The sequence below is a fragment of the Rutilus rutilus genome, assembly GCF_951802725.1.
Source record: "Rutilus rutilus genome assembly, chromosome: 6".
Taxonomy (NCBI): Eukaryota; Metazoa; Chordata; class Actinopteri; order Cypriniformes; family Leuciscidae; genus Rutilus; species Rutilus rutilus.
The window spans coordinates 47391168-47463256 of NC_140214.1; the positions used below are offsets into that span (position 1 = coordinate 47391168).

Consider the following 72089-nt stretch of genomic DNA (forward strand, 5'->3'; position numbering starts at 1 on the left):
TTGAGATGAGCAAAATCTGCGCAGAACCGATGACCGGTGATCACTGCGAGATGCAGGCCGGTTAGAGATGTGTCCTAGTGCGGTCCGCCTGGCTCTGATGTCATGCTGACGTATGTCAGAAATCTCTCGCGAGCGCAAGGCGGCCGTGTCGGATTCTGCAGTCGAGCGCAGTTTCTCTCCACCGACTGCGCTGATCTAAAGCATGATGGGAAACGACTGGCAGACGACACAGCTTAATGCTCATTGGTTTAAACAACTGTGATGTATTATTCTCTTTAAAATGTTTGATTTTAAAACTCCGATATCATGTTTTATGTGTACGTTATGTGTGAATATTCCCAAAAATATGTTTTATTAACGTAGTTCGGGAGGAAGTGTTAAATCAGAGATATATTTCAGTTGAACATGTTAAACTAATGTTTCTTATTTTATTCTCTCTCTCTCTCTCTCTCTCTCTCTCTCTCTCTCCTTTCTCTCTCTCTCTCTCTCTCTCTCTCTCTCTCTCTGTGCAGCAACTGATGAAAAAGGAGGTATTTTTGGTGTTGTTGTCATTGCAAAAATGACATATATATATATATATATACATTCTTGATTTATTCTTGAGTCTCGTCTTGCCTCTCTACAACCTTTACAATATCTGGCTGTAATTTAGTGACTGCATATGCTGATTACATCTTTATATTACCTGATAATGAGCTAATTAGTTCAACTTAAGGAGGTTAATCAATATACAGTATAATTCAAGAAACTAAGACTTACTCCACTTTTTCAGTTGTTTAAAGATTGATATACATTTTTCATTTATATTTTGTGTACTAAATTCATTTGTTTAAATTTAAAATTGTGACTCGCTTTGTGTACACACTTTGTAATTAACCTCTAATGCATTTTGAATCAAAAATCACATTTATATATATATATATATATATATATATATATATATATATATATATATATATATAGTGTATATATAGGGAGACACTTGTTGCAAGCCCTCTGCCATGACGGCTACACAACGAGGAACATGAGGGAGACACTTGTTGCAAGTCCTCTGCCATGACGGCCACAAAACAAGGAACACGAGGGAGACACTTGTTGCAAGTCCTCTGCCATGACGGCTACACAACGAGGAACACGAGGGAGACACTTGTTGCAAGTCCTCTGCCATGACGGCCACAAAACAAGGAACACGAGGGAGACACTTGTTGCAAGTCCTCTGCCATGACGGCCACAAAACAAGGAACACGAGGGAGACACTTGTTGCAAGTCCTCTGCCATGACGGCTACACAACGAGGAACACGAGGGAGACACTTGTTGCAAGTCCTCTGCCATGACGGCCACACAACGAGGAACACGAGGGAGACACTTGTTGCAAGTCCTCTGCCATGACGGCCACACAACGAGGAACCCAAGGGAGACACTTGTTACAAGTCCTCCGCCACGACGGCTACACAACGAGGACCACGAGGGAGACACTTGCTGCAAGTCCTCTGCCATGATGGCTGCACAACAAAACAAAAAAACAACAACGGGACACTAAAAAAAACAACAACTTCAAAACACACCTGCCCATCCTAATGGAGCCTACTGCTGTTTTGTCTTCCCAAATGTAGCGGTGTGTTATCTGCGTTGTGTTAGGCTTCAAGTAATACTCGTGAACGCTGTAGTTCGTCTCTCAATTCTCTTTATTTGATCTGCAGTAACAGAACAGTATATGAGGACTTGTTCAGCACTTTAGAGCAGCGTGCGGCAGCAATGCACGACACACGCTATGATTTCTCATGCAGACTGGGAAACTTTTACAAAACACATTTTCAGAACATACAACAATAATTCATGTACCTGCAGTAACAGAACAGTATATGAGGACTTGTTCAGCACTTTAGAGCAGCGTGCGGCAGCAATGCACGACACACTGTTATTAATAAAGGATAAAATTAATATAGAAATAAAAATAATAAATAAAACATATGTGTGTCCACTACAGCGGGGGTTAAAGTCACGATTATACAAGTATTACATATAAAACAATCAGTTACAAGAAATACGGCCTTGTTTAATCAGCACATCAACTTGCGTGACCTACCGCTATGATTTCTCATGCAGACTGGGAAGAAATAAAGTGCGTCACCCCCAAATCAGCATGGCGGACGGAAAGGAAGACCCAAAAATGGTCATGACAAGTGGAATCACAAATTATTCTTAAAGCACACTTGCTACATTCCCCCCTGCTGACTTCCACTTGTACATGACAAAACAAAATAACACAATATGCTACCAAGTCACTCAAAACAAAACAGGTACATATAAGCACATAATAGAGGACCCTAAGAGAAACAAAATCATTTCATAGTACCAAGAGAAAATACTGTAAGTCAAGCGACACACTAAACTCCAGTCATAAGACTATTCTTATCAGAATTAGTAATGTAAGAGGGTTGCAAAGCCTCGTAACACCCAAAGGAATAATATGCCTGTTACATATTACATACTTCTAGTGGTCATTTTAGTACAGCACTTTATACATTTCTATCTACTTTAGATTATTCGCAAATTCCCTTCTTTCAAGGTACTACAAAAACAGATACGTGAATTTTAATCACAGTATTTAATTATTCATATATATGATACCTCTATAAACAGGAAAAAAAAATAAAATCTATAACCCAGACATAACCTTCTGGTGCATATTCTGGATCAGTCTAATGACTGGTTTAACCACTCTCCCACATCTGGTTTTGACAGTTAATGACCCGCCCTGAGTTGCAGGTACGCTGGAACACTCCAGTAACTGGTCAGTGGATACGGCAGTATCGACATCAGCCTCTGCCTGATTACTGCACCTATCAACATCAGGTTCACCTGTCAAAGATCTGCATGTCATTCGACCACTGAGGCTTGTAGAATTAGGTGCTGACAGGACAGTAGACCGTTCATCTGCAATCAACTGGACAGAATCAGACTCAGAACGAGCAACTTCGGAAACTGGGAGTTCCGATACCCACGCCACAGTTCTTTCTTCTGATTCATTGACAGGTAATCTCAACTCTGCATTTTCGCTCACAGACAGACTTGATCTGCTCGAGGCAACATTCATGGAAGAATCATCTTCTGACATTTCATTCTGAAGAGGTAGGAAGTTCACTGGCATGATGAGATTTCTATGAACAACTTTCTCAGTTCCCGTCTCACAATTTCTGATACGGAACGTGTGGACCTCATTGTTCATTTCTGTCACTATGTAGATGTGACTCTCCCATCTATCAGCGGTTTTCCTCTTGCCACGCTCACCCTTATTGGCCAGCAGCACTCTATCACCGATGTTCACTGGAGCACCTTTCTGCTTCTTGTTGTAGAGATTTGCTTGCCTCTGTTGTTGTTTTGAAGCTGAACATTGGGCCACTTTCATTGCTTGTGCAAGATCATCTCGGAAAGACTGCACATACTGGTTGTAATCAACCACCTGGTCATCAAGCAGCACAGAATCAAACATCATATCGATTGGCAACCTAGGAGTTCTACCAAACATCAGCTGGAATGGCGGGAAATTGGTTGTCTCGTGTATTGTTGCATTATAGCAGAAAGTGAGTGACTTCAACATTTGAGGCCATCTGTGCTTTGCTTTAGGTGGTAAGGCACGGATCATGTTCCCCAATGTTCGATTGAACCTCTCGACACTCCCATTTCCCATTGGGTGGTATGGAGTCGTATGTGATTTACGAACACCAGCAAGCTGAAGCATCTCAGAAATCAGGCTACTTTCAAAACTTGCTCCCTGATCTGAATGAATTCGTTCAGGAAAGCCGTAGATGCAGAAGAAATTGTCCCATAGCTGCTTCGCAACTACTTTCGCTGATTGATTAGGACAAAGGTAAGCCTGAGCCAGCTTAGTGAAATGGTCAGTCAAGACTAATACATCCAGAGACTTATTGGACGAGTCTTCAGCTGACCAAAAATCCACACAAACCAGCTCAAGTGGTCTTGATGTTTTGACACTTTCCAGTGGAGCTCTGGCCTCAGGCTCTGGTGACTTGCTGACAACACATCTTTTGCAGCATCTCACATACTCCTTTACATCTTTTTCCAACCCTTGCCAGTAGAACCGACATCTGGTTAGGTAGAGAGTTCTGTGTTGTCCCTGGTGTCCAGCTTCATCATGTACTCCCTTGAGGACTACATCACGGAGAGCAGCAGGCACAATGAACTGAAAAGTCTTCTTTCGTGTGACGACATCTTTGGAGACACGATATAATAAGCCTGTTCTTACTGACAGTTTATTCCAGTTTCTCAAAAACCGAAGAACACTAGGTGCTTCCTTGTTCCTTTCCCTCCTAGACGGCCTACGTTTGCGCTCCACAAAGAAAAGCACTCTGTTCAGGTGAGGATCAGCACGTTGTAAGTCTATCAGCTCCTGTTTTGACAGCAATGGATCATCTGACAACCGAGATGGAATGATTGACTCAAGTAGCTGTGGAAGCAGGTAAGCATATGGCTGAACATGATTTTCTTGTTGTCTACTGCTTTGCAGAATTGCCGAAATGTCTTCTTGAGAAATACCAGCCTGACTTGACAAAGCAGTATTGTTCATCTCAACATCTGAACAGGGCTTGTCTTGTGCTTGCCTCTCAAAGGGATGACATGACCAGCGAAACACATCTTGCACATTGTCTGTATTCACTGCACGAGACTCCTCCAAGAGAGCATCATAGGGAACTCTGGTAAGTCGGTGGAACACACTGGGTCGCACAAATGGTTCACGGCTGAGGGCATCAGCGACTACATTCTTTGGCCCAGGGATGTATTTGATGTCAAAATTATATGGTGCGAGCTTCGCGACCCATCTTTGCTCACAAGCATCCAACTTGGGTTTCGTAAGAATGTAAGTCAGCGGGTTGTTGTCTGTCCATATGGAGAACTGTTGACCCCTGAGCCAGTGACTAAATTTGTCACAGACTGCCCATTTCAGAGCAAAAAACTCTAGCCTGTGTGCTGGATACTTTGATTGGGCATAATTAAGTGACTTGCTAGCAAAGGCTATGGGACGAGCAACCTCCCCACCCGCCACCACTTGAGAAAGAACTGCACCAAGCCCATTACTGGACGCATCAATAGACAGCAAGAACGGTTTGCTAAAATCTGGGTGCGCCAAAGTGACTCTTTCGAGTAAAGCCTGCTTCAGTGAGTTAAATGCATCTCGACATTCCTGGGTCCAGTCAGAAGAGGTAAGTTTTCTGCCTGCCATCACACGTTTCTGTCCTTTGGTGTGCCTTGGTTTCCTCATGCCCGATGTTAATGCAAAGAGGGGTCTACCAATGCGAGAACAGCCTTCGATATACTGCTGGTAGAAAACTACCATCCCCAAGAATGACCTTAGTTTTGTTTGTGATGGAATGTCGGTGTCATCTTCCATAAGATCCTGTTCTGTGATGTCTACAATAGCTTTGACCTTTTCAGGATCAGCAGTCACTCCTTCACTACTCACAATGTGGCCAAGAAATTTAACTGAAGGTTTCATGAAATGACACTTCTTCTGAGACAGCTTCAGATTGTGAGTTTGAAGTCTGTGGAATACCATCTCTAGTCGTTCCAAAGCAAGCTGTTCATTAGGAGCAAAAACGAGGATGTCATCAAGATAGCACAACATGCTCATGAAGTTCTGATCACCAAATATGCTCATCATCATCCTCATGAATGTCGCAGGACTATTACATAGGCCCTGTGGAAGCCTGTTATATTCGTAAAGACCAAATGGAGTAGTAAATGCTGTGAATTTTCTGTCGCTCTCATGCACTTCTACGTTATAATAGCCTGATGTTAAGTCCTTCGGATGAGACGTAAAACCGAGGTCCTGACTCTCTGTGGTCATTAAAAATCCCATGGCATTTCTCGTAAAGAGTAGGGGTGTAACCCCGGTGTCCTGGCCACATTCCACACATTGGCCCTTACCAATCATGGCCTCCTAATAATCCCCTTACATTGAATTGGCTCTATCACTCTCTCTCCTCTCTCCACCTATAGCTGGTGTGTGGTGAGCGCACTGGCGCCGTTGTACTGTGGCTGCCGTCGCATCATCCAAGTGGATGCTGCACACTGGTGGTGGTTGAGGAGAGACCCCTGATATGATTGTAAAGCGCTTTGGGTGTACAGTAGTACATATGAAAGCGCTATATAAATGCCTCATTCTATTCTATTCATTCATTCTAAGTCCATTGTGGAAAAGAATGCATTACCACCGAGAGCCGCAAGTGCATCTGCTTGATGCGGAAGAGGATGTGCATCTTTGACGGTGCGCGCATTCAGCCAACGAAAGTCCGTGCACAGTCTCAGATCACCATTCCTCTTCCAGACTAACACCAAGGGCGATGCATAATCACTTGTTGACTTTCTGATTATGTCACGCTCCTCCATGTCGTTCAATGCCTCTCGTAACTTCTCATAGTGAGATGGTGACAACCTTCTATAAGGGAGCCTGAAAGGTTTAGTATCACTTAGACAGATTTTGTGAACAAAGCCTTTGGCCCTACCACAGTCTAGCCCATGACGTGAAAATACCGACTCGTACCTGATCAATAGTTCAGCCAACCTCGTTCTCCAGTAAGGCGACAAACAATTTGAGCTTATGTCAACGTCATGGAGTCCCAGGCTAGACAGCGTTGAGCCAGCGAGCCCATGTGGCGCACAGTGTTGACTCCCTGTCTCACATTTCACAGTACCGCATTTTATTTGGCTGTCAGTCTCTAATCCATTACACTCCAAATTTTTCATCGGTTGATCAGACATGCAAAGATGGTCGACATCAAAGTCCTCAAGAGCCATACAGGTGTACACATCAGCCAACTTGCAGTTGCGTTTCAGACAGACAGGTTTGTCCGATGGGTTAATAACTTTGACTGGCGTACTACCATCCCCCCATAAGGACACAACTATCCTGCCCACCAGCACATTTCTCGGTGCAGTGCGCGCTGTGCTGGGCTCCACAACAATTGTACTGCCTGCTGATAGGGTTTTGTCACTAATTAATTTTCCCCACACTATATGTTCTTTCATGGGCTCAAGAGTGACAGCATGTTTCAGCTTTACAGTTCCTACTTTATTAGGTGGCTCTGCCCCTTTCCATGACTCAACATTGCTCAAAAGTTGAATCAAAGCTTTTGTATCAGAGTCCTTGCTCTGCGATTCAAATACCCTCCCCCAGAAATCACTAGAGATTTTCATGTCATGAATGATATGTTTTATGACATTACTCCCCAAAATTAAGTCAGCATTCTGCCCCTCAACAATTAAAGCAGGTACAGAAAAGGAGCAGTCGAACACTTTCATCTGCACATCACACACTCCCAGTGGGCTCGTTTTCTGACCACCACAGCCAATCAGTGTGAGTATTGTTGGAGATATGTCATCTGGGGTAAGTACTTTTGCTTCTATGAGTTTTGACAAAGCTTGAGTACTAACTGTACAGGCCATAGACCCACTGTCAAGCATGGCTCGAAGCAAAATAACATCCTGTATTAAAACATCAGTAAAGAACAGATCATCATTTGTGTTAAGTCTCTGAACATTTTGAAAAATCACTTTTGTCTTGTCGTCAACAGTACTGCAAAACTCAGAATATATAGATGCTAAATCGATATCCTCATTATCAGGGGACATTATGCACGGCCCACCACTAGTCCCCTCCGCAAGTGGGCCATTTAGTTTCCCAACTGAGCTGAGTCAGGACCGCTTTGTTGAATGTTTGGTTTAGGGCCGGTCCCGGCGGAACAAGATGATGCTCTGTGGCCAGGGGCATGGCAGTTAAAGCACAAGCGGTTAATTCGACAGTGTGAAAAAGTATCGTGACTTGTATCCCCACATACTTCGCATGCAACATTTTGTTTGTTTACACTACTTCGTACTTTATGTTGAGGTCTGTTCACTCTAGTCGGCTGCTGGTAAGAACCCTGGTCCAAAACTCGTTCTAACAGTCTGATCATGTGACTCAAAGACTGATCCTGACTACTGCGCTCGGTATCCTGAGTTGGAGCTACTGCTGCACTTTTCTCCATACCTTGAGCATACAGAGCATTGGTTGACTGGGCATGACACGCAATGTTACTCACATGCACATTAGACTTGCGTTCTTTTAGCTTCTTCTCCCTCTGATACTCATCCAGTCTAATCTGCACATCAGCTGCATTCCATTCATCCAGTGGCTTACACTTAAATATCAGAGCCAGCTCTGGATCAGGGCAGTTCCGAATAAACATTACAGTGACCTCACGCAAGGGGTCATCAAGATTTTTTTCTTGTCTTTTCAGTCCTTCCCCAGCAATGTCGATCGCATTATGCAGCCTAATCCAGTAATCGAATGGATTCTCATTTTTTAAAGGCAGAGTGGCGTAAAAATCTGCCAACGGCATGCATGAATATACAGTATCACTGCAGTGTTGTTTTAGCAGGTCAAAAATTGGCTTTGGACCATTACTGAGGTCAATCAGTGGGTTACTTCTCAGCCCTACTTTAACTACATCACGTGCCTTGCCCTTTAAAACATATTTTTACGGTCTCCACCCACTCGTCAACACAAATTTTCTCTTCCCCATCACCTCTGAAAAACGGGGGCTCATTTACATCTTGCTTAACAACTAAGCTGACTTTTGACAAGTCACTTACATTAATAGTTGAATCACTTTGCCTGTTTTGGCCAAAACCCCCAGATTCAAGACAGGAAAGGATGTTCTGCCCAATGCTGCTACCTATTTGTTTTACTATGTCATTTATCAGAGTCACTGGTACAGTGGTTACATCAGAGAACTGTACAGAATCATCTGAAATGGCACAAGACTGAGACACAGTGGGCGTCGGCATATTAGCATGTCTTGTGTTAATAGGGGTTGATGAAAGTGGACTTATTTTATCAGCCCCACCTGTCTGATGGGCTTGCATGAACCTCAGTACACCTCTCCCTCTGCCCACATTCATCTGTCCATTATAACCCTCCATATTAGTCTCTGACAATCAAATTAAAATACCACTTTTGATTGTTTTCCTTTTTTTTTTTTTTTTTTTCAATCATTAAAATATTTCAGTCCCCTTTAACACTTCAAAAGTTTTCTGGAAACAGATCGTTCAGTTCACATCTCATATACCAAAGGCGAACCTCTCATCCACTCAGTCACGTGCAGCGCTCAGTCACGTTGCAGCGGCGCTCGTTCGCCCATCACCCCGGCAACTCCTTCACTCGCGTCTGTACCAGCCTGGTCCCACGAAAAGTGAAGCAACGATCACGGCACCAGTTGTAGCGGTGTGTTATCTGCGTTGTGTTAGGCTTCAAGTAATACTCGTGAACGCTGTAGTTCATCTCTCAATTCTCTTTATTTGATCTGCAGTAACAGAACAGTATATGAGGACTTGTTCAGCACTTTAGAGCAGCGTGCGGCAGCAATGCACGACACACGCTATGATTTCTCATGCAGACTGGGAAACTTTTACAAAACACATTTTCAGAACATACAACAATAATTCATGTACCTGCAGTAACAGAACAGTATATGAGGACTTGTTCAGCACTTTAGAGCAGAGTGCGGCAGCAATGCACGACACACTGTAATTAATAAAGGATAAAATTAATATAGAAATAAAAATAATAAATAAAACATATGTGTGTCCACTACAGCGGGGGTTAAAGTCACGATTATACAAGTATTACATATAAAACAATCAGTTACAAGAAATACGGCCTTGTTTAATCAGCACATCAACTTGCGTGACCTACCGCTATGATTTCTCATGCAGACTGGGAAGAAATAAAGTGCGTCACCCCCAAATCAGCATGGCGGACGGAAAGGAAGACCCAAAAATGGTCATGACAAGTGGAATCACAAATTATTCTTAAAGCACACTTGCTACACAAAGAAAAATTTAAAGGGAAAACATTTTTTTTAAATTAAAATCAACCTTGAGCAGAACGTCTCAGCCTCAATTGAGTAAGAATCCTGCCGACTACGCCAAATGTGGCAGAGTGGGGGACGCGAGAGCAAAGCTAGACAGCAAAGAAGTTCAAATTAAATAAACTGATAAGATTTTCAATGTAGCCAACTACGCCACCTTGGGACTTTCGCCCAAGGATATACTCAGACAACACAGGTTCGTTTCTTTGGCAGACTGAGACGGTTCTGACCATTAAAAAACAACAATTTATTACAAAATCTTCTCACATTAAAAAAACACATTCACTAATAAATACCTTCCAAACATTTACCTCTTAATTACCTACATGTTAGCACAAAAAGGAAGGCATCACTAATAAATACCTTCCAAACATTTACCTCATAAATTACCTACATGTTAGTACAAAAAGGAAGGCATTTAAAATACAATTAAATTAAAAAAAAAAAAAAAAAAAAAAAAAAAAAAAAAAGACTGGGGGTTAATCGAAGACATTAACAGGAGAAGAATCTCTGACCCACCTTGTAAGTAATCACTCACTACACCCACATGCTAGTGTCCCACACTACAAAGGCAATGAAACAAATCCACACTCTATTGTGTTTAACACTACACCCCAAATGGAGGTGGGCCAAATCACCCCCCTTCAGATATCCCAGAGAGAACCCACTTAAGTTACAGAGTCCATAAAAAGAAATATACAAATTTATAAGGGAGACAAAAACAGCAGCGTAGTTTTGGTCCGTGTATCCTGCCGATTACAGATGCACTTACACGGCTCTGAGCTGGAAGCACGCCGTTAGGCACGCCCCCCCCAACTGCATCAGGACAATGTATATAAAATGACTGCATGCTGCAACATGCCCTCACTGCACTGTAGCAACTGAGATTGGACAAATAAGCGACCCAAACTACACGACTCCATCAGGAAAAAGCAGAAAAAGGGACAGCAAGAGAGTAAACAGAAGCAGCTAAACAAACTCAGCTATGGGTGTCTTGCTTTTATTATAAGTGCAATCATGATAATGAGTAACCAGCCGGTTTCTGACACAGCTGAGTCTATGGGGAGATTATTCCCATTCTCCACCAGGGGAAGTAACGGAGGGAAATACCCAATCTGCTACATATATATATATATATGAGAGTAAGACATGTATAACTTCACATAAAATATCAATGAAATATACAAATCAGAATCAACAATATATTCCCAATTCCAAAACTTGGATTTCACACAAAACTAAATATATATTTCTAGTAAGTAATTATTATTTAATTGTGAAGTCTGAGTCTCTTTCACCTTTATGAAACACATTTACACATTTATTTCTCCTCATAGACAGTAGTGAGACTCTTCTGTGGATCACCTGATGGTTTCTGCTCCTCTCATGATCATTTCACACTACGATATAACACATCTATCAGAGTCTGGAGATCGATCTTTATCAGGGATGTTTGGTGATTGATCTTTATCAGAGATGTTTGGTGATCGACCTTTATCTTATTATCTATAATCTAAAGTGGAACAGAAGAGAAAACAATCAGTGTTCAGTGGAACAAAGTGCAAATTATTATATTAGTAAAATATTATATATAGTAAAAAATTACACTAAATTCCTGTAATCAGATTAATGACTGACTTTACATGATCTTGCATAGTTATTTGTGTTTTAAATATAATAGATGTAAAGCATGAATCATGTTCATATGTATGTGTGTGTGTGTGTGTGTGTGTGTGTGTGTGTGTGTGTGTGTGTGTCGGTGCGACTCCTATTGAGTCTCTGTAAAGGAGAAACTAATGAGTGTACGGCGTATGGAATAAACCACAGGGAGCAAATACAAATGTTATTTTGAGTTCAAACACAAACCTTTAGTTAAAGCCGTTTGTCCTCTAGTTTAAACACGTTTGTAGGATCTTAGTAAATAACTGAGAGTAAAGTAAGTGTAAAGTAGTGTGACGTGTTGCTTGTCACAGTAAAAACACACTAGAGACAGAGACATTTCTCATGTGAGCTGGACGCTGTGAGCTGAAGCTGAACTGCACTGATTTTAGCAGGAGTGCAGCGTTTCCTACAATCTGACCAAGTCTGTTTTCACACTGAAATGATTCACTTCTACTGACACAGTTAATAAAGCAGGTGTTGTGAGCTTTTCTTCTCTTTCCTCCTTTGTGTTAAACATCTCAATAACTTCACATTTTGTTCTCACACAAACCCTTTGTTGCAATAAAGCTTAATGATAATTTCCTTTCACGAATGTTTGAAAGGTTTGTTCACATATCAGAGGTAAATGAAGATCTCTTTAATATCTCAGTGATGTTTCCTCACCTCAGGACACAGTTTGAGTCTCGTAGCTCGTCTCTGAGCCGCTGCTTTGAGTCTCCTATATTATTGTCTCTCAGATCAAGCTCTTTTAAAAACTGCAGTGCTTTTGAGTTAGTCAAAGACTGAGTTAAAGAAGAAACATCTGTAATGCCACAGCCTAATAGACTAGAAAGACACAAACAGAGGAGGAGAGATTATCTTACAAACAAATCATGAATGTGAAGAATTTTACACAAATATAATGTGAACTCAGACTCATTGTGAGATATTGAGAATCAAGTGTTTTAGTAAAAAAAAAAAAAGAAAGTGCACTGCTATAAACAATGAAACATAAGCCCTGCCGTCTTCAAATAAATAAACTTCAGTCACACTGTAATTGCTGTACAGTATAATGATACTAACTGTAGTTTCTCCAGCTTGAATTGTGGGCTCATCAGTAGATCACTGAGGTTTTTCACTCCAGAGTCTCCTAGTTTATTCCCGCTCAGGTCCAGCTCTCTCAGGTGTGACGGGTTTGATTTCAGAGCTGAAGTCAGGATGAGACTCTGTTTCTCTGTAATACTGCATCCACACAGACTGAAGACAGAAAGAGAAAATGACTCAGATCTATGATGATCAACTAATGTGTTTAACTTCATCCAGCAGACTTTTGCTGACAAATAAACAAGGATATCAAGGTAAAAGTAACATGGAGAAAGACTACACATTATTTATTTAAATATACTACCAACATTGTAACAATACAAAGGCTGAAAGCGTTGATCTATTTATGTTAGTATACACATTCATTTCATTTAATCTTTAAGGTTCTTTCATGTCAATGTTACCCTTGGTTTGCTCACTGGGGAAAATGTGTTTATGACGGTTGTTTTCAGACACATTGTCTACTTGCTAAAACTTTACAGTAAGGTTTCATTTGTTAATTGCAAGGATGGATTTTACTAAGACTGAATTCAAGAATTCTAACCTGCAATAAAACTCACTAATCTGAAGAAGAGATCTATGGGACAGAGAGCACAACACAACTTCTCCAATCTCAACTCTTCCACCCATGCTGAGTTCCTGACCCCTCACACTGTCCTTTCCCCTCCAGGTCTCATTCAGTCATGCAAAACACACACACCTACTGTCTCCAGTTGTTTTATGAGAGGACAGGCGTGTTTCGAAAGCGCCCATCACTAGCGTTCAGTCAACTTACCTTCAGTGGATCTTATTACAGGCAGATACTGATCACAGATTTTTAAAATGCACTTGTTCAATTTTTACAAGTTACAGTATATGTTGCACCAAAATTAGATATTTGTGAAGTACAAAGATTGAATTGAAAGCAGTTATGAACAGTTCTGATTCTGATGTCTGAAAAAAAAAAAAAAACATTGTTCTGCATCTACAGTAACTGAAATAATTATTGACCCATGATCAAACTGTCTGTCTGGAAATATTATCTTGAGCTAACATTACAACTAAAAGTAAAGTAATATAAATAAATGAGCTATACTCACGTCAGTGTGTTGAGTTGACAGTGTTTATCCTGCAGTAGAGCAGCGATCTGATTCACTCGTGTGTCTCCTAGTTCATGTTCACTCAGATTCAGCTCTCTCTGCAGTAACGGGTTTATACCCACAACACTATTCACATACTGACAGGCTTCCTCTGCAGCAGGACTCACAAACCTGCAGAAGAGGCAATTCAGGTATACACTAAATGTCCATTGCATTACAAAAGTGATTGATACGATAAAAAAATGTCTGACCCATAATGTCTATTTGACCTGTAGCTCGTATCACAACTAAACTGTGTTGACGGTTATCATCATCATGACAGTACCTGCAGCATCTGATCTGATCTTGATCATTTTGATGCAACAAATTGTCCAGCTTATTATATAACTAAAATAATATATTAGTTATGAATATTTAGCTTGCATATAGCTAATTTAGTTAATTATTTGATCTCGTCTCACCTCAGTGTCTTCAGTTGACAGTCTGGATCCCGCAGTAAATCACTGAGCTGCTTCACTCCTGATTGTCCAGGATCATTTCCTGTGAGATCCAGCTCTATCAGGTGTGAAGAGTTTGATCTCAGAGCTGAAGCCAGAGCTTTATAACCTTCTTCTGTCACACTGCAGTTAGAGAGTCTAGAACAGAGAGGAAAACACTCAGCTGATTAATCAGTTAAACCTGAATAATATAAATCCTTAAACTGAATTTTATTTTATTCTTTATACAAATGTATTGAAAGTCAGTTGCAAAAACTGACACCTGAATATGGAGGCAAACAAAAGGCTCAGTGAACTTTAATATGTTAGATGTCAACATCCCTTTCAAGATTGGAATTATCTAAAACTGTACAGCTCTGAAAGTCTATGATCTGAATGATCCACAACAAGCAACCTGAAAATGGTTGCTAGCTGCAAAGCTGAAAGCAGAATCAAAGATACACAGCTCCCTCAAAAGCACTAAAATACATTAATCCTGTCACATAAAATCTTAAGATAAGTGATTTCTACCAGATCTCACCCTCCTTTCTGTGGCAGATTCACCAGCTCTAACAGAATCATCTGAATTCTGACTCAACACTAGGTATGCAAATAACGATTAAATCACTAAATTATAAATTACTATTAGGGGTGGAGCCGAACCCGAATACGGTATTCGGAAAGGCACAAATAATGTGTTTTTTACGAATACTTATTTCAAACAAATACTATAAAAATATTTGTATTCAGGAATAAGAAAAAATTAATATCAAAAAGCTGCGTTTCCTCATGAGACATGGCGACCAGCGGTGCTGCTGATGTGGTGGCTGTAAATCCACTTGTTGATAAGAAAGGAGGAAAGGGCCACATTATGGAAATATTTTGGATTAGGCTAATGTCACGTTGTCATAAGGGGCCGTTCACATAGAACGTTTTTTGCGCATGCAGATTTCAAATGTAGGTGCGCGAAGCGAGCGGCGCGCTCATTTTTCCAGGCGCTTATGTCCATGGTTGCATAGCAACGACAGACGCCACGAGAGAGCAAGCGCTTGTGGAAAGGAGAAAGCGGTGCGAACTGCGCTCTCCATCATGACAGAACCTGCAGCATCTGATCTGATCTTGATCATTTTGATGCAACAAATTGTCCAGCTTATTATATAACTAAAATAATATATTAGTTATGAATATTTAGCCTACATATAGCTAATTTAGTTAATTATTAGATCTCGTCTCACCTCAGTGTCTTCAGTTGACAGTCTGGATCCTGCAGTAAATCACTGAGCTGCTCCACTCCTGATTGTCCAGGATCATTTCCTGTGAGATCCAGCTCTATCAGGTGTGAAGGGTTTGATCTCAGAGCTGAAGCCAGAGCTTTATAACCTTCTTCTGTCACACTGCAGTTAGAGAGTCTAGAACAGAGAGGAAAACACTCAGCTGATTAATCAGTTAAACCTGAACAATATAAATCCTTAAACTGAATTTTATTTTATTCTTTATACAAATGTATTGAAAGTCAGTTGCAAAAACTGACACCTGAATATGGAGGCAAACAAAAGGCTCAGTGAACTTTAATATGTTAGATGTCAACATCCCTTTCAAGATTGGAATTATCTAAAACTGTACAGCTCTGAAAGTCTATGATCTGAATGATCCACAACAAGCAACCTGAAATTTGGTTGCTAGCTGCAAAGCTGAAAGCAGAATCAAAGATACACAGCTCCCTCAAAAGCACTAAAATACATTAATCCTGTCACATAAAATATTAAGATAAGTGATTTCTACCAGATCTCACCCTCCTTTCTGTGGCAGATTCACCAGCTCTAACAGAATCATCTGAATTCTGACTCAACACTAGGTATGCAAATAACGATTAAATCACTAAATTATAAATTACTATTAGGGGTGGAGCCGAACCCTAATACGGTATTCGGAAAGGCACAAATAATGTGTTTTTTACGAATACTTATTTCAAACAAATACTATAAAAATATTTGTATTCAGGAATAAGAAAAAATTAATATCAAAAAGCTGCGTTTCCTCATGAGACATGGCGACCAGCGGTGCTGCTGATGTGGTGGCTGTAAATCCACTTGTTGATAAGAAAGGAGGAAAGGGCCACATTATGGAAATATTTTGGATTAGGCTAATGTCACGTTGTCATAAGGGGCCGTTCACATAGCACATTTTTGCGCGTGCAGATTTCAAATGTAGGTGCGCGAAGCGAGCGGTGCGCTCGTTTTTCCAGGCGTTTTTGTCCATGGTTGCATAGCAACGACAGACGCCACGAGAGAGCAAGCGCTTGTGGAAAGGAGAAAGCGGTGCGAACTGCGCTCTCCATGATGACGAGGAAGTATCAGCAAAGAATTTATTGATTTCTAGCCCTTGCATTAGCTTTAGATATATTTATGGTGATGAGAAATTAAATAAAAAGCCATCATTATGTCATTAATATCAGTCCATCAGAAAAGCAGTTCTAGGCTTATTCTTGGCTGTATAACTCTTAGCAGGTTTAAAAAGCCCTTTAAAAAAAAAATATATATGAATGCAGTTTTGGATTAAATAAAAGTACAGTCAAGTCAAATAAAACACATTTTATCTCCTGTATAGTTTGGTAACACTACAATAAGATACCATTCATTAACATTACTTAATGCGTTATCTAACATCAACACATTGAGTGAACAATATATTTTTACAACTTTAATTAATGTGTGTGAATGTTATTTAATACAAACACTTGATTGGTCATGTTTGTTCACTTCATTCATTGTGCATTAAATAATGTTAACATAAATAATGTTAAGTTTTGATTTTAAAGATGTATTTTTAAATTAACCACAATGAGAATAATTGCGACAGTATATAACTATTGTTTATTGTTAGGTCATTTTATCTAATGTTATCTAACAAATGGAATCTTATTGTAAAGTGTTTTTAATACTACAGTTTCGATCTTTGTAACCGTGATATTCACTTTAATATATGTAAATTTAATCTAAATGAAGCTTTGGTACCGAAATTGGTACCAAGAACCGTGGATTTTCACTGGTATTGGTACCGAATACTAAAATTTTGGTACCGTGACAACACTAATAGCTCGGTTAGCTCTGTAATTTAGACAATAGGCTGTTGACAGAGTAACGTTAATGTAGGTAATGGCTGTTATGTTATTTTCTTTTCAATGACGTTCCTTGTTACATATTCATTGCTGGGTTTATGGAAAAAACATCAACCAATATTGCATATCCATAATTATTATAATGGATATAATTAAAGAATACTTACACTATAACATAAATTAGAAGTGTAGCGCAAAAAAAATGGAATTTACACCTATTTAGAATTTTACTCGAATACAAATACAAATACTTTTCCCCACTCAACAAATACAAATACAGATACAAATACCGGCTGCTTTGCACACCCCTAATTACTATAAACAAAAACAGCCCAATTTAAGTGTTAACTTATAAGTAGAATATACATATTAAGAAAATAATTTATCCACAAAATATTATAATCCCCTGCAATTATTTGCATTACAGTGCAGCACCAACTGAACACAGAACAAAATGAATGCTTAATGTCACTTCAGTGTTACTCAGTGAAATAAACACAACAATAAAATGGCACAATGACAACCTCGCTTATATTGAACATCAAACTTTTATCAACAAAATAAATAAGACAGATGGCAGAGTATACCCCCACTGTAACACTGAGAAAGGAAGGTCTTTGGATTTCCCCCTAAATTTAAAACAAATTCTTAGTTTGTGGTTCATTAATTAATGAAAATACATCAATAATAAAATAGTACAATCATAAATTCACTTATATTAAATGTTGGACTTTTATTAAAAAAATGGATAAGAAGGATGATATACTATACCCACATTGTAACGAATAAATAAAAGATCTTTGGATTGCTTAGTTTGTGGCTCATTATTATTTTGAATGAAAAACACAACAACAATAGAACAAAGACAAACCTTCATAACTTCATCAAATTCTTATTTATAACTTTTAGCCTCCGGGATCGTCCCGTCAGTCATTGCACCTTACTTTAGTCATGTGACTCCTGTGGCTCAACTTACCTCAGTATCTCCAATTTACAATTTATATTCTTCAGTCCAGTGCAGAGCAGCTTCACTCCTGAATCCTGCAGATTATTATTGTTCATGTTGAGCTCTTTCAGATTGGTATCTGATCCAAGAACTGCAGCCAGAGCTGAACAGCTTTTTTCTGTTAAGTTACAATCATTTAACCTACAATAAATCACACCACAGAATTAGATGGAACACATACAATACATTTTCTAAGTACAAATATTAAATACATGTTCCATTATTATTTTTTACATAAACAGCATACAATGCATTCAAACAGCATTCATCTACAAAAAAAATACTATTTCCTGTACATTATTTTTTTATTCAGTAAGAAATTTAATAGATAAAATGAAGCATGTTTAAAAAATATATTTTTATAGCTATAGGATTTCTTCTCTATTTCTGTCACCTGATGGAGTTTGGGTTTTTGCCACTGTTGCCTCTGGCTTCCTTAGTTGGAGACACTTAATATTCAACAATATTATTGACTTGACTGCACTGACACTATTAGATGAGACAGTTCACACTTTTATGGCAAGTTAAAGGCATTTCACTATAATACTAAAAATGCCTTCATTCACATGTACATGTCTTTTTGATATAAAATATGTAATGATTTAAGTAAAGCTAAGATTACTTAAGCCTAAGAACCTAAGAAATTGTATTTGTTTTTAATATTTCAAGATAAAGTTTAACCGACGACTGATGCTGATATCTTAGAGAGCAGGGTGATCAATAGGTGATATATCATTAATTTAAAGATAGTAAAAAAGCATCCATAACAATTACTGAAATTACATTTATCGTTTATTTTACTTAATATTTGCTAAATAAATAAAAAAACATTTTGAACTTTTTTTGTAGAAAAAACATCTTAAAATGTGTACATCAAATATTATACAACAGGCTTTTGATAAATGTTTATTTGTAAATCTCTCAATCTACATATTACATTACATTATTATTACATTAAACTACAGAATTACTGATAAAAGTAAGCATTTAAAATGTTTGATTACTGGCAGATACAGAGGGACTGTCACGGTGTGGTGCAGGCAGAAGAAGACGAAGGAGAATCAAAAGTTCCAATGCAAACTTTTACTCACAATATAAATAATACAGTTACATAGAAGACGGGCAGAAGGTTCACACACACTAAATACGACGGAGATCGGACAAGGACTGACTGAACAGAATGGAACTTAAATACAAACACAGATTACACTGATTAACAGAACACAGGTGAGATAGATGGCGATTAGTGGTCGACCGATATTGTTTTTTTGATGGCCGATGCCGATGCCGATATCTTAAAGAGCAGGATGGCCGATAGCCGATATAAAGCCTATACTTTTATTATACACTTTATATTTATTTTAATCAATATTTTATCAATTTTAAATAAATTAGAAAACAAATCTTTAAAATAAACATGCTTAGATTGCAACTTCTTGAATCTGCAATCTTATTACAGTATTTTTCACAAATAAAGTAATTGTTTAAAAATATATGAATATGTGAATAAAAAGGAAGTAAACACTGTAACAGGGCACTCAGTAATCTGGTAATATCGTGCGCACTGGTAACCATATTTTTTCAAATAAAGACAAGGTAACGCTAATATTACATGCAGCACACAGTGAAAACTATATGAATATGACAGAGTGGATATAGCACAGCATATTTTAATATGAAGGATTTAAAGTTTTTCGACAGCGTCTCCTGTGAAGCTGATCTTCTGTTCGCATTCACTCACTTCACTCGACCGTCACACGTTTATCAGGCTACAAATGCACACCTCACAAGATATCACAGCTGGATTCCATTAAATCTGCAAGTGATATTAAATGTTTATTAGATATTCAGAGATTTGTTTAAATGATGTAGATGCGCATTTGCTGAATGTTGACGAGGAAATGAGAAAGTATTTTAGCCTGATTGTTTGCCTTTTCTGCAACAAATAATATAAAAGCAACACTTCACTTTTTCGCATACCATTTACTTTCTTTGTTTACCAGTTCTGTCTAACAAAAGTATTAGATATGACTGACAGAGATTGTAAACTAATGAAGAATGTGAGTGAGCGCTGTATGATCAGGCGCTGGTGTTCTCAGCACCGCCCGTCAAAATAAAAGTCTGGAGCGTCGTCAAAATAAAAGTCCCGCTTCCAACACATCGGCCAATCAGAAAAACGTATCCGCCGATGCCGATATTTTAAAAGTGCCAAATATCGGCCGATATATTACTGCAAAGAATCTGGGTTTTATATTGGATAGTGGACTAAAATTCAACAAACAAATTAATACAGTTGTCAGTTCCAGTTTTTACCACCTCAGGAGATTAGCGAAAGTTAAACCATTCCTAAGCAGGAACAGTTTTGATATCGTAGTTCATGCTTTTATTTCATCACGGATTGATTACTGTAATTCGCTATATCAAGGGCTGCCAGCTTCATCTATCCACCGGCTTCAACTGGTCCAAAATGCAGCTGCCCGTCTGCTTACAGGCATTCGCAAACGGGATCACATCACACCTACACTATACTCTCTGCACTGGCTACCTGTTCAGTATCGTATTGAATTTAAAGTTTTGCTGTTTGTGTATAAATCATTAAACAATCTCGCTCCTCAGTACCTTACTGAGTTGGTTACGGAACACAAACCAGCTAGACTGCTCAGATCACAGACCAAATATCTGCTACGAGTACCCAGATCCAGATTGAAATGCAGGGGCGACAGAGCCTTTGCAATAGCTGGCCCCAGGTTATGGAACAATCTGCCATTACACATCAAAACAGCGTCCACAGTGTTGGAGTTTAGAAGTCTTTTAAAAACCTATTTGTACTCTTGTGCGTTTAATGTCTTGTGAAAGTGATTGTAGTGATGTCTTGTGATTTTAGTTCTATGGGATGGACCTAGATATATCTTGTACAGCACTTTGGTCAACCAAGGTTGTTTTAAATGTGCTTTATAAATAAATTAAACTTGATATATCGGCCTTGGCGATATATCGATCGACCACTATTGACGATGATGACTAAACAGGTGACACAACTGAACTGATAATGACGGTAACCATAGAAACAACAGAGTGGCGGGAAAAAAAAAGAACAAAGGCAAACAGGAACCAAGCAAAACTCAAACTGAAAGTCCAAATATATGCTGACACGTGACAGGGACAACTAATATATGATGTGGTAATATATATGTACTTTATTTAAGCCTGTTTTATAAAAATCTCAAAGTTTTATATTATAACCTTTCAGAATTTCATCTTACTTGTAGGCAATATAAATAACATCTGTACCAAATTACATTATCACCCCCCCCCCCCCCTCCCCCAGTTTGGGTATATCAATAAAATATGTATTTTTTCCACAAGTATGAACATGAGCTAATATATAATTCTATTCAAGTCATTAAAGTCTGGTGTATCATATGATACAAGACAAACATGCAAACCTTTTTACATGGTCTTTTATATTTTGTCTAAAGGCCTGATAAACTGTCTCCACAAAAAAATAACAAATAAAATTCAGACTATTATTTCATATGTCAGGCTTTACAGGGATAAGTTCATGTTCATGATGAGGAATCACTATAGAGTAATGTAGATAAAGACATTTTTCAGATGAGAGCAAAACATGACAAAATATATTAAAAGACTTACAGAGCTCTTCTGGAGGTTTTGATGACTGCCGATAATCTAATGAGACACTCGTCTGATTTCTTAAATTTCTGAAGCTCAAACTCCTCCAGCTCCTCCTCTGATGTCAACAACACAAAGACTAAAGCAGACCACTGGGCAGGTGAAAGGTCACCAGATGAGAGACTTCCTTTGCTAAGGTGAGTCTGAATCTCTCTCACCAGAGTTTGGTCGTTCAGTTCATTCAGACAGTAGAACAGATTGATGGATCTCTCTGCAGGAAGATTATCTTCTAATTTCTGCTTGATGTACTGCACTATTTCCTTGTTGCTCTGGTCATTGCCGTCTTGCTGTGTCAACAGACCTCGTAAGAGTCGTCGATTGGACTGGAGTGACAGACCAAGGAGGAAGCGAAGGAAAAGGTCCAGGTGTCCATTGTCACTCTCGAGCGCCTTGTCCACTGTAGTCTTGAGCAAATCAATCATGGTTTCATTTCTGTTTTCCTGTTCTGTAGACTCATGATCAAACACACTTGTCTTGTTGATGTCTAGAAACAGATGTGCATAAAGGGCTGCAATAAACTCTTGAATGCTCAAGTGAACAAAGCAGTACATGGTACCAAGAACGATCCCTGTTTCCTCCTTAAAGATCTGGGTACACATGCCTGAGTACACTGATGCCTTATAGACGTCAATACCACAGGCTTCCAGGTCTGTGTCATAGAAGATCAGGGCCCGTATGTATAAAACTTCTAAGAAATGCTCTTAAGAATAGTCTTAAGCTTTGACTTAAGTGTCATAAAATACTTAGTAAAGAGTAGGACTTTTCTAAGAGTAGGAGACTTTTATAAAGCAGCTAAAAGCAACTTTCAGTAAAGTATAAGACTGATTCTTAAGTGCTGACTAAAGTGGGACTTAAGTGTTGTAAACTAAGGACTACAATGATGACAACCCAAAATGGCCGCCCTCAACCACTGAATCAGCCAATAGTGAGCCTGCAAGGATGAGGTCACTATAGCATGACACCAATCATTTAATCTAATTATAATAAAATAATTTAATTAAGACACTGAGGCTTTAATATTTAAATTTATTTTAAAAAATGCTTTGCAGTGCATTGTGCAAAATTATCACAAGTTAGTATTTATGCTGTGGAAACCCTTTTCTATTGATGCCTGTCTCCTCATTTACAGTTGGAGCAATTATGCAAACATGAGTTCCATCAATGGATTCAACAACTCAGGAAAGCCCAAAATACTCAATAAAGTGGCTTTATTTTACTGCGAGATTTGAAGATCAATTGGAAAGTCAAAGAACTGCCATATAGTATTGGCCAAAAGTGAGGCCAAGGAAATTTGACACTCACCCTTTATTAAAATAGTATTAAAAATGTGTTAAAGATTTTGTACGCATGTTGTGTAGTTGTGCTTGGAGTCAATTGTTTATTTGTGATAACACAATGAAACATGACAAACTGTACAGTCATAATTTTTAGCCAATGTCAAACAAATGAACAAGAGAGGACAATGAAATATTAATAACTGACTACAGTATGTTGCAGACAATGTATTATTTTTTTCTTCTCCTGTGAGCTTTTTAGTTTTTTTAAAAAAAAAACTGTTGCTGTAGTTTGCCCTTTTTTCAACAGTATTATTGATCTTCCTGGATTGACACCATTGTCTGAGAACTGAACTGAGCTGAACAATGACATCACTGTTTTCTCAGAGTGGCTGTATAATGAACTAAATAGATAACTAATGATCTTTTACAATGGAAATAAATCATCATTGAACTAACTTAAGCTGCACAATGACACTATTTTCTTCTAGAGCTGCTGTACAGCCCAAACTAACTTTGTTGCATTATTTTCCTGTTATGTAAAGCTGCTTTGAAACAATACTGTAAAAAGTGACTTGACTTGAAATAATTGTGTCAGATAAATATCTTCACTAAGTTTTATTTTCCTTATATTTTGATGGTTTAAGCAAACTTGTAGGGTCATAAAAAAAACTATAAAAAAAAAACTCCGCACATCACTTTTAGCCACTAATGTGTTTGGTGTGGTCAGTGCCACAATAGTGCTATTAAGACCCTGCTTACTGTGGAATGATGAGCTCAAGTCATCACCGGGTGTACTGCTTTTTATTTTTTATTATCCTTTTTATTTCATTGCTATAAAATCAACTCCGTCATCATTACTGTAACTCCAATACATCATATTTTCATTGAAAAGTGTGTGGCCTCCTCCTCTCTGCGGCCATCTTGTTACTCCTAACTAGGTTAAGAGACCTCTTCAGCTCTCTTAAATAATTTAGGAGCTGAGACCTAGTCTTGACACTTAGGAACCTTTATGAATCACACTTATTCTTAAGTCTAGGAATAAAAGTAAAATGACGTCATTCTTAGAATTTTGACAGACTTGAGACTAAAATTTTACTCTGAGTGGCTTTATACATACGGCCCCAGGTTGTTTCTTTCCAGTTGATGAAACGCCAGTTTTCCCAGTGAAAGGATGGTGTCTTTATCCCAGGAAACATCTGGGCCCGTATGTATAAAACTTCTAAGAAATGCTCTTAAGAATAGTCTTAAGCTTTGACTTAAGTGTTAGAAAATACTTAGTAAAGAGTAGGACTTTTCTAAGAGTAGGAGACTTTTATAAAGCAGCTAAAAGCAACTTTCAGTAAAGTATAAGACTGATTCTTAAGTACTGACTGAAGTGGGACTTAAGTGTTGTGAACTAAGGACTACAGTGATGTCAACCCAAAATGGCCGCCCTCAACCACTGAATCAGCCAATAGTGAACCTGCAAGGATGAGGTCACTACAGCATGACACCAATCATTTAATATTATTATAATAAAATCGTTTAATTAAGACACTTTAATATTTAAATTTATTTAAAAAAATGCTTTGCATTGTGCAAAATTTTCGCAAATTAGTATTTATGCTGTGGAATCCTTTTCTATTGATGTGTGTCTCCTCATTTACAATTATGCAAACATGTGTTCCATCAATGGATCCAACAACTCAGGAAAGCCCGAAATACTCATTAAAGTGGCTTTATTTTGCTGCGAGATTTGCAAAGTCAATGAACTGCCATACAGTAGTGGCCAAAAGTGAGGCAAAGGAAAATTGTCAGATTCACCCTTTATTCAAATAGGGTTACAAATGTGTTAAAGATTTTGTACGCGTATTGTGTAGTTGTGCTTAGAGTCAATTGTTTATTTGTGATAACACAATGAAACATGTCAAATTGTACAGACATAATTTTTAGCCAGGCTGTCAAACAAATGAACAAGAGAGGACAATTAAATATTAATAACTGACTATGTTGCAGACAATGTATGATTTTTTTTCTCCTGTGAGCTCTTTAGTTTTTTTTTTTTTTTTTTTTTACCTGTAGCTGTAGTTAGCCCTTTTTTCAACCATATTATTGATCTGCCTGCATTGACACCATTGTCTGAGCTGAATGATGACATCACTGTTTTCTCCAGAGCGACTGTATAATGAACTAAATAGATAACTAATGACTAATGATCTTTTACAATGGAAATGAATCATCATCGAACTTACTTAAGCTGTACAATGGCACTATGTTCTTCTAGAGCTGCTGTACAGCCCAAACTAACTTTGTTGCATTATTTTCCTGTTATCACTTTAAAGCTGCTTTGAAACAATCTGTATTGTAAAAAGCGACTTGAAATAATTTTGTCAGATAAATATCTTCACTAAGTTTATTTTTATATTTATATATTTCAAATATTTTAAAATATGAGGAAAGAACAAAACACCATTTTCCTCATATTTTGATGGTTTAAGCAAACTTGTAGGGTCATTAAAAAATTAAAAATAAAAACTACGCACATCACTTTTAGCCACTACTGTTTTTGATGTGGTCAGTGCCACAATAGTGCTATTGAGGCCCTACTTACAGAGGACTGATGAGCTCAAGTCATCACCGGTGCACTGCTGCTTTTTTCCAATCAGCAACAATATAATTATTATTTTCCTTTAATTTCATTGCTATAAAATTTCTTAAAAGTCAGTTCGAAAAAGGATCCCTTGATGATCAAACTTTTATTGCTTGATCAACTCCGTCATCATTTACTGTAACTCCAATACATCATATTTTCACTGAAAAGTGCCTCCTCCTCTCTGTGGCCATCTTGTTACTCCTAACTAGGTTAGGAGACCTCTTCAGCTCTCTTAAGTAATTTAGGAGCTGAGACCTAGTCTTGACACTTAGGAACCTTTATGAATCACACTTATTTTTAAGTCTAGGAATAAAAGTAAAGTGACGTCATTCTTAGAATTTTGAGAGACTTAAGACTAAAATTTTACTCTGAGTGGCTTTATACATACGGCCCCTGGTGTATATTCTCCATCATACTTTCGGCGGCTCTGCTGGATCTGAAAGCGGAGAAAGTGTGTGTACATTTGTGTCAGAGTCTTGGGAGTGTCTTCAGTGTTGAATTCCTGCAGTGTTTTAGAGATCTCATCAGCCTGAGTGTTTTTCACATCAGTTTTTCTTTTCTCCTCCAGAATGTTCTGGAGAACCGTGGCTAAAATCCAGCAGAAGACTGGGATGTGGCACATGATAAAGAGACTCTTTGATTGTTTAATGTGATCTATGATTGGTTTGGCCTGATTCTCATCCTTGAATCTTTTTTTGAAGTACTCTTGCTTTTGTGCCTCAATGAATCCTCGTATCTCTGTCAGCCGGTCGATGCAGTCAGGAGGAATCTTACTGGCAGCTGCTGGTCTGGTGGTGATCCAGATGAGAGCAGAAGGAAGCAGATTTCCCTTCATGAGGTTCGTTAGGAGAACATCCAGAGAGGCTGATGACGACACATCACGCCACGTCTCATTACGATCAAACTTTAGAGGAAGGCGACATTCGTCCAGTCCATCAAGGATGAACAGCACTTTGAACTGATTCCTTTTTGTAAGGTTCAGTCCTTTTGTCTCTGGGAAAAATTGAGTGATAAGGTCCATCAAACATAGTTTTTCTTTCTCCTTTAAGTTAATCTCTCTGAATGGAAGAGGAAATATGAAGCTGATATCTTCATTTTCTTTTCCTTCAGCCCAGTCCAGAACAAACTTTTGCACAGAGACTGATTTCCCGATGCCAGCGACTCCTTTTGTCAGTACAGTTCGGATCTCCTTGTCTTGTTCAGAAGCTTCAAACAAATTTGTGCATTCAACCTGTATCTCTTGTGCTTCATGACGCCTGGAAGCAACTTCAATCTGTCTCACCTCATGTTCAGTATTGACCTGTTCACTGCCGCCCTGAGTGATATAGAGATCTGTGTAGATGTTATTCAGAAGTGTGGAGTCACCTTGCTTCGCAATTCCTTCAAACACACACTGATACTTCTTCTTTAGGCCACATTTCAGCTGAGGAATGAAGAACAGCTCACCTAAACACAGGAACAGAAAATAGACAATTTTAGTCTTCATTTTCTCTCCTGCATTTATAAGAGACAATCATACAGATGATCATGAGTCTCTTACCTTCTAGAGCATCAGCAGCTTCATCTTGCTTCATCTCTCTCAGGTAATATAGTGTGAGATCAAGAGCTGATTCTTTGACACTGGATCTGTTCTCAATAAAGTCCTTCACAAAGTGTTGCGTGTTCTCTTTTTGTAATATTTTCTTAAACTTCTCCAGTTCATGCTTCAGAAATGTGATTATATTGCTCTCAAGATCCTACAAACAAAAGTAAGAAAAAAGACACAATTTAAACCAAATTGTACATCTACATTTGGTCAACACAATTTATTCAATAACTATAATATCTATACAAAAATCCAGTTAAAATACTAACATGTTAACCAGCTGATATTTTTAACAAATAGAAAAATAAACAATATTTAAGTGCTTCAAAGGAAAAATAGTGATCTGGAGGAATTAAATAAAATGTCTTTGTTTAATAACATATTTGTTGTTGTAAATATTAAACATTTATAAAAATGTGTTTTCCTACCTGGAAGATTCCTAGAAGATTGTGTTTGAATTTATTGTGGTTCCTGTGAGTCTGAACGTCTGAATCTAATGTCTCATATTGAAGCCTGTAATCACATAAATAAAATAAATACTGATTTTACAGGCAAATTTCACAGAAAGAGAAAAAGCATTAGCTGTGAATACTCTGATAAATATTTATCAGATCAAATATTTATCAGAGTATTCAATGATAAATATCATGATAAATGATTCAATGATAAATAATGATAAATATTTGATCTAAAAATGTTTCATGTTTGGTATTCACTGATACACCTTTTAAACAGTCAACGTGTGACAATAAATTAGAAACTCATGAAATACCTTTTATTAGATGATGGTGTTTTCTCACTGAAGTCTGGTGGATCATCTTTAGACCGATCACTCTTCAGAGACACAGAGCTGGACACATGTGATTCTGATCTTACCCTGATGACACAAAGAACAGAGAGAGAGAGAAAACACTTTAGTAAAGGAGGATCAACTGTGTGTGAAACACATCTGTCTTTATCTAATCCTCCACACAAATACACACACTCACACAATTTACTGTTTCATAGTTAACTACTATTTTACTTTACTGGCTCACATTAGTTTAACGATTTCTTTAATATACATGAGAGATTAAATATGGGTAACACTTTATAATGATTAGTTAATGATTAACTAATTATTTACGAAACATGACTATGCGTTCATAAATGATTAATAAGTGATGTTAATTATTGGATGTATGTTTTGTAGATTCAGTTATAAGTAATTTACAATTGATTAGTTAATGATTAACTAGTCATATACAAAACATGAATATGCGTTTCATAAATGTTTAATAAATGTTTGTTTTTTTGTATATATGTAGCAATTAGAGGGTGCAAAAAGTGTTGTAAATGCCTTGAATACACATACAGATCATTTGTAGGTATATGTAACACATTTACAAGTGATGAATAGTTTACACTTTAGATTAGGGGATGCAGAAAATGTTGTAAATGATTTACAACACTTTCTGCATCCCCTAATCTAAAGTGTAAACTATTCATCACATGTAAATGTGTTACATATACATTCGTAGATAACATTCGCAGACCTTATGCCTTTTTGATACTTGAAGTGGTAATCTACAAATGAAGTGTAAGACATTTACAAGTGATGAATTGTTTACACTTTAGATTAGGGGATGCAGAAAGTGTTGTAAATCATTTATTCATAAGTTTACACATCTATAACAGGTGTTGAACACTGTAGTGTGTCCTGCAGTGTAAGTGCTGACTGGTGAGGGTATAGACAGCTGTCTTCTCTGAAACACATGGAGTCTTTAACCACTGTGCACCTGATGTGAGCAAAACATGCAAAAAATGTAACATAATTTATTAAACATTTATGAAACGCATAGTCATGTTTAGTAAATGATTAGTTAATCATTAACTAATCAATTGTAAGTGACTTATAACTGAATCTACAAAACATATAATGAACATATCACTAATTAATCATTTATGAATGATTAGTCATGTTTTTAAAAAAATAGTTAATCATTTACTAATCAATTGTAAATGACTTAGGTATTCTTTATTTCATACCCGCAGGTAAATTTGTTTTGCTGATAGAAGAAAAATTCGGTCATCCAAAAAAAAGAAATATAAAAGACATAAGAAACATAAAAAAACATTTCACATACAAATTTGCAGGTTTAAAAAAAACATCATGACAGGCTGCACCATAACACATATATCCTCTGTCCAAGTTAATGATCAAATACTAAAGCATCTCTCTTACTCATATTATTTAAAGTTTCAATTGCCGCTGGAACAAAAGTATTCCTGTACCGTCTAGTCTTCCATCTCGAAGCCACAAACCGGCGACCAGAAGGAAGTAATTTAAAATCATTCCTTAAGGGATGCGACTGATCATTCAAGACAGCACTTGCTTTCCTGTACAGCTGATTTGTATAAATATATCCTAAATTCCGTTGAGTTACTCCTATAATCCTACTCGCCCATTTAACAATTTGGTTTAATGAGTTCTTATTCTTCACTGACAGGCTTCCATACCATACCACAATGGAAAATGGCATAATAGATTCAATAAAAGCAAAGTAAAACAAACTCAGCATGTGTCTGTCAATGTTAAATTTAGCAAGTTTCCTGAGGCAACTCAAACGTTGATGACCCTTTTTGCAGACCATTTCACAATTCAACTCAAATGACAGTTTTGAATCAATGACTGTGCCAAGATATTTATAACTCTCCACACGATCCACAACCTGTCCTTTGATATCATAGTCGTAGTGACATGATCAACAGCGTGTGTTCTAAAATCAATGATCATATCTTTCGTTTTGGTAATATTTAACTTTAGATAAGAATCATCGCACCAGGTCACAAAATCCTTCACAACTGGACCGTGACCAGACTCTTCCCCCTGTAGCAGGCTCACTATCACTGTGTCATCAGCAAACTTAATAAATGTCCTGTTTTCATGTAAGCTTTGACACACATTGGTGTACAAAAAATGTATAATAATGGTGAAAGAACACAGCCTTGAGGGGATCCTGTAGATAAACATAATACATCTGAAAAGCTACCATTCACTTTTACTCTCTGCATTCTGTTAGTTAAAAAGTCCAGTAACCATCCCACTAAATTGTGGTTCAACTTGTAATACTCTAGCAATCTTCTGGCTAGGATGTGGGGTTGTATAGTATTAAAAGCGGATGAGAAGTCAATGAACAACAGTCTTGCATGGGTATTTTTCCCCTCCAGATGCTTAGTCAGTAAGTTTAACAACATAAGTGAAGCATCCTCAACACTTCTATTCGCTCTATATGCAAATTGCAAAGGATCGAGGGCTTGTCCAGTCTTACTCAATATCTCAGACTTCACCAATTTCTCAAATGACTTCATTACTAAGGAGGTGAGGGCAACTGGTCTCAGATCATTTAACACTTTAGGGTTATTGCATTTGGGAACAGGAGTAATAATAGACTTTTTCCACAGGCTAGGTACCTTTTGTGCCCGTAGTGACCAATTAAAAATATCAGAAAATATTGAAGTTAATTGCTTTGCACAGTGCTTTAATATTCTCCCACATATGTAGTCTGGACCAGGACTCTTTCTCACCTTGGTGGATAGAAAAATTTTCTCCACTGCTGCCTGTTCTAAGACTATGTGGGAATCATCCTTACACAGGCATCGTAATTCTTCTACTTCATCTTTAAAATCAAAACTTTCAAATCTTGAATAAAACCTATTTAGAGCATTTGAAAAGTCATCATTTGATCTAAAACCATCAATACACACAGTGCTCTTATTCACATTATGCTGTAATCCCACAATTTTCTTCATACCAGACCAAGCTGAGCCCAAGTTATTATCTGCCAAATTATTTTCTAACTTAACTTTGTATGCTTGCTTAGCTTTAAGGATCTCCGTTCTAACCTCCTTCCTCGCTAATGCCCTCTCTAAGCCTTCCCCCTGTTTGCAGGCTAGCTTCTTGTTCTGCAATCTTGTTTTGACTGATTTTGACATCCATGGTTTAGTATTTGGGAAAACCTTAAATTTACGTGTAGGCACAATCATATCCTCACAAAAAGTTATATATGAACATACAACATCAGTCAGTTCGTCAATATGTTCACAAGAGTCTTTAAACACCTCCCAGTCCGTACAATCGAAGCACCCTTGCAGACGGGCGATAGAGTCCTCAGACCACATTTTGACTTCTCTCATCTGAGGTTTTTCTCTCTTGAATAAGGGTATATATATAGGAAGGAGCTGCACACAGTTGTGGTCAGCAGATCCCAGTGCTGACAATGGTACAGACTTATATGCCCCCTGTATAGTCCCATAACAGAGATCCAGCATCTTATATTGTCTTGTTGGGCATGTGATGTATTGATAAAAATTTGGCAGGGTCTTTTTAAGTGACACATGATTAAAATCTCCCAAAATAAAATTCGGTGCCTCTGGTGAAATATTCTGAAGTCCTTGAACAACATCAAATACAATGTTCGATGCAATGACGTTGTTAGCTTTCGGATGAATGTACACAACAGTTATAAAAATTAGTGGAAATTCCTGTGGCAAATAAAATGGACGAAGGGATACTGATAATAACTCAATGTCGGGTGTACAGATTTTCTCCCGAATAGTCACCGCAGTAAAATAGTGCTTGTTGACATAGAGGCACACACCCCCAACCGCGGGATTTACCTGTGATTTCTGCACTCCTGTCCGAGCGAAATGGAATACCAAAACCATCAATACACAGGCCATTGTCCAAATCCTCCTCGGTTAGCCAGGATTCTGTAAATGCCTTGACACAGCTGTTTCTGTATTCATGAAGAAAACGAACATTTCCTTGCAACTCGTCGAGTTTATTTCGTAATGACTGTACGTTTCCCAAGATCATTGAGGGCAGGGGGATACGGGTACTTAAAAACAACACACATAGGATGCAGAGTTTTTCCTTCAGCTGGCGCCCTCAACTTGTAACACAATTTACAAAACATATATAAAATGTTAGTATGTCACTTGCTACTCATTTATGAATGTTTTGTAAATGATTAGTTCATCATTAACTAATCACTTATAAATGACTTGCAACTGAACATTATTATAAAGTGTTACCGCCAATGATTGTATGGTCTAAAAACTAAAGTCATCTATTTGGATTAATTCAGCGTATAGAAGGTTATTAACAAATTATTAACTGTGATATTTTCTATAGAGCAAACAGGGCTTTATTGACGATGTCAGAGTTAATTTAAGAAGTTAAAAACTGAAGTTGTGCAAATATAAATCAATGCTTAAAGTTGTGTTATTGACAGGGAAACACAAAGTCCAGTGGAGTTTAAACTGATGAAAGCAGACGCAGTCTTACCTGTGTTTCTCTGAGAGCCTCATCTGAGAGAGAGAGTCCTTTCCTCTTTCCTCTGACATACTGCAGCTAAACTGACACTGAAAGCTGATCAGCACTGCTTTCTGAAAACACTCAATCCTTCAGCATCACCTGGAAATGACACCATTTTACACAGATGAAGAACATCTTATTTAAGACAATAATGAAGAATGCTGAGTTATCATCAACAACAGCAACAGCAAAAACTATCTATAAAATAAAGTGAGTTACAGACAAATATATTGCCATGTAAAATAACCGAATATAGTCTTAATCATTTCTGATTGTTTAATGAGTTTAACTGACTCTAAATATTAATTCATTGGGGACAGAAATTGTGTTTAAAACTTTGAGTGGGAAAATTGAACCCAATTTGTTATATTTTCTATTACAGTTTAATATCATTTTACAATCCTATTTACCCAATCTTTATTAGTTGTTGAATCGTTTGTCATTTAATCATTACTTCAAGTTCACAGTGATGGTTGATTTCATTACTTTCAAATGATCCTAAAATAACTGATTGAGTAAAAGTAACCTGAATTATAACGGTCATACTGTATAACTACTAATCATAATTGCTATATCTGAACTGAAATATTCAGTTTAATAACAGCAGATTGTTGTTGAAGAAACAACATAAAGACAGTAGCCTGTAATTTAAATATATGTTTAATGTCATCTTTTTATGAAAGAAGGCCAGTAGCACCACTACCTATACAAATTGTACAAACTGCTACTGATGTATCTATGAAATAGATTTTTTCTCAATTTTAGCCATTAATTATAGCCATGCAGCATGAATTTTTTTTTTGAAAGCTATACATTTTATCATTTATTAGGTTTTAAAAAATAGATGAGAGGGTCTGTATCTCTTACCATTGGAGAAAGCCTGATGGCTAACTACTCTCAGCAACTAGTCTCTCCCCTGTGAAGGCCTCCTCCCCTCCCTTTACCCCTATACAGATAAAGCGGTGTCGGGATAATTCTGGTTCGCGTGGCTACATGGAAGCGATAAAAATTCTGTATTATACATTTTAAGGCCAGACAAGTAGTATGTTGAGGGTTGATTTGTAGGGAAGGACTACACGCACATCCATATTCAAACGCGCATACCTATAGACTGAACTCGTAATACGCATGTGCACGCCATCAGCGTTCTCACAGGTTCACGTTTTTGATCGTTGCGACTGAAGTGAATCAATCAAACTAACTTTAGCTGGACAATAACTTTATTCTAGAGCTGCTATAAAGCCAAAACAATCTGTTACTTTAATTTCCTATTATCACTGTAAAGCCGCTTTGGAACAATCTACATTGTTAAAAGAGCTATATAAATGAAGATGACTTGACTAACTTGGATCATGTGACGCTCCTCAGCCTATCATATAATGGCAGTGACTTCAGTGCCCACAGTTCACAGTTTTATGACAGTCACAGCTTTCATTAATCAGTTTCTTGTCTATTAGCACATTGGTCTTGTGAATTAATGTTCTATATTTGGTGTTAGTAAACGTACAGTAGGACTACCATGTTTGTGGACTGTGCTTTACTGAGCGGGAAAAGGGGTTTGAATATCTTTATTAGCTGCAGATTACTGATCACTACAGTGCACATAAAACCACATTTCAGATTAGATTTGAATCTGTTCATTAAAAACAGCTGTATTGGACATACATAGCAGTGATACTGGTCACTAAACATGTAATTGTAATTTAATTGTTGAAATCTGGAAGCCATAGAAATAATACATTTATTTATTAAAATCTGTATATTTTGTTTACCTTCATTCGTTCAAAAGCGTTATCTTTACACAGTATCATTACAATTCAAGTCTAATTCATTTGTTGAAACCTGGAAGCCATAGAAAGAACACATCATTATATTATGTATTTTTCATTAAACAACAATATAATACAATATTTATAATGAAATGATTAATTTATTCATTAGAAGCTCGAAAAGCTTCTAAATGATGGGTTATGGCAGGTACAAGGGCCTGTGCTTGAGTATAAGAAACTTACTAATGCAAGATATACTTGAAGTGTTGTTTTCATTTGTTTTAGAGTCAGCTTCAAGCACAAACCTAACTAATTGTAATAAATTGTAATGTATACAGTAGCATTTAAACAGCATGTGAAAATTTACATATTAATGGTAAATAAAATTATAAATTAAAAATATTTGTTAAATGGTTTTATCATCATATTTATTTTATAAATATTTTGTAAAGTCATAATTTTGTTATAATATTGTTTTGAACTGTTTGCTATTTACAATGTTAACTAATAACTGTTTTAATTTTTGTGCTTTTATTTAAAAATTGTATTGAATCCAGACCAAAACTCCTAATAATAAAAATCATTATAGATGTTAATAATAATAGTGGGAACCCACAACATTTACTACAATTTGTAGTTGTTTATACTAAATACAGCTTACCCAACATCTCAGATTAACCTGACATCACTAGCTTCCGTTACTACTAGCACAACACGCTAATTCACTACTGCTAGCCTGTTAAGGCGCCACCCGTGCGCTCAGCTATTTTATTTATTTATTTTTCGCTCGCGCCTTTGAGTTCATAAAAGCTCAGGTAAGTAATAATCAGTCAACAAACACGGTGAGTAATGTCTTGTCCTGTTATTGTCACCTGCACTTCATGTCACATGTTTAGCATAGCCTTCTCTGTTGGCAATATAGGATTTATATGTCATAAATGTAAGGAGACAGTTAGGCTGACAGAGAAGATTTCAGAACTAGAGACACGCATCCAAACTTTAATTGAGGATAGTAAGAGTGCTAGAGCTTTAGATACTATTTTGGATGTGCCTAGCATAGTGAACTCTTTACATGATGCGGTTCTGGCTGAATTAGTGACTGCGCAGCCGGGCAAATGGGTGACAGTGAGGGATCACTCCAGTCGCGGATCAAAAAACCACTCTTCCGTTCCGATTACCATAACAAATCGATTTGCCCCGCTCAGTGAAACACCCACTGAGAATGATTGTGCCCTAGTTATTGGCGATTCTATTACACGGAACGTGAAAATAGAGACACCAACCACCATAGTCACATGTTTGCCGGGAGCCAGAGCGCCTGACATCAAAGCAAATTTAAAAGTGCTGGCTAATGCTAATCGTAAATTCTCTAAGATCATTATTCACGTCGGCACTAATGATGTTCGAGATCACCAAAATTAATATTAAAGAGGTGTGTGAACTTGCAAGTACGATGTCAGGCACTGTAATTTGCTCTGGCCCCCTTCCTGTTCGCAGGAGTGATGAGATAGTTAGTAGATTGTGTTCACTTAACGGTTGGCTGTCTAAGTGGTGTCTGCAAAATAATATAGAATTTATAGACAATTGGAAAAGTTTTTGGGGCAAACCTGACCTGTTGAAAAGAGATGGTATTCATCCCTCCTGGGATGGTGCTGCTATTTTCTCTAGTAATATGGCTCATAGTCTTAGAGCTCAAACATGACAATCTGGGGCTCAGGTCAGGAAGCAGACAGACTGGCTAAACCGACCGTCTGCTAGCGGCCTCACGTCACCCAGGTCAGATAAATCCCATCACATAGAGCCTCTTTCACCTAGCTATCATCATATAGAGACTGTGTCTGTTCCCCGAACTTGGAAATCCAAAAAAAAAAAACGTTTAAACCCATCTAAGGTTAAAAATTTAATTGATGTTCAACAAATTAAAAACAGCTATAATATAGATGAGCAAATGCTAAAGCTTGGGTTGCTGAATATTCGATCGCTTACTTCAAAAGCACTCATTGTTAATGATATGATTTCAGATAATAACCTAGATGTGCTGTGTTTGACAGAAACCTGGCTAAAACCAAACGATTACATTACTTTAAATGAGTCCACCGCGCAAGATTACTGTTATAAACATGAGCCTCGTCTGAAACGCAAAGGCAGTAGTGTTGCTGTAATTTATAGTAATATTTTCAAAACCACTAAGAAATCAAGTTTTAAATATACTTCTTTTGAAGTGTTAGTACTTAATGTAAAAATATATAGTATAAATGATAAATCACGTTTGAGATTTGTGCTGGCTACTGTATACAGGCCACCAGGGCACCATACAGACTTTATCAAAGAATTTGCGGACTTTCTATCAGAATTAATATTGGCTGCAGATAAAGTACTAATTGTTGGTGATTTTAATATACAAATCGATAATGAAAAAGATGGGATTGGGATTGGCATTTAAAGACATTGTAAACTCAATTGGAGTTAGACAACACGTGTCAGGACCCTACTCATTGTCGTAATCATACTCTAGATCTAATATTATCACATGGAATAGATGTTGATGCCGTTGAAATTCTGCAGCAGAGTGATGACATCTCAGATCATTATCTAGTCTCGTGTAAACTTCATTTAGCCAAGGCTGCAAAGCCGACTCCGTGTTTCAAATATGTTAGACCTATCACCTCTGCCACTAAAGATTGCTTTATCAATAATCTTCCTGATCAGTTTCATCATATCAGCATCCCAGATAGCTTAGAAGAACTTGATATTGCAAAAGAAACTTTTAACTCTCTCTTTTCCAGCACTTTAGACACAGTTGCTCCGTTGCGCTTAAAGTAGATTAAAGAAAATAGTCCAACGCCGTGGTACAGCGAGCACACTCGGGCCCTTAAGAGAGCAGCCAGAAAAATGGAGCGCAACTGGAAGAAAACAAAACTAGAGATATTTCGCATTTCATGGAAAGAGAGCTCGATTGCTTATTATTTTTCAACCCTATTAGAAGAAAATAAACATAATCCTAGGTATTTATTTGAAACGGTGGCTAAACTAACGAAAAAGAAAGCTTCAAACACAGAAGTTTCCAAGCAGCAAAGCAGTAATGACTTTATGAACTTCTTCACTTAGGGACTGTTCGTTTTTTATTTAAGGGGCCACCGGAGGAGTTTTGAGATCCCTTGTCAAAAAAGACATGGCCCTCCCTTCGCCAGCAATAAATTTTTCTATGACTGTTACGTACGCCGCGCTACGTAATTTTTGTTTTGTGCGTATGTTGCTGCATATGCTTGTCGTGTATGTCTGTGTACTCTGTTTCAGGTGTGAAGTTTGATTGGAGAGTCCGCCTGTCAATCACCTGACGTAGGATGCTGACGTCTGGGATCGCGCCACCAATCGCCTGTCGCCGGGTAGTTTATGAATGGCTCTGACTTCAATGGCGGCAGTCGAGACGGACTCTGGGTTTGCACTCTGTGAGGACGGTTCTCTTGTCCGAGAGACCGGTCTGAGAGACTGATCATTGTTTGGGGTTCGCTGCTTTTGTGATCTTGCAGTTAGATCAGCTCTCTTTGTATTTTGTGGTTATATTTTCTTGGTAACTTTCGTGCTTATGTTTTGTGTTGCCATTGGTAACTTACGTGCTTGCAGTGCCTTCGTTCTAAGGCCTAGTCCACACGGACACGGGTATTTTTATAACCGGAGTTTTCCCTCCTGCGTTTTAAAAAAAAATCCCGTCCACACATGCTCGGTTTAAAAGAAATCTCCGCCTACATGAAAACGCAAAAATCACGCTATCACGCGCTGTCAAGAGCATGCCACACCAGCAGGCGGCGATCGTAAAGCCACGTTGGCCAATCAGAAGCCTGAATCAGAAACAAAAACCCCGGTTTTACTGTCTACACGACAACACTGCAACCGGCGTTTCTGAAAATCCTCACCCTGGCAGGGGTTTTCAAAAATGTTCGGTTTCAGTGACCTGATACTGCGTTTCCGTGTGGACGAACGGCCGAACCGCGTAAAAAAAGTCACGGTTATAAAAATACCCGTGTCCGTGTGGACAAGGCCTAAGTGTTTGTCGCGAATTTACGAATTGTAAATATTTATTACTTTATTACTTTTCATTACTTTATTCTTTCATTACTAACGTTACCTCACTCTATTGCAGTTGAGGAATTAAAAATCTTTCAACTGAGTCATGGGTTGTTGTCTCTTCATTTTCCATTGCAATTCTTGTTACTGCATAAACACACACATGCAAAACTGTTGTTACGTCTAATAATATCCCTAGACAAATAACATCTAATTAACGAGGGACGTAACATATTTGGGGGCTCGTCCTAACTTTTTTTTATATTGGTTACAATATTATCTTGTGTAATATTTGTTTGTGTGTGTTTTTGTGTGGTGCGGGAAACTGCTCTGGAAAGGAATTAGTGCATGTTGAAGTGAGTATGGTAGAATATTGACAATGAGTACTTTTGATTTGCAATCATTTATTGCTGATCCAACTGTGGAAATTTTTGATCGATGTAGAAAAGACGATTTGTTGCAGATAGCTGAATACTATCGCATTCCTGTGGTGAGGCAATCTCTAAAGCACATTATTAAGAATGAAATTTGGAAACGCTTGGTCGAATTAAAAGTATTTTTATTTCCAGATGCGGATAGTGAGAGGGCTGGCATGTCGGCTGTGGAAAGACGTTTGACTAGTGTGGGAAGTTTGGAGGAAGCAAAAGGTGAGGATGCCGAGGTGGAGGTTGAGGCCGAGCCCAAGGCTGCCTTACCCCCCTATTACCTACTTTCTCCGCCTTCCGTTGATTCTGGGGGTGATGCGCGACTGAGGGTCCGCTTAGCCCGAATCCAGATGGAAGCGCAGGAACGGGCTGAGACGCGCCAAGCCGAAATTAAGCTACGCCTAGAAATCCGTAAACTGGAAATTGAATCTGAAACACAGGTAAAACTGCGACAGCTCGAGTTGGAGTCAGCGAAGGTTGTCTCGGGTCGAACTGCGCAGCCTAACCCTGCTGTTTCAGTAAATTCGGAGAATTCTGTGAGTGATGTTTCGACCACTACATTTGATGTTAGTAAACAGATTGCTTTAGTGCCTCACTTTAGAGAATCCGAAGTGGATGCGTATTTCACTGCTTTTGAGCGTGTGGCTGCTGCACTTCGTTGGCCAAAAGAGGTTTGGTGTCTTTTACTACAATGTCGATTAGTTGGAAAAGCACAGGAAGTCTGTTCTGCACTAACCTTAGAGGAAAGCATGCAATACGATATAGTAAAGAACGCTGTTCTTCGTGCATATGAATTGGTGCCTGAGGCATATCGGCAACGTTTCAGGAACCAAAAGAAGTCAGCTCAGACGTTTGTGGAATTTGCCCGTGAGAAGGGAATTCTTTTTGATAAATGGTTGTCTTCTAACAACGTGCAAGATTTGATTTCATTGAGAGAGCTAATGCTTTTAGAAGATTTTAAAAATTGTCTGTCGGAACGAGTAGTCACGTACCTGAATGAGCAAAAGGTTACAATGTTGTCACAAGCTGCGATTCTTGCGGATGAGTATGTGTTAACGCACAAGAGTGTGTTCACTTTACCCCGACCAGAGAAAATAGTGAGTTCGTTTTCAACTCAAAATTCAAGTACCCGTGCTAAAACCAGTTCACCACAGAGTAAAGAAACACGAGAATGTTTTTATTGCCACAAGATGGGACACCTTATTTCTGATTGTTTAGTGCTGAGACGTAAGACTTAGGCTCAGCAAGGACAGTTAAAGCCTGTTACTTTCGTGAAGACTGTGTCTAAAGCTGTTTTAGAGAAGGATGCAATTGACTCAGGGTTTAAACCGTTTTTGTTGAAGGGGTTAATCTCCGTAAATGGTAAACCTGAAGAGCAGAAAGAGGTACAAATCTTGAGGGATACAGGATCGATTCAATCATTTGTAGTCTCTGATGCACTTCCTTTATCGGAGCAGACCTTTTGTGGGTCCAGTGTGTTAGTTCAAGGGATTGAGATGGGTGTCGTAAAGGTACCACTGCACCGGATACACTTACAATGTGACCTGGTCTCAGGTTTTGTTAAGGTGGGGATACGTTCTTCCTTTCCTGTGAAAGGTGTTGCATTCATTCTCGGGAACGATTTGGCGGGAGGTAAAGTGTCACCTGTGCTCGAAGTTGTTGATAAACCTGACTGTTTTATTCCTGTTGATGACATATCTGATCATTTTCCAGAGGTATTTGCTGCTAGCGTAGTTACGCGTGCTCAAAAACGCCGAATTGGAGATGACATTGTTTTGGCCGACTCTTTTATGTCACCTGTGTTCACTGAGGAACAGTTTGGGTCAGATCCAAAAGAATCTGAAAATGTTAGACATGACAGACGTTCTGTTACGGCAATAGCTGAGTCTGAATTGTTAGCTGAACCTATTTCTCATGAAGGGCTTAAGACTGCACAAAGAGAAGATGTGTCGTTAACTAAATGTTTTTCTGCTGCTGAAAGTCCTAAACCTGATAACGTCGACGTCGCTGAATACGTGATCGAAAATAGGTTGTTAAGGAAATGGCACCCTCACAGAGATGGGGAGAACGAGTGGGATGTTGTATGTCAAATTGTTTTACCTACTGTTTATCGAAAACAAGTGTTGAGGTTGGCACATGATCATGAGTTAGCAGGTCATTTGGGGGTGACAAAAACTTACAACCGCATTCTCAAACATTTTTTCTGGCCTGGCTTGAAGAGCGACGTGTCTAAGTATTGCCGCACATGTCATGAGTGTCAAGTAATGGGCAAGCCCAACCAAAAGATTCCACCGGCTCCATTAATTCCGATCCCTGTCATTTGCGAACCGTTTGAGCACGTCATTTTGGATTGCGTTGGTCCCCTGCCGAAATCAAAAGCAGGTAATCAATTTTTGTTAACTATTATTTGTTCTGCGACACGTTTTCCGGAGGCCGTTCCCTTGCGAAGAATAACTGCACCTATCATCATTAAAGCCTTGATAAAGTTTTTCTCCACGTTCGGATTGCCAAAGATCGTGCAGACAGACCAGGGTACGAATTTTCTTTCTAATGTTTTTAGACAAGTGTTGAGAACTTTGGGTATCTCACATCGGATCTCGAGCCCATATCATCCTGAAAGCCAGGGCGCTATCGAACGATTTCACCAGACGCTGAAGTCAATGTTGAAAAAGTACTGTCTAAGCTCTGGTAAAGAATAGGATGAGGGAGTACCATTAGTATTGTTTGCAGTTCGTGAAGCAACTCAGGAGTCTCTGGGGTTTAGTCCAGCAGACTTAGTCTTTGGTCACACCGTACGAGGTCCGCTGAAGGTGTTGAAAGATGGAATGTTGAATGACACTAAGCCATCTCAACAAAATGTGCTAGAGTATGTCAGTCGGTTCCGAGAACGACTACATAATGCATGTTCATTTGCACGAAAATCGTTGTCCACTGCTCAGGAGGGCATGAAGAAATGGTATGATAGGAAAGCTGTTGTGCGTGAAATTCAACCTGGCGATGAAGTTTTGGTGCTGTTACCAGTACCAGGTTCGGTTCTGACCGCCCGTTTCTCTGGTCCATACAAGGTATCAAAGAGGCTGAGTGAGACTGATTTTGTAATACACACGCCTGACCGCAAACGGAAGTTTCGTACATGCCATATTAACATGCTGAAATTATATTGTTCTCGAAAGGTGCCTGAGAAATTTGGGGAAGAGAGGAAAAAGTTGGTTGCTGTTCCTACTGATGTTCTAGCTGCTGCTGTTGTTGCGGTGTCTGATCCTGTGGTGTCTGATCCTGTGGTGTCTGATCCTACGATAGTGAATGACGAGGTGTTGCTGTCTTCTCCTGGTGAGTGTGATCCTGATGATGGTGTTACACTTCGTCATGATTTATCAATGTGTGGTAGACTTTCGAATTCTAAAATTCTGAAAAACTTGTCCGAAAACCTTGATAATTTGCTTGAGTTACAGAAACAGGACGTTATGAGGCTAATCCAAGAATTCCCCATGCTGTTTAGTGATGTGCCGACTCAAACGCATGTATTACAGCATGATATTCAAGTGACATATAATTCTTCCATTAAGCAACATGCTTACCGTGTGAATAGTTTGAAACGTTCTTTGATGAGGACTGAGGTTGATTATTTGTTGAGGAATGACTTAGCTGAACCTAGCTATAGTCCGTGGAGTTCTCCTTGTCTTCTTGTTCCAAAGTCTGACGGTACATTCAGGTTTTGCACAGATTATCGAAAAGTAAATTCTGTGACTGGAAGGATGGAAGACTGCATCGATAACTTGGGTTCTGCTAGGTTTGTGACGAAATTAGATTTGCTGAAAGGGTATTGGCAAGTGACATTGACCACTCGAGCTGCGGATATTTCAGCTTTCGTTACTCCGGATAACTTCCTTCAGTACCGGGTTATGGCATTTGGGCTGCGAAACGCCCCAGCAACTTTTCAGCGCCTTGTAAACATTGTGTTGTCAGGAGTTCAGAATTGTAATGCATACCTCGATGATTTAGTGATCTATTCGTTTGATTGGTCTGAGCATTTGACTGTTCTTCGGACAGTTTTTGAAAGATTGGCTGACGCTTCCCTGACAGTTAATCTGGCTAAATGCGAATTCGGTAAAGCAACGATCACCTATTTGGGCAAAGAAGTAGGTCAAGGTCAAGTCCGCCCTGTTAGTGCTAAAATATCTGCTATTGCTGACTTTCCTATTCCAACGACAAGACGAGAGTTACGTCGGTTTTTAGGTATGGCTGGTTACTACAGAAGTTTCTGTCGAAATTTCTCCACTGTAGTACATCCTCTAACCAGTTTGCTAAGCCCAGCGAATGCTTTTGTTTGGACTGACGTGTTTCAACAAGCTTTTGAGGGCGCAAAGTTGTTGTTGACTAGTGCACCTGTTCTTGCCGCTCCGGACTTTATACGTTGTTTTAAATTGGAAGTTGATGCTAGTGCTTTGGGCATGGGAGCTGTTCTTATTCAAGAGGATGATGTCGGTTTTGAGCATCCAATTTGTTACTTTTCTCGAAAATTCAACCGACATCAGCGAAATTATTCTACCATTGAAAAGGAAGCTTTAGGTCTAATTCTGGCTTTGCAATTTTTTGAGGTTTATGTGGGTTCATCTGTTCTGCCTGTTACTGTGTACACGGATCACAATCCGTTAGTGTTCCTGTCCAGAATGTACAATCACAATCAACGTCTTATGCGTTGGTCGTTGATTGTGCAAAATTATAACTTAATCATAAAGCATAAAAAGGGTTCAGAAAATATCATTGCTGACACCTTATCTAGAGCTTAAATACTGCTTCAGGTTGAGTTTTAAGGGGGTGAGTGTTACGTACGCCGCGCTACGTAATTTTTGTTTTGTGCGTATGTTGCTGCATATGCTTGTCGTGTATGTCTGTGTACTCTGTTTCAGGTGTGAAGTTTGATTGGAGAGTCCGCCTGTCAATCACCTGACGTAGGATGCTGACGTCTGGGATCGCGCCACCAATCGCCTGTCGCCGGGTAGTTTATGAATGGCTCTGACTTCAATGGCGGCAGTCGAGACGGACTCTGGGTTTGCACTCTGTGAGGACGGTTCTCTTGTCCGAGAGACCGGTCTGAGAGACTGATCATTGTTTGGGGTTCGCTGCTTTTGTGATCTTGCAGTTAGATCAGCTCTCTTTGTATTTTGTGGTTATATTTTCTTGGTAACTTTCGTGCTTATGTTTTGTGTTGCCATTGGTAACTTACGTGCTTGCAGTGCCTTCGTTCTAAGTGTTTGTTGCGGTCATGAAATCTTCATCTCCTTTCACTGTTCAACATTGTGTTAACTGGCGGGAGAGGTTGTGAGTCAGGTAAGCAGGTCGCGACCTACATTTGCACACGTAGTTTACTGAGAAGATGTATTAGACGCACTAGTGTTAGGAGTGGTGCTAATTATGTATGTTTTTGTTTTAGTTAGTATAGTTTAGTTATAGCGTCTCGTACGCTGAAGATGTTTATTTCTACCTCTTTTGTTGATAGTTAGTTTAGTTCTTTAACTTTAGTTAAAGTTTTTTTTGTTATATTCAGTTCTTTGATTTAAGCACCACTATCTCTTGCTCTTTCCTCTCCCTCAGTTTGTCTGTACTTTTGATTATTCTGTTCCGTTGTACGAATTGTAAATATTTATTACTTTATTACTTTTCATTACTTTATTCTTTCATTACTAACGTTACCTCACTCTATTGCAGTTGAGGAATTAAAAATCTTTCAACTGAGTCATGGGTTGTTGTCTCTTCATTTTCCATTGCAATTCTTGTTACTGCATAAACACACACATGCAAAACTGTTGTTACATCTAATAATATCCCTAGACAAATAACATCTAATTAACGAGGGACGTAACAATGACCCTCCAAAATGATTGTGAAAAAAGTGACCCTCCCCGATAATTTATTTATTAGCCTACTTCTGTACTGGTTTGCGCTTGGCAAAGATGTTCAGATAGCCTTTGTTTTGTTTTTTAAACCATAAACTCTTGCCTACGATTTGGTTCGTATTACGATTTTTGATTTTTAGATTTGAAAAAATCATGTTCTCGGTGCTGATGCGGTGTGACTCGTTAAACATGTGGGTGGCGCTGCCAACAAAGCATCTAAAAGCTGTCACAAAGAACCGGCAAAAGTAATGATTATTAATATGTCAAATATAGCAAGGAGACATTTTTATTGTTTATTAATAAACAAGTGTTTTCTGTGTCGACTGCAAAGATGAAGTTGACGATGCGTTGCGATCTTCTCAGAACGCGCCAGAGAGAAATGCACATTTCAAAAGCAGAAAGCATGTTTTCCTTCGTTTTGAATTGTTCTGTTTAAAAGTAGAAATTTAAGCTTTCTATTTCTCAGGTCTGTGAGGCAAGTAGCATACCTTACGCTGAGTTTCGGTTCATTTATGAGACAAGAGTCCAGTTCACTCGCCCGCGCCTCCGTGTCATGATTATTTATTTTCTACTATATTTACGTCTTATTTATTAAATCCAGATGAAACATTGATTAAAATTAAGATACAATTAATAAAAAAACGAAATTCACTTTAAAGAAAGGCTTTGTGCTTTCTGTTTTCTGTTTGAGGTGTCTGTGAAATTTTTAAAGTCGCTTTCAGAGCAGTCATGTCCGTAATGGAGAACTGTCACGCCCGTAACATTGTTTTTTTTTTTTTTACATAAATGTGAACACGAAAAATAAAATAAAAATAACATTTTATGTTCTGTGGAGGCTGATCTTGATTCATCTGGTGGGTATATATCTTTTGGTTTGCACAGTGTAATTTATAGAGTTACTAAAAAATATTTTGCCACCTAAAAGTTAAAGATTTTTTGTGTCACGTCACATGTGTAGTTCCCTCATATTAAATATAAAACGCATGTGTAGACTGATATTTTTCTAATGTCTTGACTCCTTTCAGACGTTTCAAAATTTTTCAAAACGTTTATATTTCAAGTTTTGACTGCAAATGTCACGTCCAATTGGAATAACACTAGAATCGCCCAATTTTAACGAATTTATCCTCAACTAGTTTTTGTGGTGTAGGTCTACGTATTTTATTATGTTAACTTAAATAATACTAATAGTAATTTAAAGATGTGGTAGCCCTACATCTTACACATCGTGGAAACAAAATAAGAATGGAAACTAATATATGGTAGTAGTATCGCGCTACAGCGCACATTCTATCAGCAGATCTGGTGCCTCAGTCCCAATACTGTAAAACTCGACGTACATTCACATGTTAATGCAGCAGTAGAGTTACACTCACAGGACAGGACACTGTGCACTTATTCGCAATCACAAAAGTTCATTATTTGCTCGTGCTTTAAAGCTTTGCCGGGTAAACATTTCTTTGGCATTCTGTTCTGACATGATGCACTTTTTCTAAGCGCGAACTGAAGTTCGCGTGTACTGTCAAACAGCGCCAAACTGGATTTTTGTTGGGTCAGACCCATCTGGTATCGAATGGGGCTGATAACGCGAGATCAACATGGAGCTAAATGAAAAAAAATAGCACCAAACAAGCCACTTTGAAATGTTGCTGTTTTCATGAATATAAAAGTTGGGTGACCCTCCCCCTAGACTAAAAAAAGTTGGATGACCCTCCCCTCAACAAAGAATAAAAAGACATGACCCTCCCCTATTTTCCTCCGGTGGCCCCTTCCATAAATACAGAACGGTCCCTTATAAGATTGATAATATCAGGGACAAAATTATAACTATGCAACCATCTACTACAGTATCGCATCAGGCAGTGCATTGTAGTCTCCCTGAAGAAAAATTTGATTCATTCGTTGCTATAGGAGAGGAAGAATTTACTAAACTCATTAAATCATCTAAATCTACAACATGTATGTTAGACCCTATACCGACTAAGCTACTGAAAGAGATGCTTCCAGAGGTCACAGATCCTCTTCTTAATATCATTAATTCATTTTTGTCATTAGGATACGTACCAAAAACCTTTAAGCTGGCTATGTTTAAACCGCTTGTTAAAAAACCGCAACTTGATCCTACAGAATTAGTCAATTACAGGCCAATCTCGAATCTACCTTTTCTGTCAAAGATATTAGAAAAAGCAGTATCTTCACAACTGTGTTCCTTTCTTGAAAGAAATGATATCTGTGAGGATTTTCAGTCCAGATTTAGACCGTACCATAGTACCGAGACTGCTCTCGTTAGAGTCACAAATGATTTGCTCTTATCATCCGATCGTGGTTGTATCTCGCTATTAGTGTTACTCGATCTTAGTGCTGCGTTTGACACCATCGACCACACCATCCTTTTAAATAGACTCGAAAACTATGTTGGCATTAGTGGAATTGCACTAGCATGGTTTAAATCACACTTATCTGACCGTTATCAGTTTCTAGCATAGACAGTAAAAGAAATGGACACAGCGACCCCATTGGAACTCAATGGAGACAAGTGAAGCCCATTTTCAGCGATTTCTTAGCACTTCCTTTCCTGACGCGCAGACTCAAACCGAGCAAAGCGTTACACGGACCACGTGAGCAAACCGTCCGTCTTCTAGTGGCTGTGCCGAGAGAAATCTGAATCATTCCCTTCCGAATCTTGCAGAGACGGAGAGTGTGAGTACGAGCTGTCCATGAGCGATGAGCAGGAGAAACTTTTAGTAGGTGTTCTGATTAATTACTTTGCCATTTTCCCTCCACGTCTCCCCGATCGCCCGCGAGCTTATCCTCATGTCCATACGGTAATCTCTCTACTGTGCGACAGAGAGTCGAGTGGTTATGGCGCAATCGTTAGCCTACTTTTACAAAAACTGCTTCTACGGGCCCATAACATAAGCTACAAGGTAATGGAGCATTTTATACATTGCCGTGTTTCTTTAGAAATAAAAAATGGACAAATGGAGTCTTCAAACGCCTCAGATGTAAAGTTATTCGCTGTCAAAGTGACGCCAAAATGAATGGAAGTTAATGGGATTGCTAACGCAAGTGAAGTTCCGCTCAAGATGGCGGCACCCGGCCGACTTCAACTTCCGGTCGACTTCCTTCCCGCCTGGTTTCTAGCAGTAAATGAAGAGATGTCTCATCGATCACAAGTTCAGTATGGCGTACCACAAGGCTCAGTACTAGGACCGCTGCTGTTCACTCTGTAGATGCTACCATTAGGAGATATCATTAGGAAACATGGCATTAGCTTTCACTGTTATGCTGATGATACTCAGCTCTATATTTCTTCACAACCTAACGAAACTTACCAATTCACTAAATTAATGGAATGCATAGCTGATATAAAAAATTGGATGACTCGTAATTTCCTACTTCTAAATTCTGAAAAAATTCTAATTATATATATAAAAAAAAAAAAAGAGATTCTTATTATTTGACAAAAAAACGTCCTCACGTAATAACCTAGAATACTGTCTAACACTTGATGGCTGCTCTGTTAAGTCTTCGTCGTCGGTTAGGAACCTGGGTGTGCTCTTTGATACCAATCTTTCATTTGAAAGTCACTTGTCTAGTATCTGTAAAACTGCATTTTTCCATCTTAAAAATATATCTAAATTACGCCATATGCTCTCATTGACAAATGCGGAACAATTAGTTCATGCGTTCATGAGCTCAAGGCTAGATTATTGTAATGCTCTACTGGGTGGTTGCCCTGCACACTTAATAAACAAACTACAGCCGTTTCCAGATCTGACGAAGGCCCTTCGCCTGGACCCGATGTCAACGCAGTGCTGAAGTGCCAACTAGTCTCTCCCCATTGGAGAATCCCTTTACCACTCTACAGATAAAGCGTTGTCGGGAAACTCAATTTGCGTATCTACCCCGAATTGATAAAATAAAATAAAATTAAATTCTGAATCAAAATTATAAGGAAACACCAGTACTTTGTTTAGGCTTGGCTTGTAGGGAATTCCAAATCTGCGTATATTCAAACGCACATAACTATTGAACCAGTTCTTAATGCGCATGTGAACGCCATCAGCGTTTCTCACAGGTTCGCGTTTAAAGTCTGTGTAGAGAGAATGGTGTCGTCTTAGCGGCCCCTAATTTAATAACAAATGATCGTTGCGACGGAAGCGAATCAATCAAAACTAACTTTAGCTGGAAAATAACTTTATTAAAGAACCGCTATAAAGCCCAAACAATCTTACCTTAAATTATACGTTTATCTCTGTAAAGCTGCTTTGAGACAATCTACATTGTTAAAAGCGCTATATAAATGAAGATGACTTGACTTGACTTGACAACAACAATTCAAAAACATTCAAAAATGTATTGTAGATGTAGATATAATAGATATTAACAAATGAGATTTCAGTGATATTTTGACCACTCACATAGGAAAAGTCCACGGTTTCCTTTTCAGAAATCTGCTCACCTTAGCTTACGACTCATTAGTAGCCACGTTCTGCATTAAGAACAAGTTGTGCAACGGAATAAAGTACAGAGTTAATTAATAACTAGCTAGTAGTTACTGAGCCTCTAGTGTGGACTTTGTGTTCTAATTTAAGAAAGAACTAACGAACGGCTGGAGCAACTCTACCCAGAGAGGATCTGTAAGAACGCTCAACTACTTGAGTTCGGTGCTCAACTGCTGATCTACAGCGTTTATTACACACACACGTTCATATGGCACGCGTGTGGTGTCTAAAACAAATAAAGACATACACATAATAACTTACAACTGAAATGCATGCACTATACATACAATAAGCAGCAGTAAATATTTAAATAAGACAGACCATTTCTAAAGACGCCTTATTTAAGCAAAAACGACCAAAGAATACTGCCTCAAAAGGTTATAATAACAATATGCTGATTAAACAGTTAATAATCTAAACACAGTACAATACACAAACTTGGCTGTATTAGTTTCGGACGCGTGCACTTCTGAAGATGACGCAGTTATAATAGAATGGAGCGGTAACAGCTTAACACTCAAATTCTCACACTAAAGACAAGAAACGAGACATTAGACTCATATAAGCATAATATATAACAAACACACTTACTTCTCTTGAACGCACACACAATAAAGGAAACTCTACAGCGAGCAGTTGACAGAGCTGTATAGAAATCCAAATGACTGTCATCATCAAAACAGAAACTATTATGGGAAATACTGTGCCTTTTCAACACAGTCCAAGTTGTGGAGACACAAGTTTGTTTTTATCTATTGTCTGTTTGGACTTTGAGTCTGCAATAAAGATAATATGATGATCATATCAGCATCATAGTGCATGGCATTCAAGTCTTTTTATACACTGGTATTATTGTATTTTTGCAATGCATTGATATTATATACATATCATTTTGTTGTTTTGATCTGTTGTCTGTCTGTGTTTTTTACATTTGGTCCTTGAATCTGAATAAAGATATGATGAGGATTATAATGCATTATGTCAGCATCATAGTGCACGGCAGTCATAAGGTCCTAGGTCAGGGGATCTCTGGATAATCCGTAATTCGTTTGTAATTATAAAACGAAAATACCGTTTTTCTGTTTTTTGTTTCAAAACGAAAAACCAAATAACCGTTTTTGGTGTCAGAATCAAAAAACGAAAAACCAATTAAAAACGGCCCGTTTTTCGTTTTTTGGCGATCATTTTATCGTTATTCCTTTTAGAACAAAGAATGAAGAGAGTCTTTGAACTTCAGTCAATTCGTTTTTCGTTTATAAACCAAAAACGTAATTTCGGCTTGATTTTTCGTTTTTTAGTTCACAGGCAAAAAACGAATAAATTACTTCAAAATTCGATTTTCCACATGTGGCGGCCTGACACGCCCCCTTCCGCCGATTGGTCAAGCAAGTCTGATCATGTGACGTCATCAGTTGTCGCTCAGGTCTGTTCATCAAAATAATAGTCCTCTACTATGGCTACAGATTCTTAAACTGTACAGGGCATGTCCTATTGGGCTTTCTTCTGTTTCACAGAAATCTTTACATCAGAAATATTAATTATTAGTCTGCCACCAGCCTGTTTTATTTAGCTGTGTGTGGTGAAGCTGTGCTTGACAGCGCCGAGCGGGAGAGGCTCACTGACCAATGTTCAGTCAGCAGTCAGAACTTTTCTTTTAGACGCTCCGTTTTACCACGGGATGGTGATTGCAAATACTGTAATGCCAATCGGCTGAGGGTGGGTACTGATGATGGTGAAATACATTTTTACTGAAACTGTAATCATATCCGCGACCCGTGAGAATGAGACAGATGATTGACAGGACGATAGCGGAGGCAATTAAAGGCACAAGATCACTTCTGTTAACAAAAACATAAATTAAAAAGTGTTTAATATAAGTGACATTGTCTTTGTTTTATTGTTTTTGTTGTTTTTAATCAAATAATTGTGAACCACAAACTGAGCCTTCCAAATATATTTTATGTATTTGTTATAATATGGGTATTTTATAATACAGCATAAATAAAAACAAGCACACGTAATATGTGCCTATAGGCAAAACACCACAGTTTCTTGGTTTTGTTTGTGTGAACTTTTATCCCCAACCATATTTCTTCATGGGCTCCACGCCAGGGGTCACGCTCAGCACCCCGATACTTCCCATGGTACTAACTGTAATTAACAGTATGATGACCCAGTTTATATGTAAAATCTTTGGTATATGTAATCTATATGTAATATCTAAAAACACTTTACAGTGTGACGGAAATAAACTTTTCTTAAAGCGTCTTGTATATCCACCACAGATTTATTGACACCCTTCTATCTGTGTTGTATACTGTAATAGACAATTGTCCTGCAGAATGATGAGGTTTTTTGTAAGAAAAACATTGCGAGCAAATCTCGAATTGTTGTTTGAAATATAAATAAACAACGTAAGAGGTTTTAGGCTTTTCTGACCCTGCATTTAGATGTACATTACACACTGTCTAATGCAGCTCAAAGGAGGCACTGTGAATTTGCATAGCAATTTCATTCTAAGAGGCTATTAAATGTGAAGTGACAACATGAAACACTACTTTCAATATATGAAAAAAAAACACCAGTAGTTGGTGGCAAAAAATAAATAAAAAAAGATATATATATATGGCAGGATCACTTACTGGTGGAACCCAAACGGAAGTCCAGTTCTGGCTGTATAATCAAACAATAAAAACGAGAAACAATGCATGCCATCAAGAACATTTATTGATTCCACAGGAACTTGATCAAGTTTCCCCCATTTTTACTAATAACTACTTTGTGTTAATTCAGAGGACAGTAAGGCAAACTATTGAGCATGAACTCGAACAGGATCAATTAAGATTTTCAAAGCATTTTGGAACTCTTCTTGGTGGAAATTGAGAGCACGTTCAAAAAGAGATGAAATGTCAGGACACTGCATAGAAAACTGCCTCTCCACACCATCCTGGTCCTCTGGTGACTGAAATGGATTCTCCCCAAAGTTGAAACTCATTGAAACACTGAATTGAAAATTAAACAATATTTTTAGTTGCGTCCAGGGCACTGGAGAGACCCGCAGCCTCAGTGATGTTGTACTCTTCGGAGTGGCATTTAGGGCACTGTGTAGATGTTGCCTCCCATTGGTTGACGCACAACTTGCACCATAATGCTACTGCAGCATGATGCATTATCTCTTTTTGAACGTGCTGTCAATTTCCACCAAGAAGAGTTCCAAAATGCTTTGAAAATCTTAATTGATCCTGTTCGAGTTCATGCTTAATAGTTTGCCTTACTGTCCTCTGAATTAACACAAAGTAGTTATTAGTAAAAATGGGGGAAACTTGATCAAGTTCCTATATTTATACTAAATGTTATAATAAATGTTCTTGATGGCATGCATTGTTTCTCATTTTTATTATTTGATTATACAGCCAGAACTGGACTTCCGTTTGAGTTCCACCAGTAAGTGATCCATATATATATATTTTTTGGTATAATTATGTAATCTGCTTATTGTTAGCCTAAATGAGTAAATTGGTATTCAATCATTATCAGGCTGACTTGCCACCAACTACTGGTGTTTTTTTTTTCATATATTGAAAGTAGTGTTTCATGTTGTCACTTCACATTTAATAGCCTCTTAGAATGAAATTGCTATGCAAATTCACAGTGCCTCCTTTGAGCTGCATTAGACAGTGTGTAATGTACATCTAAATGCAGGGTCATAAAAGCCTAAAACCTCTTACGTTGTTTATTTATATTTCAAACAACAATTCGAGATTTGCTCGCAATGTTTTTCGTACAAAAAACCTCATCATTCTGCAGGACAATTGTCTATTACAGTATACAACACAGATAGAAGGGTGTCAATAAATCTGTGGTGGATATACAAGACGCTTTAAGAAAAGTTTATTTCCGTCACACTGTAAAGTGTTTTTAGATATTACATATAGATTACATATACCAAAGATTTTACATATAAACTGGGTCAGCATACTGTTAATTACAGTTAGTACCATGGGAAGTATCGGGGTGCTGAGCGTGACCCCTGGCGTGGAGCCCATGAAGAAATATGGTTGGGGATAAAAGTTCACACAAACAAAACCAAGAAACTGTGGTGTTTTGCCTATAGGCACATATTACGTGTGCTTGTTTTTATTTATGCTGTATTATAAAATACCCATATTATAACAAATACATAAAATATATTTGGAAGGCTCAGTTTGTGGTTCACAATTATTTGATTAAAAGCAACAAAAACAATAAAACAAAGACAATGTCACTTATATTAAACACTTTTTTATTTATGTTTTTGTTAACAGAAGTTATCTTGCGCCTTTAATTGCCTCCGCTATCGTCCTGTCAATCATCTGTCTCATTCATGCGGGTCGCGGCTATGATTACAGTTTCAGTAAAAATGTATTTCACCATCATCAGTACCCACCCTCAGCCGATTGGCAGTATTTGCAATCACCATCCCGTGGTAAAACGGAGCGTCTAAAAGAAAAGTTCTGACTGCTGACTGAACATTGGTCAGTGAGCCTCTCCCGCTCGGCGCTGTCAAGCACAGCTTCACCACACACAGCTAAATAAAACAGGCTGGTGGCAGACTAATAATTAATATTTCTGATGTAAAGATTTCTGTGAAAAAGAAGAAAGCCCAATAGGACATGCCCTGTACAGTTTAAGAATCTGTAGCCATAGTAGAGGACTATTATTTTGATGAACAGACCTGAGCGACAACTGATGACGTCACATGATCAGACTTGCTTGACCAATCGGCGGAAGGGGGCGTGTCAGGCCGCCACATGTGGAAAACGAATTTTGAAGTAATTTATTCGTTTTTTGCCTGTGAACTAAAAAACGAAAAATCAAGCCGAAATTCCGTTTTTGGTTTATAAACGGAAAACGAATTGACTGAAGTTCAAAGACTCTCTTCATTCTTTGTTCTAAAAGGAATAACGATAAAATGATCGCCAAAAAACGAAAAACGGGCCGTTTTTAATTGGTTTTTCGTTTTTTGATTCTGACACCAAAAACGGTTATTTGGTTTTTCGTTTTGAAACAAAAAACAGAAAAACGGTATTTTCGTTTTATAATTACAAACGAATTACGGATTATCCAGAGATCCCCTGACCGTCCTATCATAGGCCAGCGCGGTGCAAGTGTTGCTGGTTTCAGCCGGACACAGTAATCATTTTCACGTCCTGCGCCACGTTGTTTAAATCGCAAATGCATTTCTATTTGTGCGTCCATGGGCTGCTGGTCTGAAAACAAGGTGTGTGTTCAGGCGCATTGTTGGACCGTTGCTATTTTGAGGAACTGAAATAGACTGAACCATTGACCGACTGAAACCTCGGCTAAAGTCCCTGTTTCACAGAGGGGTGCGCAACTGCGGATTGCCTTCTAGAGTCCGATGCGATCGTGGTATGGACAACATTGAGCTGGCTAGATTCATGCTGAGCAGAAGAGGACTGAACAGGAGGAGTATCATAGCAGGACGCAGTGTTCACAATCAGAGAATAGAGAGGCTTTGGGGTGAACTTAACCATGTAGTGTCATACTGTTTCTCAGACTTGTTCAGTTTCATGGAGAATCAGTTTCTTCTTGACTCACTGTCTGAACTGCACCTGTTTGGCTGACATTATGTTTACCTGCCACGAATCCAAAGGGCTGCTTCGATGTGTTTTGGTGTGATCCCTGGTGTCCGCCTTGGTGTACCCTGTGTGGATTTTATGAGAAAAATGTGCAGTTTATTTATTGACATAAAATGAATGCGTTAAACTGACACAAATGACTCTTCAATTAATGTTGACACTGGACACTTGGCCGAAGATGTGCTCAGCAACCAAGCTGCAGTTCCTGAAAACACTTTTCATGTCCACTACCCTGAATGAAATCCACCAGACGTTTGATCCTTTACAAGATGATGGTAATCACAGAATTGACTTTTCTTGGCTCATTTTCTTGAAACGAGACAGTAATTGTAAATTTGTTTTTGCAAGTCCCTTAAACAAAGTCAAGTGTTATCTCTTTTATGTATTGTGTTAAATAGTGATAAAAAAAAAAAAAAAAAACATTCAAAACACACAAGGAAAATGTAATTTGTGTGTGTGTCATGTGTGTGTGTGTGTGTGTGTGTGTGTGTGTGTGTGTGTGTGTGTGTGGCGCCCCCTGCTAGATGATCCGTGGTTGTTGTTTTTTTTTTTTTTTTTTTTTTTTTACAAAAAACAGCAGCACACAAAACTGTCGTAGGGGAAGGAGAATACATGCGCTTATATACAGACGTCAATACACAAAAAGTATTAACCAAGCAGAACACAACAACAAAAAACAAAAAAGAGGGGGAGCTACTTCAAAATACACAAGTCAAAAGCAAAAAGGCTAAAGAGAATAAAATGAACATTTGGAGCGGCACAAACACAAGAGGAGATCAATCAAAACAGCAGTTTCCTACTGATGAATCTACAGTATCCATATAAAAGAGTATGTGTGGCAAGGTGAGATAGGGATATTATCAGTCTTAAGTGACCAGAAGCTGCTGGACGCTGGGCAAAAACAGAACGTGTGTCCCAGAGTCTCACAAAATACACAAGGGTCTACATCAAATCTGAATCTTTTTCTAAGAAAGTCAGCCACCGGGTATATCTTATAGATTATTTTAAAGTGAGTCTCCTTGACCTTTGGGGAAATGAGCCATTTAATGGATTTAAAATGTGTTTTTTCTATGGACAATGCTAAAACAAATTCGTAACCTTTACACACAATCCTCTGTTATAATCAAACAACTATTTAGATTTCAAAGCATCATTAATATATTTAATATTACATTTATTGTCAACTAAAGTACAATCATTAATAACTAAATTTGGTAATGTTGGCAAGGGTCTTATTCTTGTATATAACAATGTGCTTTGAATTAACTGTAATAATCGTACATGTATCGCTTTACAGATCTTACTGTATTCTCTACTTGTCCAGTTTAAATTATATTTGTCTAAGAAATCTTTATATTCCAAGATTATCATCTATAGCATCATTCACAAGCACAATGCCCTTTTCATACCAATCATACCTGAACAATGATTTCCTATTGATTATAATGACCCTATTGTTCCATAATGTGGATCCATGTGGACAAAGGTTATGGGTGAATGTCATTGTCCAATATTGGGGAATTTGTTTGTGGAAGTTTAATAATTTAACAGGAATTTTGTTCACCCCAAAATCACATTGCAAAAGACAATCAAGCCCTTTAACTTTTTAAATAGATGTCGAGGTAGGCTATGTGAAACCACATAGAATCTGGTCGTGATAAACATGTTTTCAACCAGTTAATCTTAAAGGTCCCAAACATTGATTCAAAGTCCAAGGCTTTCATATCATGCTCTTTAACGAGCTGAGATTTCCTTATATAATGGCTTTTATTTTCCCACAGGAACTGGAAAATAATTGAGTTGGCTTTAATTAAGATTACCTGAAGAAACATACAGTGAGTGACATGGATACATTACCTTGGAAATACCTTCTGTTTTAGAGTAACTCTACCAAAGATAGTGAGGTCTCTGGTAAGCCATCGACTCAAAAGATTTCTTCATATCTATTAATCACATAGAAAAATTAACATCTTCCCTTTTGAAAGTATTGTTAGATAAGACTATTCCTAGATATTTCACTTCAGATTTAACCTCGACTGAAGAGATGATGGGATCCGTTGATGAGTGAATGGGAAGTAGCTCACATTTTTTAAATATTTTAATATTAATCCTGAAGCTTTAGAGAAAATCGACAACATCCACCATGACTTTATTCCTTAAAAGGATTGTCATCTGCAAATTGACTAATTTTAAATTCCTTTTCAAATATTGAGATTCCATGCAAGTCAGGGTTGTGATTAATGAGCATGAGAAGTGATTGAGGCTAGAATAAACAGTTTGGGGGAAATCTGGCACCCTTGTCTAATACCGCGGAGCACATCAAACCTAGGAGTCATAGGGATTCAGGGACACAGAACTATGTCAGTATAAAACATCTTAATTATTTTACAAAAATTGGTCCCAAAACCTAGCCTGGCTAATGTCAGACCACGTCTCATTGAGATATACCTCCGTTTTATCTGAATTTAATAGCAGAAAATTACACGTCATCCAGTATTTTATATCTTTAACACACTCTGTCAATTTGGATAATTTAGTGTTTTCATCTGGTTGTGATTAAAAATAGAATTGAGTGATAAATATATAATTGAGTGACTGATAAGTACGATCTAAACCAGCTTAACCCTCTGGGGTCTGAGGTGTTTTCTGGGCCCTGGAGGTGTTCTGACATGCTCTGACATTTGTGCTTATTTCTGTTACTTGTGACATTTTCATGGCTAAGGTCTGATTACACTGTATTCAGCACAAACTCTGCTACAATAATATATTAGCAGCATGTATGTAAAAGTTTGTAGTTTTGAGATAATGACATTTATGCGTGGTTTGTGAAAATACAAAAAAAAATTGTCACTGAAATAAGGCCATGAAACCCATACTGATTATTTCTTCACAAGACTTTTGAAAACTTTTTTTGTTTTGAAGTTTTGAAGACTTTTGCTCATTCAGATAAGACAATATATTGATTTAAAATTTGTAAGACGTGTCTTGTGTGAGAAAGCTTTATGCGGGAGGCGTGATCACATCATTAATATGATTTATTTACAACACAACATAATCCAAAGATACACAACAAATGACAAAAAATGGCACACTATTGAAAACAATGATCCAAAGACAGAGACCTTTCTGACATTACTAAAAACATTGTACATACCGTTCATTTCCAAGGTGTATGATTTTCACTTTACCATGTTCATGTACAGAGACTCATGTGAATGTTGAAGTCAGTAGGACTCAGTGGCATCTGGTCCCTTTATAAAAAACAAACAAAACTGTGACCGTGCTGATATCAAGAGAAACTATAGGGCTGTACGGTTAAAATGTTTTTTTTTCTGGTTAAAATTGCTTTTTAAAAGTCACAGAATACACACACAAATGTTTCCAACAATATGTAATGAACACCAGGTTTGTTGTGCCTTGTAGGCATAGGCTACGCGCAGTGCTGCATAAAATAATAATAATAATAATAATAATAACAATAACTTATAGCAGCCTATAAATCTTTTAAACGGATCAACTACTAGAACAAAATTATATTGATTATCATATGTTACTTCAAATGTTTCCATTCGTTATGATGATATAATATGATACATTCAAACACTGAGCGTGCTCCAAAATATGATACATTCAAATGCAGAGTGTGCTCCAAAATATGTTACATTCAAACGCAGAGCGCTCCAAAATATGATACATTCAAACGCTGAGCGCGCTCCAAAATATGAAACATTATGGTTACTATATTATACATATCTACGTTTGAGCAGATATCCACAAACAGTATTTAACAGTAAACACGGGTCTTAATATTATAATATTCACCATATATCTAGCAACAGTTCAGCTGCAATGTGAAGTTTATGCAACAATAATATTCAACTAATATAATTAAGAATTTCTTACCTTACATCTTTCTTGTCTTCAAATCGCGTTCTTCTTCTGAGGTAAATCCAATGTAAGCTCACGATGTGTCTTCCAAACTCGACGAAAAGCAGAGACTTGTTAAGTTTTTTTGGTGCTTTGTTTTTGAGGTAATGAGCGTGTTCGCGTTCCATGTGGAGATTTGCATGTGAATCGCTTTTGCGCGTGTGGGCGTGGTTAAATTAAAAATAATGAGCAAGCGTTTGAGAAGCTGGACATCTTGTTGGTTTTATACAAATTACTTAAACAGAGAATATTTGTTTTCAGTTTGAATCCGATGATTTAAAAGTACACACTTAAATGATTATAAAGATATATGGCTCATAAATGTGCGACAAGTATTCGCTGAGTTTTGTTTCAGTTTATAGACGTGCTCAAGAAAAAAAAGTTCACCGCGACGGAGAGGCAGAACGCACACCCTGTTTATTTTCTTTATTTTACAAAAGCACAATGTTTTGATTTGATTGTAAGTGGACACATATAAAAGTAGACATCTCACAGATTCCTTTTTCATATTTATTTTTTCTGTATGACCATAAATGACGGAGTAATTTAAGTTTATTGTGCTACAATGAGAAGAAAATCCAGCAAAACGCGCCCGCGTGTTTGCCGACCTCAGAGGGTTAATGCCTGTCTATGAACACCAGTGTAGTTTTGTAGTCGATCTAAGAGTATTTTGTGATCTATAGTGTCGAATGCAGAGCTAAGATCGAGTAAAACTAGTATTGAGATACAGCCTTGATCAGAAGCTAGAAGTAAATCATTTGTGATTTTAACGAGCGCAGTTTCTGTGCTATGATGCGGTCTGAATCCTGACTGAAACTTTTCATAGATATCATTTTCTTGCAAGAAAGAACACAATTGAGCGGACACCACTTTTTCTAGTATTTTAGACATAAATGAAAAATTTGAAATGGGTCTGTAATTTGCTAGGTTATTATGATCTAATTGTGGTTTCTTAATGAGAGGTTTTATAACTGCCAACTTGAATATTCTTGGAACATGACCTAAAGATAAAGACGAGTTAATAATATTGAGAAGAGGCTCTTCCACTACAGGTAACACTTCTTTCAGTAGTTTAGTGGGTATTGGATCTAATAAACATGTTGTTGGTTTAGATGCAATGATACGTTTATTTAGCTCTTCTTGTCCTATAGTTGTAAAGCACTGTAGTTTTTCTTGAGGGGCGATAATTGAGGCTGAATCATTAGACACCATTAAAGATTGTACATTTACAATTGTGTTTCTGATGCTTTCTATTTTCTCAGTGGAGAAATTCATAAAATCATTACTACTAAACTGTAACGGGATATTTTGTTCAGGTGACGTCTGTTTATTTGTTAGTCTAGCCACGGTGTTAAATAAAAACCTTGGATTATTTTGGTTATTTTCTATTAGTTTGTGGAGGTGCTCAGCCCTGGCTGCTTTTAGGGCCTTTTTATAATGTGACATACTGTCTTTCCACGCGAGTCTAAAGACCTCTAAATTAGTTTGTTTCCAATTACGCTCTAAATTACGAGTTTCTCTCTTGATAACATGCGTAGCACTGTTGTACCATGGTGCTTTAGTTTTCTCTCTAACCTTTTTTAATCTAATTGGTGCAACAATGTCTAATGTACTAGAGAAAATGGTGCTCATAGTGCTAGTCATTTCCTCTAGTTCATCTGTTTGTTTGGGTTCACTGAGCAGCTGAGATAGATCAGGTATGATATAATTAAATCTAGCGTATGATTAAGACGATGAGTGGGACCAGTGACGTTTTGCTTGACCCCAAAGGAGTTTAATAAATCTGTAAACGCAGCCCCTAACGCATCATTTGTGTTATCTACGTGTATGTTAAAATCTCCAACAATTAATGCTTTATTGACATTGACCAATAGATCTGAGAGAAAGTCTGCAAACTCTTTTAGGAAATCACCATAGATCGCTCTGGAGGTCTATAGACAGTAGCCAAGGCTAGAGATAATAGGGATTTCTTTCTTACATCAAAGAGCGTAATATTATTTATATTTCCGTCTCGATCAGGCTCCTGTAGTCCTTCTTCAGAACCTCCGTCTGCCACAGCCTGATGTCGTTCGTTCCCGCGTGCAGTACGACAGCTCCGACGCACTCGTCACTGTTTAGATCTCGGGAACCTGTGCAGCTACATCGAGAACACGAGCACCAGGAAAGCAGTGAGTGCGCACCTTACCTTTACCTGAGGTAGCGTTGACATGCCGGACGATGGAACTGCCGATGATCACAGCGTCGCGTTCCGTCTCGCGAAGAGGGGAGAAGCGGTTCCGGGTGGAGATCTCGAAGGCCGGGAGGGGCGGAGAGGTCCTTGCTCTGGTCCTGGCTCGCGTCTTCCGCTATGGAATCACCCAGGTGTGGTGATGTGTCGGTGCCGGAGTGAACGAAACCAGGGATGATCGCGTCCTGGGTGCTCGGGTCCTGTGCAGAGAAACACACGGAGTAGACCAGGTCGGAGTCAAAAAATGACTAACCACTGACTTGTGAGCATCGGCGCGTGATGATTCAAGCGCTGATCGCTGATCGCTGATCTTGCAGCTCGGCCTGTCTCTTTAGTAGTTCTCGGATCTGCTTCTCCACGGACTCCAGCTCTAACTGCACCGAATGCAGCTCGAACGTGTCCTCACCTGCACTCAAAGGTAACGTTAGACACACATCCGATATATTATAGCAATTATAGAATTATAGCTTTCAGTGATACGGGTGTAAATAAGACGATCGATAGGCGAGACCACGTGTGCAATGCTAGCGGGCTAAGGCTAGTAGCGGAAGTTCGGAAAATTGGATATAAGTAGCGATATCAAAGCAATCTGATTGTTTTTTATAAAGAATAGTATCGGAGATATGTTCACACATGTGTAAAATTTGAAAATTTTGATTTATAAATAAATGTGAAAGAAGAAAATCAAGGATTAGGAATCAATTCGACGGAGCTCCAAACACAAACAAATGCCTAAAATATGTGAAATAAGTTGGGCTGCCCGTGCACGACTAAAGTTTTTTTTAGTCGAATAGTAGTAGTTCATTTATGCCATTAGTCTAATCACATATTTATATTAATTTAATCATTTAAAAATATATGGGAGAGAATACTAAACCATGATGAGCATTATCGTGATATATTGCCTATATTCCGAATATCAAGCGCATGCAAAAAGCTTGCCACAAAGAACCGGCAAAAGTAATGTTTATGCAGCATGATACATTTGAATTGTTTATTAGTAAACTAGTGTTTTCTGGCTGCAACGTGTGATAGATTTTTTAATTAATGAAATAGTAAACTGTATATCAAACTTTTTGTAACTAACATCTAACATTTGAATGTACTGTTTGAAACCAAGGGAAAACTTGTGACTTTGAGTGTGTGTGTGTGTGTGTATAAATAACAAATAGGGGAAATGAAACTAGATAGATGACTAGCTCTCAAACCTTGTGATAAGTAATCACAAAAACAGAGTTAGCTTGTGCCAGTGACAGAGGGAAAAGGTTGGGGCTTTTAAACCAATTGAACCAATCATCGAAGGTGACATGTTAGTCACGATAATCTTATTTGTTGTCTCGATTCTAAAAAAATTGTTGTATCCGTGTTTTCTGGTGGGATTCTCAATGGTATTTGTCTGAGATCCTCCGGCCTTGCTTCTTGGGAGAGATTCCCTGAGAACTGCTCAGGAACTCTTCGGCCGTGATTAAAGCATTTAAAGGACATTTGCTGAAGTCTGTTTGTTGATTATTCCTGCGCAGGAAGTAAGCTAGTTTAGGGAAGCAAGTCAGTTAGTAGACCCAGATAGACTAAACGTCGACAGGAGACGTTAGGGGACGTCGATTTGTAGACGAGACCCAAGTACGTAGTTATGTACAAAAAAATGTGTAAAAACACATCGTCACTTTCCTAAAATAATTGCCTAAGTAATTTTTTGACAAAAACATGCTTTTCAAGATGGGAGCTGCATCAAGAAGAACAAACCTCTGAAGTTATTTTTCATTTTTTTTGTGTTTTCTGAGAAACCTGAAAAATTACTTAGGCAATTATTTTAGGAAGGTGACGATAATCAATTGTTGGTTCCTTTTTTGTGTTTTCTGAGAAACCTGAAAAAATGACTTAGGCAATTATTTTAGGAAGGTGACGACATGTAAAAATAGCCGTGACCAAAATCCGTGACCACGTTGTTTCATATTCTGATCATTTTGCATTTTTGTGCAATATATTTTTACATGTCGTCACCTTCCTAAAATAATTGCCTAAGTCATTTTTTCAGGTTTCTCAGAAAACACAAAAACGGAACCAATAATTGAATATTGTCACCTTCCTAAAATAATTGCCTAAGTCATTTTTCAACACACACACACACACACACACACAGCACGCGTCCCCTCAGTATGGCACAGTGGGTGTTAGCATCCTTGACGCATCCGAGTTCCCATTCGAAAGAGAACGCTTCAGGTTACCAGAGGTGGGAAGAGTATCCAAAAACTGTACTCAGGTAAAAGTACAAGTACTTAAATATTTACTCAAAGTAAAAGTAAAATTAAATGATTTTGAAATGAAAAGTATGGTAACGCTTTAGATTACAGCCCGGAAAGTACTGCGTAATTAAAATGAAAGTACAGTGTAACTTTCGGTAATTACAGTGTACCTATAAAGTACTTACGTGTAAGTATAGGGGAACAATATGTAAAGTCTTGGGAATAAAGGTGTAACAACCAGGAAAATAACAAATTATTTAGGCAAATTATTTATACAAAGTATTTTAGAATCTTACTTTTGGGAGCAATTTAGCGAGTACATACACTGCACCTTTTTGTAATAATAGTGTACAAAAATACATAAAGGCTTTTTTTAAATCACGGGGTACATATCAGTGGATTTATAAAGTAGGCTATTTTGTTATTATTGCAAAGGTGCACTGATTAAGTTTCAAGGCAAGTAAAACTATTGCAACTTTTTTTTTTTTAAATGCTGGGAAAATATACTCTTGTTCCGTGTAGTTACAGGGTAAGTATGACATTGCAGGCTGTAAATTAAAGTGGTGTTTCTTACCCTCTTGTTCCGTGTAGTTACAGGATAAGTATGACATTGCGGGCTGTAAATTAAAGTGGTGCTTCTTACCCTCTTGTTCCATGTAGTTACAGGGTAAGTACAATAAAAATACATGTACACACACAATCTGATATCACTCGGAAAACTTTATTTGAAAAACAACTTATTTCAAAACGGATTTACAGCACTTTGTTTCTCTTGCTTGGTTTCCTCCTCCTCTTGTTCCTCTTCTTCTGAAGTGAAACGATAAGCGTTTGTAAGAAAAATACCAAATATTTTAAATTTTTAAACTGTAGACTATCGCTTCCGACCAACTGTCACCTGCGCGTTCACGAGAGGGTTGAGAGAAAGTATAAATACAAGTTGTCCGCGTCCGAGCTGTGCGCAGCTGTCGTGTACGCGTCCAAACTGGAGTATAACAGAGGCTTAAAGCGTGACGTAAGCGCACCGAAAAACCAATGTTGAATTATTATTTTTTTAAATGTTTTTTTTATTGCTCACAACAAAATACAAACAATAACAGATAATAATAATGAAAAACAAACCATGCAGAAGAACAGAGACACCAGTTCTCGCGCACGTTTCACATCAAACTCCCGCGAGAATGCAATGAACGCTTAAAGCTTCACCAAACGCGAAGCCATTCAAGCCGCCCCTATGAAGCCGACTCTCATGCACCGCTGGTGAAAGTTGGTCGGTAGCGAAAAGATGAGTAAATTATGAGAACATTTCTGGGTGTAGGCTACTGTATTTTCTTTTAATACATAATACAGAATAGAAAAAGACTCCTTAAGATTAGGCTAATCAGTGGAACGATAGAAAAAGAAGAGGAGGACCAAGAGGAGGAGGAAGCCATGCAAGAGAAACAAAAAAGGACAAAACATGCTACTTTCTGTCAGGACTTTAGAATTTGAAATGAAAAGTTGATTTAAAAAAAATTATAATAAATTAAATAAATAAGAAGTGTAATATGTTGTAAATCTGTTTTGAAATAAGTTGTTTTTCAAATAAAGGTTTTCCAAGTGATGTCAGATTGTGTACATGTGTTTTTTATTGTACTTACCCTGTAACTACATGAAACAAGAGGGTAAGAAGCACCACTTTAATTTACAGCCCGCAATGTCAAACTTACCCTGTAACTACATGAAACAAGAGGGTAAGAAACACCACTTTAATTTACAGCCCGCAATGTCATACTTACCCTGTAACTGGAATACTTACAGTCTAAATAATTTGCCTAAATAATTTGTTATTTTCCTGGTTGTTATCCCTTTATTCCCAAAACTTTACATATTATTCCTCTATACTTACACGTACGCACTTTATAGGTACACTGTAATTACCGAAAGTTACACTGTAATTTCGTTTTAATAACGCAGTATTTTCCTGGTTGTTACACCTTTATTCCCAAGACTTTACATATTGTTCCCCTATACTTACACATAAGTACTTTATAGGTACACTGTAATTACCGAAAGTTACACTGTACTTTCATTTTAATTACGCAGTACTTTCCGGGCTGTAATCTAAAGCGTTACCAAAAGTATATATATATATATAACATGATATTATTTTGATATTTCTAAATTTAAATGACTATTATTATCATAATTAGATCTAGGTATCTACAATCTAGATACTATTGGTTAAACATGCATTGAGGAGAATATGTTAATGTTCTTCTCTCCCTCTGGATCTCGTCACATTTGCCTCATCTTTTGGTTTCCTGTCGGTTGGGTTTCGGTGTTGGTATTCCACTCATGTTTAACAATGCTTTGCTCAGGGTATAAGAAGGAAAGGTAACTGTTGATCTAGGAGAAAGGCTGTAACCCTGCCACTCCCGCACACCGGTGCTTAACCGCATACTATGAGAAAGGTTTTTACAGCCTCGTCTGCACAACAGTGCATTATTTGTTCATTTCTTTGGTTCTACAAACTGATTGTTGCTGCAGCTGTCTGGGGGGCTGGTCTCAGACGATCTTAGAGGAGAAGATGCTGGATGTGTAGATCCTGGGCTGGTGTGGTTACATGTGGTCTACGGTTGTGAGGCCGGTTGGATGTACTGCCAAATTCTCTGAAACACCTTTGGAGACGGCTAATGGTTGAGAAATGAACATTCAATTCACGGGCAACAGTGGACATTCCTGCAGTCAGTATGCCAATTGCACGCTCTATCAAAACTTGCGACATCTGTGACATTGTGCTGTGTGATAAAACTTCACATTTTAGAGTGGCCTTTTATTGTGGCCAGCCTAAGGCACACCTGTGCAATAATCATGCTGTCTAATCAGCATCTTACTATGCCACACCTGTGAGGTGGATGGATTATCTCGGCAAAGGAGAAGTACTCACTAACACAGATTTAGACAGATTTGTGAACAATATTTGAGAGAAATAGGCCTTTTGTGTACATAGAAAAAGTCTTACATATTTGAGTCCAGCTCATGAAAAATAGGGGCAAAAACGTGTTGCGTTTCTAATTTTGTTCAGTGTATATGCATCACATCACTTTTGTGTTCACTATCAACATGTGGATGAAAGTGTTCATTACTGTCATTATTTACTAGGGCTGGGTATTGACACAAATTTCACAATTCGATTAAATTTTGATTCACAAGCCTGCAATTCGATTCGATTCAATATTGATTATTTTGGAAATCAGGTTCAATAAATGACAAATTTTCTCAAGGAAAACAAATCTCTTAACTAATGCTGTAAACTATGGGAGTCAGTTGTAGCCTATAGGCTTCATTAGCCTACTATAATATTGAAGGTAAAAATTAACTGATTTGTATACAAACATTTAAATAACACTTTTATTTATTTTTATAATAATAAAGTTATATGAAATATAAACATTTAAATGGTGGCTGTCATAAAAACTTGCCAGATTTATTCAAACATGCATTAAAAAATTGAAGAACATTAAAAATTATAATGAATATGTAATATGGTGCATATATTTAGCAGAATGCTCCTCTCTAGAGTTAATATTTCTCGCTGACTAACGAGTTTATGGTCACTGGATATGTTTTTTTTCTGAGGTAAATGTGATGTTACATGACATTGTTTACAAGCTGTTTTACTGACGTCTTTCCACGGTTGAAACACTGATTGAGTGATTCCATGTGACATGATACAGATTTCGATAAGTTGTACTCTATCATTTAACACACTTTCAGATGCTCATTCATGTTTATTTCGCGCTGTAACTGGTGTTATTAAGGCGGAAGAGAAGATCATGTGCTTCTCTAGAGCTGAGCCAGAGCGATCTCACGCCACAGCGACAAAACGCTATTTATGTTTTTGAATTTCGTAAGAAAATGGACGTAATTTGAAATCTGAGAATTTGTTTCATATCATTAGTAACAAAGCACAAATATTATTGTGATTTATTGGATGGGATGCGTGCTACAATGTTCCATTCATTCATCAACTTAAAACAGGATGACTTGCCTAATCGATTCTTATTTCATATCATTAATATGTTGTGTACCGTACTGTGAAAAAGTCTAATGTTCACAATATCTGAACATGAATTAGCTTTTCACCAATATTAACACAACATAATTTAACATGTGGAACACACATTTTGTAATGATTTGTAAATCTTTAACAGAAATGCCCATTTCTCGTGTGGATACAGTTAATATACTTTACATTTATCACTACATCAAGTGTCAATAATTAGAATCAGACACAGATTAGTGGAACATTATTAAAGCGTAGTGCAGAATCAAACTAACTCAACGTTTACTGACAGATTGATGTGGAGATTCACAAACATCAGTGTCTGGAATGAAACTGCAAATAAAGTGATTTTGTTTTCAGGAAGTTATAATATTTTGTCTTTACTGATGTTTTTATTCAGCACTTACTGCATAATCATAATTTGATAAACTTACAGTATGACAAAATCTTAGTTCAAAATCATGCGGTTGCATGTGCATTACCTGTTAATGATGTTTAATGCATCTTTGTTTGGTGTTTCTAGAGTTAATTCAGGCTATAAAAAAAACGTGAGCAGCTCATAAACACCATCATCTCCTGATGAGCAGCGTCTTCAGTCTTCAGTCTGATTCCAGGTAAGATCATGTCGTCTCGTGTGGGAATTATTGTGTCATTGTGTTTCAGCCTTTATTCAAACGTTAGCACATGTTGTTCAGCTTGTTGTAACTGTAGCTTTAAGATGTGTGTTTTACAGTGTGTGCAGTGAATGAAGAGCTCTTTAAACACGGCAGTGGAAACTTGTGAAACATCTGTCAGTCTGTGTGTTGCTCCACAAACTTCTGCTTTGACCTGCAGACGAAACACACAATCCTGTCAGTAACGTAAGTTCTTCAAGATTTATTCCTAGTTTAATAAACCATTGTACACTTGCAGCTGTGCTGGACTGAATATTCAGAACAACAGCATTCTTGCTTCTGTGATATTGTTCAAATGGAGGATTTCCAAACTTTAATCTTACATTTCACGTATTTCAAGCTTTCTAACATTACACACATCTCCTCTAAAGAACATGTCAAGCAAACTGAGGAAACTTTATTTCAACAATCACACAGAAAACAAGTTATGTCATATATTTTCCCTAATGTTTTTAATAAAGTAGTAAATAGTAAATGAATGCATGTTTTTAAACTAATGACTGGTTTGTTATTTAGTGTTGCCTGTCAAGATTTCATGAAACAATGGCAGAACAAAACGCCAGCAACGACGGATCAAGTGAAGATTATTATATCAACGGATCAAGTGGAGTAGATTATGATGACGATCCAATGAAGAAATTTCTCAGTAAACTTTATTCTGCAGACCCATTAATTATCAGTATAATTGCAGCCATTGAGATTCCAATCATGATCTTAACTCTGTTTGCGTTGTGTGCTCTTATCAAATCTCATCGCTCCACTCCAGTGTTTGTTATTCATTTGATTCTTTCAGATCTCATTCAGATCATTTGTAGATTAACATTCACAATCACAGGGTCATGGGATGCCTATTATGCATATTTGTATAGTTTGATTGTGGGTGTGTATTTTATGGCATGTGTTGCTTTTGAACGATATCTTCTGGTTTCTCATCCTATCTGGTACAGATCTCATCATTCACTAAAAGTCTGCTGTGTCGTTTCTGTGATCATCTGGTTTGTTCCTCTGATATTTGCAGACGTTAACTCTCGTTGGCTGTTTAGCTATCTGTCCCAATCGATCGGCTGTTTAATCCCCTACCCGATAATCATTCTGTGTTTTGTTGGCACTTGTCGCGGTCTTTCACGCGCAATATCACTTACTTCTCTACAGCGCAAGAAAATTTTGGGCAGTTTGTTCCTGGTGCTTCTGACTTACACTTTTCTCATTCTCCCCTACGTAATCCTGAGTTTTATTATAGATAATTTTTACATTTACAGCTATATATTGTTTTATATATTTGTGTATTTTTCTAGTTATCTCCTGTTTCTGAACCCACTGGCTGACTGTGTATTGTACATGTTCTTGAGGCCTGATGTTGGAGGGTTAATGAAGTCTGTTCACTGCTGTTGTAGAACTGACACACATCAGAGTTCGACACACAGCGGGGACGAACACTCTCGAGACAGTAGTGCAGCGTTTGCCTGCTGTGTTTCAATGCAAAAGCCTGCGTCTCATTCACAGACCGCCTGCAGTTCAGTTTAAACATCTGCACTCAATAAATGAAGTCAATGTCATTCTTTTCACTGCACACACCCTTCCTTTCTGTGACATTTAGGTTTATTAGAGAGAACTCTTGACTCATAAAACTCAAAACTCAATTGCTCTGTTTGCGCTCCATTAAACACATACGGTAAACAGAGTTTTATTAAAGATGTATTGATGTGCCGTTGATGCTTCTGCTGGCGTTCTGTATCAGCAGGACTTTATCATACGATGGAGAGGAGGGTTGTATAAAGCACGGTTTATTCTCATTAATTCCCCCGATAGACTGACAGATCAACAACATCAAGTAGTTTAATGTCATAGTCTTGCTTGTGTTCCTAATGCATGTACATTATACTCTTTTACCAAATAACTACTATTCACTCTATTATTCACAGCACTTGAATATTGTTAGTTTAACTTCTATTGTTCTCCTCATTTGTAAATCGCTTTGGATTAAAGCGTCTGATAAATGATTAAATGTAAATGTATTACAGTTTTTCTCGATTGCTTAAACACATTTCTTGAAACTATGCCTCGTATTCTCCAAACTGTAAACACAAATTCATAACGTCTCACCCAATTCCCCAAACATCATATTTTCAGGTCAAAATGAAGCTCTACACTCAAAACCATTCACTCTTGCTGAAAAACCAAACTTTGCCCTCAGACAGGACACACAAGCCCTCAAAATCACACACACTACAACGTAATCTTACACACTGGTGTAATACAGTTTTTCTCAATTGTTTACACACAATTTCTGGTACTTGAGACACAATGACCACAACATGTAACTCATTCACCAACCCCCTGAGCCAATTCTGCTAAACTACAAGCACAATTCCTGCTTTACACTCAAATTGTACTTCTAAAACACACTTTTTTCAAAACACTACACACAATTCTCTGCTTTTGGCACAATTTTCATGCAGAAAATCTCTTGTTTTCACAAGGAACACATTGCCATTCAGATATGCACACTGACTCTTCACATGGGCAAACACCTGTCACACAGTTTTACAATTAGCAATCAGAGCTTTAGCATAAAAGGGCAACAGGTGAGCTCTTCAATGGAGCAATGGATGCCAACATTGGATTTTATTTCATTTTTACTGCAAATACAGTCAATTCTTCTGTTGTTTTGTATGTAGACCACTGTATGTGCAACTTTGTGTTGGTTGGGATGTACACTGTGTACATTGTTTTTGTGGGAAAAATAAAATATATTCGTTACCGTGTATTTGTGTGTTCTGAGTATAAAAACAATATTCTCAGATATTTTACAACACACTTATGTATGTACTGTCTGTAGTAAGTGTAACACTGAACAAAAAAAGGCCTAAGTCATTATGATGAATGGAGAAGAAGTGTTTTCCATTCATCATAGTGTTTTACATTGAGCACATCAGTGTTCAACTGGTTCTTATAAATGTCTATCCATATGATGGTTTGTGTGTGTCATTTGAAAACAAAATACCATTTTGAGAAGAAATAACATTGTTTTGAATGTAAAGTTTCATTTTGCAGGAGAATTGAGGGGTTTTGCCCATTGTGTGTGTGTTTTTGGATTTGTGTGTAGAGTTCTGAGAATATGAGGCATGCTTTCAGAAAATGTGTGTAAACAATCGAGAAAAACTGTAAATGCAAAACAACATTTCCAAAACTGGTCAGTTATGTCGCTTGTGGTTCCCCCCCTCACAAACCTTTTCACGATGAACACAAAAGACAACCAATGGATAAATTGGCACAGTTTTATTCATTCATGTACTACACAGTACAACACACACAAAACAAAACAAAAAGCATTTTTTCCGTTTTACTTTTTTTACAGGTTTTCTCGATTGTTTACACACATTTTCTGGTACTTGAGACACAATGACCACAACATGTAACTCATTCACCAACCCCCTGAACCAATTCTGCTAAACTACAAGCACAATTCCTGCTTTACACTCAAATTGTACTTCTAAAACACACTTTTTTCAAAACACTACACACAATTCTCTGCTTTTGGCACAATTTTCATGCAGAAAATCTCTTGTTTTCACAAGGAACACACTGCCATTCAGATATGCACACTGACTCATCACATGGGCAAACACCCGTCACACAGTTTTACAATTAGCAATCAGAGCTTTAGCATTAAAGGGCAACAGGTGAGCTCTTCAATGGGGCAATGGGTGCCAACACTGGATTTTTTTTTTTTTTGACTGTAACTGTATACAGTAAATTCTTTTGTTGTT

The 72089-nt window shown here is 37.8% G+C and overlaps 1 protein-coding gene across 1 annotated transcript; it reads right to left on the reverse strand.

Moving 5' to 3' along the window:
* Positions 1–12146: 12146 nt before the first annotated feature.
* Positions 12147–28120, reverse strand: LOC311292426 (NLR family CARD domain-containing protein 3-like; the record flags this gene model as incomplete). Its single annotated transcript, XM_084412094.1, has 12 exons — positions 12147–12417; positions 12655–12828; positions 13755–13925; positions 14216–14389; positions 15466–15639; positions 18325–18495; positions 22009–22715; positions 24450–24520; positions 26341–27402; positions 27497–27692; positions 27970–28054; positions 28104–28120. 12 exons carry the CDS (start codon positions 28118–28120, stop codon positions 12252–12254), a joined length of 3168 nt encoding a protein of 1055 aa, XP_084268220.1. The 3' UTR covers positions 12147–12251.
* Positions 28121–72089: the final 43969 nt, after the last annotated feature.